This window comes from Triturus cristatus, chromosome 6, assembly GCF_964204655.1.
Source record: "Triturus cristatus chromosome 6, aTriCri1.1, whole genome shotgun sequence".
In the NCBI taxonomy this organism is placed as follows: Eukaryota; Metazoa; Chordata; class Amphibia; order Caudata; family Salamandridae; genus Triturus; species Triturus cristatus.
Genome location: NC_140589.1, coordinates 1,822,666,181 through 1,822,738,269, shown reverse-complemented (window position 1 = coordinate 1,822,738,269; position 72,089 = coordinate 1,822,666,181). Strand labels below are relative to the sequence as shown.

General features: G+C 44.0%; 1 protein-coding gene across 1 annotated transcript; it reads right to left on the bottom strand.

The window, feature by feature from the left end:
- Nucleotides 1–31,344: 31,344 nt before the first annotated feature.
- LOC146822098 (adhesion G protein-coupled receptor F1-like) lies at nt 31,345–67,276 on the bottom strand. The gene is made up of 3 exons (XM_085609429.1): nt 67,112–67,276; nt 39,146–40,501; nt 31,345–31,401 (listed from the first exon to the last, which is right to left on the bottom strand). The coding sequence occupies exons 1-3, from the start codon at nt 67,274–67,276 to the stop codon at nt 31,345–31,347; spliced, it is 1,578 nt and encodes a 525-aa protein (XP_085465555.1).
- Nucleotides 67,277–72,089: the final 4,813 nt, after the last annotated feature.

Sequence of the window (72,089 nt, the reverse complement as noted above, 5' to 3'; positions counted from 1 at the left end):
TGGCAAATTCATTGAAAATCAACCCTGACAAAACCGAAGTCCTGGCATTATCAGATGACCACAATCCGTGGAACTCCCGGTACTGGCCCCAGGAGCTGGGTGAGGCCCCTGTCCCGATCCCGGTAGTCAAAAGCCTGGGCATCAAAATAGATGACAAGCTCACCCTGGCCAACCAAGTTTCCACGGTCTTTGGCACCTGTGTAGGACTTCTCCGACTGCTAAGGAGACTGTCCCCCATTCTCTCATTTTCTACTATGAGAACCATTGTTTCAGCCATTATCTTGGCCCGGCTCGATTACGCCAACTCCCTGTACATTGGCCTTCCTGACTTCTTGGTTAGAAGACTGCAGATAGCAATGAATGATGCCGCCAGGCTCATTTTCAAATTACCGAGACACACTCCAGCCTCGACTCTTCTCCAACGCCTTCACTGGCTTCCGGTGAAACAAAGGGCTAAATTCAAGGGCCTGTGCATCGCCCATAAAGCCATCTATGGCCAAGCTCCCTCCTATATCAAACAGCGCCTCACAAAATACGTACCTGGACGTGTACTCAGGTCCTCCACAGGGAGTCTGCTATACTGTCCCAGCTTCAACTATGTCTCCAAAGGAGGGAGAGCATTCTCCTCCGTAATTCCCACTCTCTGGAACAAGCTTCCCAGTCAACTTCGAGCTGAAGACAGCCTTCTCCCTTTTAGGAAACAACTGAAAACCATTCTGTTTGTGGAAGCCTGGGGCTTAATTTAGCGATCAAGTGAACTGCTGGGTTTCTATGCTACTCTTCCTCTACAGCGCTTAGAGACCTTTTCGGTATTAAGCGCTCAACAAATCCAATTTAACATAACATAACATAACATAACAAATGCTTGTTGTAGGCCGCAAACGGTTTCTTCACGAAAGACAGCAGAGAAAGAATGCTGAGAGGTTTGAGTTTTCATGTGCAACGTTAATGAATTGCTTTAACAAAGGAGTTTGACACAAGTGATTTGAATTACATAAAACACTTGTTGAGAATGTTTGCGTTTATCTTAGAATATTAGAAGACTTAAAAGAAGAATATCATGGAGTTTTTATGTGAACAAATACCTGAATTTGTTTATCTCTCCTAGAGAAACTGCACGCTTTATAGAGAAGGACTCAAACCACTGTTACGATTAATTTGCTTTTTAAACAGAGGCTGCAGAAAAACGTATTTTGTCCTTCGTTATGATTGTTGCGTTCTGTTCATGTTGACGGCTATGTGGTTGGAATATCAACGGAACTTCCTACTGTCTGAAGAAATGATTAGTTTTGAGGATAACTGCGCTAGTAAAATGTTGCAATTGTTTCAAAAGTGTGCGCGAGTCTAGGAAGGCCAATATCATGATTTCCTCTGCTGAAGGACGATGATGACCGCATGGCTCTAAACAAAGAGCTCTTGAGAGTATAGCGCGACGGAAGTGGTGTGACTGAACACCCTATGCTCCTGAAACAATGAAAACTCTGATGCTTGGACTTTGATACTAAGTTGGAATGGACTTTAACATTTGGGGAATAACTATTAGTGTTAGAATCTATGTTTTTTGTAGGCTTGAGCGTAGGCAGGTGTGGTGAGGGTGAGCATTTTCTTGTGAGCAGTTGCTCGTGAGGAGAGAGCTGTTTCTTTAAGCTCTACTTTGGCTGCTGCTCTCTGACCCTGACTCTTTAACTTTGCTCCTCATACCTTTGTGAGGTTGCTCCAGCTTTCCCTTACGGCCAGAGGGTTAGCTCTTTCCAAACTATTAGCACGCTGTGCTATAGTTTCTTTAGGTTCGTATAATACTCTGTAATTGCATTGATCTTGTTACAGTGCTCTTTGTCTCTCTTCCTATCCACTCACTCATGCTCGTTAAATGTGGTGTTGTTGTGAATTACTTTGCTTTCTTTTGTGTGGTAAACTGTGATTCGATTATGTGCATTTGTTTGACCATTTCATATGCTTTCAAAGAAGTGGATTAAGCTAAGTGAATAGTAAAACTGAGTCTGTCATTATTGATGACTGTTATTAATGAGATTTGTACATTGTGATGTATAGTTGGTTTGTTTGTAGACTATTCCCTTTGTTGTAGGTCCTCATAAGGGGGGTATTATCCGTCTTAACAGTTGTCAGTCCCTGACAACTCTCAAAAGGTTCGTTGGAGGACCAGTTATAGGTATGGGCCAAATTTTAGTTTCATAAAGAGAAAAGACTAGTGGTTATTAAATTGGTTACGTCTGATGACTGTTTCCCCCACGTTTTTTCCGCTGCATCAGTTCCAATCTTCACACAGACAAGAGTTAGTGCTTGATCATAGCCATGTTAAAGCCTCCTCATAGTGTGTGATTACAGTGATGTTCAAGTCCCTTCTGTCATATTGTGTTGAGATTATCATGGCCAAATCCATTCAGTGATAGTGTGTAAAGATAATGTCATTCAAGTCCCCACAGAGATAGCGTGTGATTATTGGGATGTTCAAGTCCCCACAGTGATCGTGTGTGGTTACTGTGGTGTACAAGTCCCCACAGAGATAATGTGTGGTTATTGAGATGTTCTAGATCTTACATAGATGGTATGTGAAGGTAAGCATGTTCACGTCCCAGGAAAGATAGTGTGTGAAGATAATGTTCAAGTCCCCACACAGATAGTAGGTGAAAATAATGATGTTCAGGCATGTTTAAGCCTATGCACATTGTGTGATTATATTGGCTTTCAAGTCCATTCCAACATAGTATGTGGAGCTTATCACGGTCAAGTTCATACATTGATATTGTGTAAAGATAATGATATTAAAATCCCCACAAAAATAGTGTATGATTACAGGCATGTTGAAGCCTCCACATTCTGTGTGATTTTAGTGGTGATCAAGTCCCTACTGACGTAGTGTGTGGAGATTATCATGATCAAGTCCATGCAGTGAAAGTGTGTAAACATAATGATATTTAAATCCCTACAGAGTTAGTGTGTGATTACAGGCATGTTTAAGCCTCCTCATAGCGTGTGATTATAGGGGTGTTCAAGTCTCCACCAACATAGTATGTGGAGTTTATCATGGTCCTGTCCATTCAGCGATAGTGTGTAAAGATGATGACATTCGAGTCTCCACAGAGATAGTGTGTGGTTCCTGGGCTAGTGTTTGGTTATTGGGATGTTCAAGACCTCATTGAGATGGTGTGTGAATGTACGCATTGTCATGTCCCCTCAAAGATAGTGCGTGAAGATAATGTTCAAATCTTCACACAGACAGTGTGTGAAGAAAATGATGCAATTAAGTCCCCACAGCATGAGTGTGTTATCACACCTAAGTGTCTGCAAGTATAGTAACACACACACACACACACGCACGTACGCACACACACACACACACACACTATGTATATGGAGGTTTGTATGGGTGAACCCTCTACAGGCATTGACTCAATAAGCTGTCTACCATGCTTTGGTATGAGTCCTCGCCATTTTGGCAATGGGCACATTTGTAGAGATCTTTTAGTTTAATTTGGTGATTGGGAAATAGCAGGTATTTTTAATAAATGTCTAATGTTTTGTGCATGTATAAAGAGTTACATAGGAGACCACTTTATTATTAGCAGTGATTTTGTTATCATATGCATGCAATTATTTTGTCGCCAGTGATTAAGATGTGGCGTGTGCTTGGTGGGTTCTTTATTGAATCCTCTTGAAGTACTCCGTGTTGTTCACCACATCGGCCACGCACACTTTGGTGCCGATTCCGATCCTGTAAAACCCGGGTACAAATGGTCGTACGAAGCGTTTTCTCCGTACGACTCGTACCCGGGAATTCCACCGTACAAACCAGCAAGTACGATTCATACAGAAATACCATTTCCGTACGAATCGTAAAAAACACCGTACGGCTAAAAAATATCTACAATTCCGATCCTGGACAGCACGTACGCGACGTCCGCACGGAGTCAGGCAGCGTTTTACGGACCAGCAAGTACGATTCGTACCCACAGCACTCCGCATGGCTATATTTTTACGGGATCCAAAAAGTGCCGGTAAAGCTAAGTACGCCGCGATGCGCGAGGAAAAGGGGGCCTGGTACGCGCTGTACACGCCATCACCCACATCGTACGTGTCATCATGTACGGTGCGTACCCCAACATTGCTAATGTACCGTACCCCCAGCCCCGTATGTACGCGCCGTACCCCCAGCCCCCCCGTATGTACGCGCCGTACCCTCAGCCCCCCGTATGTACGAGCTGTACCCCCAGCCCCGTATGTATGCGCCGTACCCCTGTATGTATGTGCTGTACCCCCAGCCCCATATGTACGCGCCGTACCCCCAGGCCCCCTGTATGTGCGTGCGTACCTCCAGCCCCGTATGTACGCACCGTACCCCCAGCCCCCCATATGTATGCGCTGTACCCCCAGCCCCGAATGTATGCGCCGTACCCCCAGCCCCCGTATGTACGCACCGTACCCCCAGCCCCCCCATATCTATGCGCCGTACCCCCAGCCCCGTATGTACGCGCCGTCCCCCCCGTATGTACGTGCCGTACCCCCAGCCCCGTATATGTACGCGCCGTACCCCCAGCCCCCCGTATGTACGCGCCGTACCCTCAGCCCCGTATGTACGCGCCGTACCCCCAGCCCCCCCCGGATGTACGCGCCGTACCCCAATCCCCGTATGTACGCGCTGTACCCCCAGCACTATGCGCTGGGGGTACGGCGCGTACATACGGGGGGGGGCTGGGGGTACGGCACGTACATACGGGGCTGGGGTTACGGCACGTACATTTGGGTGTGGGGTGGGGGGGCCGTACGACTCGTACCCCGGGCACAAGTGTACCCGGGGTAGGGGCCGTACACAGTTCGCTCCGTACGGGACGTTTTCCATACGCTTGTGCATTCGGAACGCCGGTACGGATCGGACTTTTGCGCTCGGACTTCAGTTTTACGACTCGTACGTAAAACTGTCCGGGGACGTCTCGTAGACTTTTCCCGAGGCGATTCGTATGTATTTTTCCCATACGAATCGTACTTCACCGTTTGTACGGTACTTGTACGATTCGTATGTAAAAAAATACGGATAAGAGTCGTACGGGGAAAAAAAATACAGGATCGGAATCGGCCCCTATATGGGGATTACTTTGTTCTCTCAGGAAGCACAAGGTCTGATGGCTCTATTTCACTGGCTGATTTTGTTAGGCCCGTGGTGAAGGGAGGATGCTGAGGCTGTGCCATTGTGTACACCACAGCTTCAGCCCTACGTGCAGACTTAAGGCATGGCTGGCTATCTCCAGGGGCAGTAAGACAAGAGGGTGGCTGGCATCGCCACAGATCTATGGTGCCGTAGTGAGAAGAGGCAGCATGGAACCACATTGTTGTATTGCAGACTCTAAGCCCCACATGTGAGGGAGTTGAGAAAGAAGCAGAGGCCACAGGGATATTTAGATATAAATGAGTAGGATCGGACTCCTGTGCTATATCCACAGGAGCCCCTGCTCTTCCCAGCTGAGCTGAAATTCAGTAGGGGGCACTGAAAACCATTCATCCACAGTTTGTCACTGCAGGGGGGTGGACTGAAACTGCTCCGGCAACAGATCACCTAACTCCCCTACCCGAGCAACACCAGCACTCTAAAGGGCTTATTTATGAGCCCTTGCGTCACTTTTGCGCCACCGGTGTGTCACTTTTTGTGACGCACCAGCAGCGTAAAAAATGCACCACGTTGCGTCATATTTACAAAGTTATGCATCTAGATAGATGCGTCACTTTGTAAACCCCTGCGCCACATTATACCTGCACCAGGTATAATGTATGCAGGATGGGCGTTCCGACGCAAGTAAGCCTTGTTGAAGTGACGCAGTGAAATCTATGAGATTTCACTGCACCACTTCTAGGACGCAAATGCGTTGACATCTTATGCCTGCTTCAAAGCAGGTGTAAGACGGGAAACATCCTTTACCACGCATCAATTACAATGTGGTATGTTACATCGCAGTTTTGACTACGCAAGTCATTATATCGACTTGCACTGGAGGGCGCTCTAGGCTAGGGAATAGTGTAAATTACCATTCCAACACCTTCTTCCCTACTGTACGTAGACTGGAGTTAGAATAGTAATTCACACTGTCCCTAAGCCCACACCCTCCAGCGCAAGTCAATGTAACGACTTGCATTGTCAGGACCGCAATGTGACATACCGCGTTGTAATAGAATGCGTTGTATCGTCATACATCCTCGTAAGACTGGCCCAGGCACATTTGAAATGGGACTTGCCCATGTGAAATGACCCATTGCTGGAGTTCCGTCACTTTTGTGACACACTCCAGCAATGCGCCAGTTTTGCGCCTACAGATACGTCAGAAATACTGATGTACCTGTAACTCGTTACGACATGATGCTTGATACTGTACATATGATGCATCATTGGTGTTGCAAGGAGGGTGCAATGAAAAATGACGCATCGCTGTTTTCACGCAGCGATGCGTCACTTTTCATAAATGAGGCCCTAAGTTGTAAGGATAAATGGCAGCCATCTCAGAACGAAAACCCCATGACATGGAGGACACAATTCCCCCCTATAAATGCTTCTCAACATGCCTAAGTACAGCGACTTACTTCAAAGACAGTCACCATGTGGGAGACACATGTCCAAGTTGCCTAGGTGTCTAGAATGTGGCATAACGACCGAAGCTGCTGACTTTGGACTGAGAAACCTGCTTCATGTCTTGGCGTCAACTCTACATCCTATGATTCTGCGCAAATCACTCAATCTAGCCATGAGTAACAAAAACATGAATGTGTTTTTGTGTGAGGTAACTGGTGCTCATGTGAAGTGCCCCAATACCTAGGGTTGAATTCATGAAATAGAAAACTGAAACAAAATCCCAGTCTCTCCTTCCCAGAATGCCGTGCAGGTGACTCGAGGAAGCCGACTGTGTAAAGACGCCTGTGAGGCCTCACCTGGAGCAGGCATCTTATCGTTTTTAAGCGGTGTTTGAGTTATGTTTTCAAGTGCTGAAAGAAGAAAAAGCAGGAGGAGTACAAACGGGACCTGCACAAGCAGCAAGGTAAGTAAAACATGTTTTACGTTTGTGTGTATGCGTGGGAATGTGTGTGCCCATGAGACAGCATGTGTATGTGTGAGGGAAAGTGAGAGAGTGTCAGGGAAGGAGTAAGTCAAAGTGAGTGACTATAAGTGATAGGAAGAGTTCGTACAAGTGTGAATGAACCAGATCGAGGAAGAATGACATTTGAGTCGTGTCTGAGTGAGCTTTAGTTAGTCAGAGAAGGAGTGAGTCAGAGTAAGAATGATTGAGTCTGCGTGAGTCAAAAGGGGATGAGACAGATTGAATGAAACTGAATGAGTATGAGTGAGGTAGAGTGGTATTGAGTGAATCAGAACGAGTGGGTAAGTTTAAGATTGAATGAGTGAGAATGAGTTGGACTGTGTGAGACTAAGTGAGATTGAGTGAGACTCAGTGAGAATAATTGAGTCGGAGTGAGTCAGAGTGAGACTAAATCAGAATGAGTGTTAATGATTGAGACTGAGAGAGTATGAGTGAGTCACAGTGGGATTGAGTGGATCGCAATGAGTGAGACTGAGGGAACCAGGTGAAATTGAGTCAGAAGGAGACTGAGGTAGACTAGGTGAGAATGAGTGAGACTGAGAGGGAATTCGTGAATTGGAGTGAGCCTGTGTGAAAATTAGTGAGTCACATTGGGATTGAGTGAGATGGAATGAGTAAAACTGAGTGAGCCAGAGTGAGATTGAGTGAATGAGAAGGAGTGAGACTGAGTGAGAGTAAGTGAGAGTGAGTGGGTCACAGTGAAAATGAATGGGACTGTGTGAGCCAGTGAGACTGGGCGAGTCAGAGTAAGACAGAGTATGTAAATGTGAGTAAAAGTGTGAATGAGTGTAAGTAAATGGCACTGTGTGAGAATGAGTGATAGAGCAAGACTGAGTGCAAGCGAGAATGAGCGAACCCTTTGAGTAAAAGGTAGGCTCGCTCACTGGCAAGTGAGCCATAGGTTACACCCACCAATTTAATGATCATCAGCCGCCCTGATCTTATTGGACAATGCACCGGAACTTTAAATAGGCTCCGGTTTCTGAGGGACAGTATATCCAGCTAAGCTGTCATCCTGCAATTTCATTTATACCACAATGATGCACTAAATTAAAGCACTTGAAAAGAAAAAGTGCAATGACTTAAAGAAAAAGATAAGAAACAATATCAGTCGAGCGTCCGTCCTGCACTGCTCAGAATCTAGGCATGCGGTATGATTCCATTAGGAGTGATGGTTAGTAAGGAATGTGAGTTTTCTCTGATCTGATATAGTGCGAATTTCCAATGCCGGAGTCTTAAGGCTGCAAGACAAGTCTGGTAATGTTGAAGCAAAGGGAGAGGGACAAGAGCAAGAGGCAGGAGGTATAAACTACAAGCCTCATTTAAGTGGCCACCCCTCTCAGATAGGCTAAGTGCGCCAGGATCACTGGACATGACTGTTAAGTCTAGAAAACTTGTTTCTGAAGAAAGGGCCTGGAAGGTGAAGCAGAGGGAGTCTGGTGTCATGCATGGCCCCCAGACACCCCTACATCTCTTGAGTCCAGTGCACCTTTATTCGGGCGAACCGGTCGCCAGTCTCCCAGGACACACCCTGTGCCTTCGGACAGTGGCCACTCATGGCAAGCATTTAAGGCTGCGTGTCCTCTCAGAAGTCCAGGCTGGTGTGTTTCGTTAACGCAGGATATGGAGGTAAGTCTGCTTCCCGCTATGCTATGATATGTGGTACTACGCTGTTGTGTTTCTGAGGTGCTGTGCTGTGTCATTGCGTGGTTTGATGTCTTATGGTGTGTCAAGATATCCAGATTACTTTACAATTCACTTTGTAACTTTTTGTTGTGGCGCGCTAGCTTTGAAGACCACAAACCTAAGTTCCTCTGGTAAAGCTTTCATTATGTTTTGCTGAAATGAGGTGTGGAAGCTAGATTACCTGCCATGAAAACAAGACTTCTGTTTTCCCAGTTCATGCTCCCCCACTGCCATCAGATAACACTGTCTGATCCTGGGCACATCAACCAATCTTTCTCTTAGGGTATTCTACTTTCTCTCAAGTAACAATGAAAAACAAGCATTTGCAATGCAAGAGGTCTCGCATTTACGTAAGTTTGAGCTATTGGCCTTGTAAATGACAATGACTTTTATTTATGTTTTTGTTTTTAAAATGTAAATAAAAGGCATTGTCATTTACAATGACAATAGCTTAAACTCGCGTAAATGCGAGACCTATTGCATTGCAAATGCTTTTTTTAATACCGGTTACCTGGGTTTACACACAAACTAAATATGAGACACATATTCTCTGATCTTAGTTTGGTCTGATGTGGCAATGTGTCGGACATCACCCAGCGCGGCCCCTTCTGAGCGCCGATGACGTGAAGTTGGCACGCGCTTTCCCGAAAATGCAAGGCGGGCCCCATGCTGGTTAGTCTTTTCCACAAACCGGTCTTGTCCCTCCCTACCGGTCATACTGACAGGCCCCGGAGATTAAACGCAAGTTATGAGATAGGCGGATGAAGCTCTCTTGAGTGAGCTACTTGCGAGGTCAGCAGGTCAGACTCATACAATGGAAGTGTCCATTCCCTGCATGTTGCCTAGGGTAGCACTGGGCCTGCTTCTTCCTTCGGGAAAAAGTACTTGACTTTTTCTTGATGTTCTTTTTTTCAGCTCTGCTGCTTGCATTTTACTTGACGGTGTGAGCTAATAACACTTTTAATACAGGTACTGCTGACCTGTTCTTGGGACTCGAGGGAGCTATAAATGATAGGGTTCTTGTTACTCCGATTGATGGTACTCCTTTTATCAAAGTCATAAGCATAAAATAATGGGGTCTAGGCCTACTATACATTTGTTACGTCGCTCATGTGACACGCGGCACAGACAAAGGACAAGTGGAATTTCACGTGATATCCTTACACGCAGGGCACAAGTCCTAAAACAAGAACAGACACTCACAGAATTTGTGCACATAGTAGGCAGCCGGCTCAGTTTTGGCTACGGGTGCCGTGGAAAAAAAAACAAGAACAGACACTCACAGTGCACCTCCGGCCAGCGAGCCACACGCACCGCAGCCGGCCACCAATGGGGCTGCTGAGCAGCTGAAAGAAAATAGTGCTCACTGAGTATACAATGCCGAACGTGTAACGCCACAAGTAAAACATCCAGTCTGGGTGGGCGGGGCCAAAAGTGGACAGGGCGGTAACAAGGAGGGACTAAAAAGCCTCCTTTACAATAGAAAGCCAGCGTTTACCCTCAACTATGACGCAAGCCAATGGGAATGAGGGGCGTGGCTTCAAGTCCCCTTCTCAAAGTGTATCGCAGAGCGAGGAGCGCATGCGCGCTCCAGCGCTAGGTCTGCGAGACCTAAAAAGAGGGCCCCTGAGAACAGATGCACCAGCAGGACCAGGGGAAAGGAACAATGAACAGAAGCAATTCCTGCCTGGTGAATACGTACAATTCTAATGAAAAGATTATACATTAAAGAGCGCAAAATGTCACATAATATCCCACCACAATAAGAAACAATCCCTTAGAGTGAGTTTTGTAACAAAAAGGGATTTTTTTTACAAAGTTTTTTCTTTCCTATTTCTTATTTTTTGAATAAATATTATGCCATGACTTTGAAATCAATAGTGCAATGCAAACGACAATATAAAACATAGATGAACAAAAAAGGAAAAATAATATATAATACGCATCTCAAACACCAGGATTCACAGAAAGCCAGGAAGCATCCCTCAGCATACTCGCATATACTCCAATCAGGCATACACAGACAAACCCACACTTCAATCATTCAAACGAAAACATTCTTAGATACAATCAACAACAATGTCATTAGCAGTAGACCACAGGAGAAAAAATAGGTAAATCATATAGTTTCATATTGTATATATGTCTCCAAATCATTTATAGTTCATCGTTGTAGGATGGCCCGCATCTCCGACATCCAATAGGGCTCAATTGCAATAGTAATCCTGGTCTGACTGATCTTAGCAAAAGCACTGATGTGCGTTTCGGTATAGACCTCAATCTGAGGTCAACCTTCTTCGGGGCGACAAACCTAATGAATACGACCAGTGCTTTAAATGGGCCGGTACTCACCGGTACTGAGTACCGGCACTTCTGAATTTTCTGGCCCTCAGTACCGGCACTTCTCTTTAGCCAGGGAGAGTACCGGTACCCTAATAGATGGCACTGCAGGCTCCGTCTATTTATCTCCTCTAGCACAGGGTAGATGCCGCTCTGCTTCTCAGGAGCTTGTAAGCGGGCCAAGCCTCTTGCAGAGTCACTGCTGGAGATTCCAGCAGCGTCCATGTGAATGGCCTCAGACGGCAGGGGTCTAAGAGGGCTTGCTTGCATCACGCTGTGATTAACAGGACAGGTTCTAGGCAGACCCTTCACTGTCGATCAGGTGCCCGACGACTATTCACTGAAAGTGCTTTAGCCTCAACCTCGCCCCTCTCCATCAGGTGTGTAAATGGGTTGGGACTGGCAGTCAGTCAGTAATCCAGTCTTATTTAGGATTTGATTGCACTGGCCGTTCTAAAGCGAGTGACAGCCCAACAAAATCCTCTGTCTTCGCCAAAGCCGTTTTTTTTTCTCACCTTTTTTGTTCAGGACAGGAGCTGCTTCTCTTTGTTGAAGGAAGGAGTAGGGATGCATGTAAGGAAGTGAGGTGGCAGGTTAAGTTAGGATTGCCACTTATTTTCAGATAAAAATACCAGATATTTGAGTTTTGAAATCATGAATCGTCTTAGAAATGGTATTTTAACACACATTCTGTAAAGTCATAAATCTGGTGCATTTCTTAACTTTAATTTTCCAGACGGCAAATTTAGGGGATGAGTACAGCATGGAGGGGAGCATTTTGGGGTGGAAGTCTGTTGCTACAGCTTTTCGTCACTTGACCGCTGGTGCTGAGTCAAGACATGAAAGAAAGACTTAACCATCGCTCCTGGGACCCCTTCCAGGCAATAGTGAATGAGGGCCATACGGGGGCATGCCCTCCTTTCCCACAGCCACAAAGAGGCAAACATGTTACTTTACCAACTTGTCCAAGAAGAATCAGGAAGTGCCAAACGCTTGAGTAATGTTGGCAATAAACATTGTGCTTCAGCGGCAGCCGATCCTACTATTCACCCCACTTCTCCGCTCATGGGTTTTTAACAGTGCATCCCACATACTCCACCAAAGGTTGAGTGCAATCTTCCATCACATAAATAGGCCTGAAATGTTGAAGGTAAACACCACATCACATGCTTGAACCTGCGATGAGGCGGGACTACATCCATGCAGGTTACATTAATCGATTCTAGACAAAACCTGAAAATCTTAGGATCTCCTTCCTAGGCGTATAATGCCCAGTTTGATCGTCAAGGCTACACACGAGCAGGCTACAATTCATCTTTTGTGGACGGAATCTGAGAATATTAGGCTTACCATCACATCACATGATGTGACCAGAAGTACAAACTGAGGATGACTTGAGGAACAGCTAGCCAAAACGACTTACATGCAGGTTACACTAATAATTTCCAGACAAATCATGCAAATGTTAGATTCTCGCCTGGTGAAAGATCATACAGTTGGCAAAGAAAACATGCACACAGGTTGCATTGATATTTTTCTAGAAAAAAACCTCCCCCATTTCATGCCCCTAGGTTCAAACTCAAGGAGTGAAGAAGAGCTACCCAAAACGACATACTTACAGTTAAATTAATGTTTTCTAGTCTAATCATGACAATTTTGGAGTAAAATCCTATCCCTAGCCCAGGCTTCAATGATGCACAGCTAGCAAAAAGTTGAGGGTTGCATTCTGTGCGTGCAGCAAATCTATTCATGTAACTTCAGAACATTGTTACTTAATAATAACGTGTGTGTGCCTGTTCTTCTGTGAGAGAAAAGGGAGAGAATCAGGACACTCAGCAGATTTTAGAGGGAATGTGTAGTGTGTGCGTGCGTGCGTGCGTGTGCGTGCGTGCGTGTGTGCGTGTGTGTGTGTGTATGTGTGTGTGTGTACGCTTGAGAGCATATAGGGGCAGATTTATGAGGGACTTGCGCCCCTTTTACGCCGCCGTTGCGTCACTTTTGTGATGCAGCGGCGGCGTAAACCCTGCGCCACGTTGCGCCCCATTTACATGTAAAGCCCTGTGCCACGTGAAACCTGCGTCAGGTTTCACGTGGGCGTTTCGACACAGGGGGGGGGCGTTCCGTCGCAGGAACGCCCCTGAAAAGTGACTCAGTGAAATCTATAAGATTTCACTGAGTCACTTTCCCAACGCTGATGCGTCAAAACCCTGCGCCTGCTTGAAGCAGGCGTAAGGCTTGACGCACCATGTTAGGGATAGGGTAGGTTGGAACAGTGCTGGAGTTGCGTCGCGCTTGTGACGCAACTTCAGCACTGCACCAACCTTACGCCGGCAGATGCGTCACGTATCTGCTTGTCCTTGCGCCACGATGGCGCAAGGGCAAACTTGCGTGACGCATCTTCCCTGGCGCATCCATGCTGATTTGCAGGGATGCGCCAGGGAACATAAATCTGCCCCATAGTATTTTGCCAAACAAATAACGGTATGGCATTACGAAGCAGCAAATATTACAAAACGAGGAACTGTTCACATATCATCCTTTTTTGGATTTCATTTGGTGCAATGAGTTAACCTGTTTCGTTTACATAAACACATTTCTCCTGTTTTTCATAGTTGCTGCAACTGATATAGAAGTCATTATGTATCATCATATGTTGCCTTAAACCCCGCCCCTATCCCCGCCCACTCGTCACGCCTCTACCTCATATTAATGAGTACCTGCACTTATTTTTACCCATTTAAAGCACCGGAATAAACCAAGATCCAATGGAGGGAGAGGCAACCCTGGCACACGTCATCGAAGACTCTGGGAATAATGTGCTTGTTTTAAACCCTGAAAAGGGTATGAATACATCGTTTTCAACTTATGGAAGTGCAAGAAAGACCTCAAAATTGGCTAGAATATCCGTGAAAGAGGTTACTCCACTACGAAATCATTCAGGAGAAACATTAAAAAAGAGTTTTGTGACACCAGGTCCATTATTGCCCCCTGACAATTATTCATAAGCATCCTGCTGGTGTCTCACTAAAAGTTGTGCAGCGCTGCACCATTGTGCACTGTGCCTGCAGGCTTTTCCAATTGGAAGTAAAGTGATGCAATGTTGCGCGTCGTCACGGCGAATAGCCCTCAATTCTGAGTACTCTTGAAACAAGAAATGGCTAAACGTTGAATTTGCAGTGAAAGCCTGGATAGGCGCATGTGAAACAGCGGATGTATTTCAGAGATCAAAGAACAGTTGTATTACGAGGGAACGTGGTTTACTAAGCAAGGAATAAACATGGATTACTGATGGAGATATGGTTGGAATTTCATTTTTTGTGAATTACTTTCACCTTACTGCAGCGCATCCTGATATGAGACTAAGGGGCATATTAACAAGGAACAGGGAAAATTAACGCTAAAGGCGCTTAGCGTTAATTTTTTTAACGCCCGCTATCGCTGGATAATATCGCCTGGTGATCGCATTATTAACAACGCTATCCGCCTAGGCGATAAAAAATCCAGCGATAGCGGCATTTTGGGAGGTTATCGCTGGTAATGCAGCGATAAAACTACAAGGATAGGGATATCCTTGTTGATAGCCCAGGGTGGATTTAGCCATGTAATCCACCTCCCATTGGATTACATGGCTAAGTCTGAAAATTAGCAGACGTAAAAAAGCAGCGTTACCCGTGGTTAGCGCTGCTTTTTTTGTCTCTAACAGGGTTAGCGGGAAGCTTGATAATAGGAGAAATGTCGCTTAGCGACATTTCTCTTATTACTTTGCTCTGGAACGCCCACTTTGCAACTTATTAGAGATGCAAAGGGAAGCGTAGTGAAAAAGGGTGCTAACATGCGAATTTGCATGTTAGCACCCTGTTGTTGATAGGGCGATATTTTTATCTCCGCTTCTTTGGCTATTAAAGCCAAAAAAGTGGAGATAAAGCCCTTGTTAATATGCCCCTTAGTGATGTCTCAATTTGTTTTCGTAAACGTTGAATTCAGCACGTGTGTACTCTTCCCAGCATAGGACCCCTCTCTCCCCGCACCATGCAGCATATTTCTTGGTCACAATGAGACCTGGTTGAACACTTACCGAGGGCAGCTTCAGTTTTAACGTTAGATACTGGAGACTGATGTAGCCTTAGAAAAAAGATATACAAGAAAAGTCAGTTTTAAGAAGATCTTCAGGAGCTAAAATATTAAGAGAAGCCTCAATGTGCTATACTGACGTGTGAATCACTGGCCATGAGACCATCTAGCTGTCTATGGGTTTCAACGCTCTGCTGTGCCCCCCAGCCTGTGGCATCATTCATTCTGCTCTCGCCAGTGGCGTGGATTGTGTTTCTAGAAACACCAAACATGAAAGAATCTCACTCAGCGCGGGCACAAGTTTGATCTCAACAGACGAACTTGTATGAAGTACACAACTTTTTGCACTCCACAAAGTAGGTAAGTTGGTGTACTTTACACAGCTTCAAATGGGGGCAAATACTTCCTGCAGTAAAAATGACGCGCATAAATTTGCTGACAGAAGTTTTAGTTATTATTGCAGACTGGTTACCTGTCTTATGAGCACATATCCTCATCCTCACAGGAGAATACAGGTCACACAATTCCAGACATCCAGTTACTCCATCATCAACACTAAAGCTCATTGAAGCCCATGATTATTGGGAGTGCTTTGGGTTTCTGAAAAATTATCAATGATCCAAACACCACCTTCCACAACACACGATGCAACCTAATGTAATGCCAACCATAACCTTGTGTAGCAGAAGAAAGCAGAACAGAGCCCTCCAGTGAAAAGAACGAATCCAGTTTGGTTTATCCAAGTGTCTATCACCAGCTGTCACCGCCAATGAAGGATTCCAGAATGCACCTTTGTTTGACGACGTCTTTTTGGGTTTTGACCTCAAAGCCGCCCCTTTCTTTGAGGATGTCTGGTTGCGATTTTGACCCCTGGTCCTGGACCACCAAACCAGGCTCAAAGTCACTGTTCACACAGGTGCAGTTACTCATTTGCGCGGCCCCTGACACTTGAGCAGTGGGGGTCGGGGGACGGAGGGGTGGGGGTCGGTGTGGGGGGAGGGGTGAGGAGGGGGGGCTTGGAGGTAGCGGGGTTCCTTCAGGGCCTCCTTCAAAGATCACTGTTTTTCCAATTCAAACTCACTGATGATGTCACTGCCTATAGAGGTGCAGCTCTGACCTGGCATGGCCCTGGCCTGACCAGGCCTGACCCTGGCCTGACCAGGCATGCCATGGGGATCCCTGGGAACGCCCCCTTCACTTTGAATAGAGGCAACATGTGCATCTGAGCAGAAGGAGACACACAGGAGCAGATTTGTCATTTTTTCACTCAACAGAGCGCAGCAAGACACTTCACTGCGCTGCGTTAAGAGGGGGGGGCAGGAATGCGACATATCTACTAAAACATGACGCATTCCTGCCCTCTGCCTGCGCTGAGGCATAATCTGCCGCCTAGCGCCAATGCATGCACCCGTGCACCATGGAGCAAGGGTGCCTGCGTAGGAGGTGAGATTGTTTGTATACGGGAAGAGACATCTTCGTGCACAAAAACAATCCTTAGAGGCATTTTTCTCTGTGTGCTACCGAATGCAGCACACTTAGAAAGAGGAACCAACGATGATAAATAAGGATATTTCTCCTTGTTGCGCCTCTGGTGGGAAGGCGCAGGGGCAGCTCCTCTGTTTAAGCGGAGGAGGGTCGCCTGCCGAGTAAAATGACACCAAAACTCCCAGAGATGAAAAATAAAATGGTGATAAAGTTAATTTATTACAAATTTATTTTTCATCCTCCCCGTCCCAAACCGAGTGTCAGGGCGGGGTGGGGCTTGTTGCGTGGTAGCTGCAGGGAGGAGGGTGGGCTGCCTGGGCACTTTTCAAAGTGCGCATGTCCCTTTGGCCTGCCGTCTTGTGACGGCCAGCGAGACAAGCACACTTTCAAAGCTCTAACCCTGGGTCAGACCAAGCACAGGCCTTTAGTATCATCTCCAGCAACGAGAGAGGCCACTACCTCCAATCATGGCGCTGCTCTCATGCTGGTTAACAGCATGAGAGCAGTGCCAGGACTGGTTAAGACAGTTGGGTGGGGCCACACGCTGAACATCGTACTGCAGCAGGAGGAGGACGTGCAGCGAGGAGGAGGCGTAAGGTAAGTGTATTTCATTTTTTATTATTTTATTTGCAGCACGCGTGCAATAGTGCACAACTACCTACCACCTATTTGCCCATCCCACCACTCCCCATAGATTTCAGCCAATACCAGGAAGGCGCGCAATTCCGATGCATTCCCAGGTCTACCAGTGTTGGTAAGTCTAAGAATGCATCAGAATGCATGGGTGGATGCATGGAAACACCCATGTAACGCCCCCACCATGCAGTGTTAAACAAGGCAGCGACCTGCGCTGCCTTGCGTTACACCAGATTTACCAAGACGCGCACAGCCTTGCAAGGTGGCCTGGAGTGGCTTGGTAAATCTGATTCTAAGTTTTGTGTTGCCCTAGTCTGCTCGTAAGCATCTGCAATCCTTCTGAAATACCACGATGGCACAGGAGTGCAAAGGCTTGTTGCACCTCTGGCCCTCTTTGTTGATTCTTTCTTATATGACATTGGTTGGAGTTTGGAATCTAGAATTTCCTTATTTAATGGTGCCTGTATTTTTTTACTTCAGAGAATGTAATTCTGTTTGATTATGTTTGGTTAGATTGTTTATTCCAGCAAGTGATTTTCTTTAATGACATCTGGGGGGGGGGGGCTTTTGGTTACAAAAATATATTTTTTTCTGATGATATCTGGTTTTGTTTTTGGACTCCTCAGCTATCCTTTCAGTGACACACGGTCAAGTGCCAGATTACTAAGAGTCTCTACATAAATGACGTCTGGTTGGATTTTGTATTTCAAAATATACTTCTGTGTGTTGATATCTGGATGAGTGTTCTATTCTAGAATGTTTCTTTGTTTTAACCTCTTCGCTGCGGCGCAAATTCCGCCGCAGCGCTCCCGCAGTGCTGGCATTCCGATCACGGGCGTGGTCAGGACGTCTCCCGGCCGTCGTCCGCACACGCCCATCGTGACTCATGACGGCCGGGAGACGTCATGAGCACGGAAGAGGTTAATGACATCTCATTATATTTGGAACTTAAGAGTGCTCCTTTTTTATCTCATCTAGTTGGGTTTTGGTTCCAAAATATCCCTGTGCCCTGATGTCTGATTGGGTTTTGTATTCTCAAAATGTGCTTTTGTATGATGTTGCCTGGGTGGTATTTGAATTTTAGCATGTCCCGTTTTGATTTTGAAATGCAGAATGTTGATTTTTTAATAACGTCTGGGTGAGTTTGGATACCTGAATGTCAATTTGTTTGGTGATGCTTGGTCAGGTTTGGACCCTGAATGTCACTTTCTTTGGCGATGCCTGTTTGGGTTCCTTAATGTCACTTTGTTTGATGATGCCTGGTTGAGTTTGTATTTCTTAATGTCATTATGTTTGGTGACGCCTGGTTGGGTTTGGATTCCTGAATGTCATTTTGTTTGGTGATGCCAGGTTGGGTTTGGATTCCTGAATGTCACTTTGTTCGATGATGCCTGGTTGGGTTTGGATTCCTTAATGTCACTTTGTTTGGCGATGACTGGTTGGGTTCGATTCCTGAATGTCACTTTGTTTGATGATGCCTGGTTGGGTTTGGATTCCTTAATGTTAATTTGTTTGGCGATGACTAGTTGTGTTTCGAATCCTGAATGTCACTTTGTTTGATGATGCCTGGTTGGGTTTGGATTCCTTAATGTCACTTTGTTTGGGGGTGACTGGTTGAGTTTGGATTTCTTAATGTCACTTTGTTTGGTGACACCTTGTCTGGTTAGGATTCCTGAAAGTCATTTTCTTTGGTGACACCTGGTCGGGTTAGGATTCCTGAATGTCACTTTGTTTGGTGAGGCCAAGGTTGGGTTTGGATTTCTGAATGTCACTGTCTTTGATGGCGGATGATTGGGTTTGGATTCCTGAATGTCACTTTCTTTGATGACAGCTGATAGGGTTTGGATTTATGAATGTCACTTTGTTTGGTGACGCCTGGTTGGGTTTGGATTCCATAAAGTCACTTTGTTTGGTGATGCCTGGTTGGGTTTGGATTCGTTAGTGTCACTTTGTTTGGTGACGCCTGGTGGGTTTGGATTCCTGTATATCACTTTGTTTTATGACACCTGGTTAGGTTTGGATTCCTGAATGTCAATTTGTTTGGTGACGCCTGGTTAGGTTTGGATTCCTGAATGTCTCTTTGTTTAGTGATGCCTTGGTGGGTTTGGATTCCTGAATGTCACTTTGTTTAGTGACGCCTGGTTGGGTTTGCATTTCTTAATATCACTTTGTTTGGTGACGCCTGGTTGGGTTTGGATTCCTTAATGCCACTTTGTTTGGTGACACCTGGGTGGGTTTGGATTTCTTAATGTCACTTTGTTTGGTGATGCCTGTTTAGGTTTGTATTCATTAATGTCACTTTGTTTGGTGATGCCTGGTTGGGTTTGGATTCCTTAATGCCACATTGTTTGTTGACGCCTGGTAGATTTGGATTCCTGAATGTCACTTTGGTTGATGACACCTGGTTAGGTTTGGATTCCTGAATGTCACTTTGTATGGTGACGCCTGGTTAGGTTTGGATTCCTGAATGTCACTTTGTTTGGTGACGCCTGGGTGGGTTTGGATTCCTGAATGTCATGTTTGTTTGGGGAGGCCTGGTTGGGTTTGCATTTCTTAATATCACTTTGTTTTGTGACGCCTTGTTGGGTTTGGATTCCTTAATGTCACTTTGTTTGGTGATACCTAGTTGGGTTTGGATTCCTTAATGTCACTTTGTTTGGTGACGCCTGGTGGGTTTAGATTCCTTAATGCCACTTTGTTTGGTGACGCCTGGTTGGTTTGGATTCCGGAATGTCACTTTGTTTGGTGACGCCTGGTTAGGTTTGGATTCCTGAATGTCACTTTGTTTGGTGATGCCTGTTTGGGTTAGGATTCCTGAATGTTATTTTGTTTGGTGAAGCCTGGTTGGGTTAGGATTCCTGAATGTCACTTTGTTTGGTGCGTCTGGTTGGGTTTGCATTCCTTAATGCCACTGTGTTTGGTGACGCCTGGTGGGCTTGGATCCCTGAATGTCACTTTGTTTGGTGACGCCTGGTTAGATTTGGATTCCTGAATGTAACTTTGTTTGGTGACGCCTGGTTGGGTTTGAATTCCTGAATGTCACTTTGTTTGATGACGCCTGGTGCCCTGAATGTCACTCTGTTTGGTGATGCCTTGGTGGTATTATTAGAATTTTAGCATGTCCGTTTTGATTTTGGAATGCCGAATATTGATTTGTTTAATAATGTCTGGGTGGGTTTGTATCCCTGAATATCACTTTTTTTGGTGACGCCTGGTTGGGTTTGGATCCCTGAATATTGCTTTGTTCGATGACACCTGGTCGGATTAGGATTCTTGAATGTCACTTTGTTTGGTGGGGCCAAGGTTGGGTTTGGATACCTGAATGTCACTTTCTTTGATGACTGCTGATTGGGTTTAGATTTATGAATGTCACTTTGTTTGGTGACACCTGGTTAGCTTTGGATTCCTTAATGACACTTTGTTTGGTGCGTCTGGTTGGGTTTGAATTCCTTAATGTCACTGTGTTTGGTGCGTCTGGTTGGGTTTGGATTCCTTAATGTCACTTTGTTTGGTGACGCCTGGTTGGGTTTGGATTCCTTAATGTCACTTTGTTTGATGACACCTGGTTAGGTTTGGATTCCTGCATGTCACTTTGTTTGGTGCGTCTGGTTGGGTTTGGATTCCTTAATGTCACTTTGTTTGGTGACGCCTGGTTAGGTTTGGATTCCTGAATGTCACTTTGTTTGGTGATGCCTGGTTGGGATTGGATTTCTTAATATCACTTTGTTTGGTGACTCCTGGTTGGGTTTGCATTTCTTAATATCACTTTGTTTCGTGACACCTGGTTGGGTTTGGATTCCTGAATGTCACTTTGTTTGGTGCGTGTGGTTGGGTTTGCATTCCTTAATGCCACTGTGTTTGGTGATGCCTGGTGGGTTTGGATCCCTGAATGTCACTTTGTTTGGTGACGCCTAGTTAGGTTTGGATTCCTGAATGTAACTTTGTTTGGTGACGCCTGGTTGGGTTTGATTTCCTGAATGTCACTTTGTTTGATGACGGCTGGGGCCCTGAATGTCACTTTGGTGATGCCTTGCTGGTATTTGAATTTTAGCATGTCCGTTTTCATTTTGGAATGCAGAATGTTCATTTGTTTAATAATGTCTGGGTGGGTTTGTATCCCTGAATGTCACCTTTTTTGGTGACGCTTGTTTGGGTTTGGGTCTCTAAATATCACTTTTTCTGGTGACGCCTGGTTGGGTTTGGATTCCTGAATGTCATTTTGTTTGGTGACGCCTGGTTGGGTTTGGATTCCTGAATGTCACTTTCTTTGATGATGCCTGGTTTTGTTGGGATTCCCTAATGTCACTTTGTTTGGCGATGACTGGTTGGGGTTGGAGTCCTTAATGTCACTTTGTTTGGTAACGCCTGGTTGGGTTTGGATTCCTTAATGTCACTTTGTTTGGTGGCACCTGGTCGGGTTTGGATTCCTGAATGTCACTTTCTTTGATGATGCCTGGTTGGGATTCCTTAATGTCACTTTTTTGGCGAACACTGGTTGGCTTTGGATTCCTTAATGTTACTTTGTTTGGCGACGACTGGTTGGGTTTTGATTCCTTAATGTCACTTTATTTGGTGACACCTGGTCAGGCTAGGATTCCCGAATGTTATTTTGTTTGGTGACACCTGGTTGGGTTTACATTCCTTAATGTCACTTTCTTTGATGATGGCTGATTGGGTTGGGATTTATCAATTTCACTTTGTTTGATGATGCCTGGTTGGGTTTGGTTTCTAAAATGTATCGTGACGAAGTCATCTTCTTGCCTTTTGAATTCCTGAATATTCTTTCGGTTGATGACTTCTTATTGGTGCATGAATTCAAGTATGTCTCTTTTTTTAATGTCTGGCTCTATAGTGGGCTCTGTAATGCACTTTTGTTGACTAATTCTTGGTGGATTTTGGACTGAAAAATGTCTGTTTGATAATTATGTCTTCGTATTTAACCCCTTCGGTGCTCATGACGGAATGGTTCCGTCATGACCCACGGTTGAGCTGTGCTCATGACGGAACCATTCCGTCATGACCACGCCCGCGCAAGATTCCGCCAGCACAGCGGCGGAATCTGCGCAGCATCGAAGGGGTTAAAGTTAGGCTATGAAGCACAGTTTACAAATATTAAATGGACTATATCTGTGTTTAGGCCCTCATTACAAGATTCTGGAAACTGGTGCAGAAATAGAGAGGCTGGGGTTAATGCTGCCTTTTATCTTTAATCCAGTACCTGGTGATCAGTTGCAGACCATGAAATGGGGAATAAACTATGCATCCTACCATTACCAGGTCAAACGTCACAGAGTTTTCCTAATTGATGGGCTTTTTTTGTTGATATTTTCCACCTGTTCTGAGCAGGTTAAAACTATCCACTGAAACCTCTGTAGTTTTAGCAGGTACAGGTACGCGGGACAGTTCAGAAACGCCCGGAGTGGTACTCCTATCGAGATACTGCTCCTGGTGATTCGTAGTGAGGTCCTTCAATTTGCAACTTTCCTCGCTGTAAAACTGGCGCTTAGTCTGATATTTGAATGCAACCATGAAGTTTTCAAATTATTTAAGCTGAATGTGGGTTCAGACTGAAACAGATACATGAAATTTTTTTCAGATCAAGGGGAATTGACCCCACAAGCTACTGCAAACCAGGAACTGTGAGATTCATTTTTTGAGAGAAGAAAATACTAATGCCAACTTACTGTACTATGTTGGGCTTGGTTCTTGAAGAAGCGCTTCTTCAGTAGATCAATGACCTGGAGATAAACAGAAACACCACAGTTAGCACCAGTACAGGGGCCACAACAGTGATTCTGACTGGACCACCCACAGCTGGGACAACAGCATCAAACAGATTGCCACCAGGGCAGCAACAATAGAAATGGTTTCCACAACAACATGGGATAACAACAGCAAAAACTTATGTGACCACAGTCAACAGCACAATAGCAACCACAGAAGCATCAGTAGCTGGCAGCATAGCAATGACAGCAATTTCCACCACGCCAAGTAAACACCGCAGCCATCAACATATGGTCCACTGCTGATCCCAAGATAGGTACAACAACAGCAATCACAGCTGTAATCACAACAAAGACAACATTGGCCACCACTGCAAGGACAACACCAGGGCCAGCTTTTTTGTTAGTTAGGTGCTATACAAATACCAAATACACACAGAAAGGACCAGTGCTGAGGCAATGCCGTAGAGGACGGGACATTACCCTGTCTGTGGTGCCATACACGGCTTAACTCGATGACCTAGAGCCCTGTAGTGAGGCACCTGTTGCTGTTTTTTGTGGATTCCGGATATTGAGTAATGAGTTCCGGATGGAAAGCATTGAGAATTGATTATGGAGTGGGCCACAGGATCGTGGTGTGTTGCATCTATTGAATTCACGTCAGAATTGCTGTCATAAGAAGGTTTACAAATTGGCCCCTGAAAGCTTAATTGCCGCAAGAACGTAAAGTTGAAACCATTGTGACACTAGAAGTTGGTACTATACGTTTTACATAAGATGATCCCTGATATGTTCAGCAGATCATATCTCTTGCCCTGATGAAGCCTTTGTAAGGGGAAACGTGTCGGCTACGCTGTTTGAAATACGCAATAAAGAAAGTACTACACCAACAACAAAGATCCACGAGTTTTTGTCTAAACATTGAGTGTAGTCATACATAAATGTTCTGTTGCCTCTCTAACTTGTGAACAAAAAGTTTAGAGAATATATGTGTATTTATGCACTTTGATTCCGCCACAGACTTGCTGTCGAATCTTGCCGTGAAAATACGTGGACATTAACAGCTATCTTGACATGCATGCCCACATTCTGGACATCTTATTGTAATTGTAAAAGTATTTATGTTATGTTGTTGTCATTTGAAGTTGGCACGAGTGCTTCTGTGCTCGTGTCTACTTCAAATGCTACCGCGTGGCAATGTGTTGCTTTGAATTATGCGGCTGGCATATAGACAAGGCAGGAAGTGGTTGAGATTATTCTTAACTGTACCTGTCACTTGACAAGTAGAATTAAAATACGCTGTGCAACATTTCAAGTTTCCTTCTTGCTTCCTTTGCATTATTCTGCTGCAGTAACTTTCTCTACACTGGCGACGATCCGGAAACGTTTTCCACGCTCTACGTCAGGACATTTCTTCCGGTTTTCTGGCTAATTTCATTTGCTTCACTCCCTGACTCGCACCGCTGCCATTGGCCGTTGGCAATTGAGGCGGAGTCCATTTCAACGACGTCAGCTGTCCTCAATTGGAAGAATTTTGCCTCTGTTTATTGCTTTCCACACGCCCCTTAATTTTCATTTTCTGGTGCGAACAGGTGGATTTACAGAGTCACCTCTATCATATCTCTTCTCTGCTACTCACTATCGGAAGATTTTATTCCTCACTGGGCGATTGCACGAAGAGTACTGCATCAGGTTTTTGTTTTTTTCCTGCTTCTGTGACACACACACATATCAACAAGCATGTCCAACAGTAATTGGCATATTTAATTTGCTTTTCTGTGACACGCACACATTTTCCTTTGCTTTAGCAGTCACATTAACAGTTTTGTGCTCAAAATTTCGCGCATCTAAAATTATATTTGTGCAGCAATGTCTGGTATTCAACCCCCTCCCTCATTTCTTTCAGTACCTGGTGAACCCCAGATTGAATGGGACATATGGGAAGCAATGTTTCTAGCCTATGTTGATGTTCTGGAAGGGGAGGAATGTGAAGCTGACAGGAAACTTGCTTTACTAAGATATTGTCTTGGAGGGATAGGTCTCAAGGAATATACAAACCTACCTCCTTTGTCTAACACGACTGATTTAAATGTGTACCAAATTGCTTCAAAACAACTCTCTATTCGCTATGGAAAAAAAATCAATGTGGTTATTGATAGATTTAAATTTTATTCAAGGAAGCAAAAACCAGATGAGTCCATTGAAATTTATGTATCAGCCTTGAGATCTTTAGCAGTTACATGTGATTTTGAACATATTAACTATGAACAAGTTTTGAGAGATCAAATTCTCATGCGTACTAACAACAAAAAAATACAAGAAAGGTTGTGGACCAGCTCAGACATGTCTCTTAATGCTGCAATTGAAATAGTAAAGACAATTGAGCATTCAGAAAAGTTTGTTGATGAAATCAGATCCGGTGATAAAGGCGATGTCCATGTTGTCAACAAGGAAAATGACAAACAGAAAAAAATTCCAAACCAAAGGAATGAAAATTTTCAGAAACCTCAAATTAGAAGCAGATGGCAAAAAACTGATACCAGGTGGAACAATGTTTACTGCTTTAGATGTGCTAGTAGTTACCACCTAGGGAATTCAAAGTCATGTCCTGCCTTAGATAAAGTGTGTGCCAGGTGTAACAAAAAAGGACATTTTCCCAGAGTATGTAGATCAGCTCCCAGGAGAGTCTATGCTATACAAGAACATGAGGAGTAATGTAAATACTATACTTTGTGTAACTAAAGAGATAAGCACTACAAAATTGCCTTCATGTGAAGTCACTATTAATGGAATTTCTACCCAAGTACTTGTAGATTCATGTTCCTGGTATACTATCCTGCCTCATGCTCTTGTCTGTTCTAATTGACCTGACATAGAACTTTCACATCCCGATATTTCTCCAAGTGGTTACACTGGTCACAAATTACAACTCATAGGGTATTTCATTGCTGATATACTCTTTCATGAACGCAGCCCGTGTGGTAAAATTTATGTTACAAAAGTAGGGCAATCGCTTTTAGGCTGGCCACATCAAGAAAAACTAGGTATCAGATTAGATCCTAATGCTGATCCTCCTGTTTATTCTATTGATACTAATGCCACAAAATGTGATTCTATCAAGAAACCTAATGATTCTGTACTAGTTGCTAAAATAAAAAATGATTTCCCTACGTTATTTAGTGACAAACTATGTGAATACAAGGGTTTTAAACATCGCATAAAGGTACATGCTAATGCCATTCCTCTACGTCATAAGGTAAGGAATGTTCCTTTGTCCTATAGGAACAAATTGAACGAAATGCTCCATGATATGTGTATGAAGAAAATAATTGAACCGATAGAGTAATCTCCATGGGTTTCTCCAGTTGTTATTTCAATTAAATCTGGTGTAGATCTTCGTTTGTGCATAGACTTACGCAGTCTCAACAATGCCATCTGTGTGGATGCTCATCCTCTTCCCAACCTACATGAAATGGTTTCCACGTTAGCTGATGCACGTATATTTTCTTGTCTTGATCTAGCTAGCACTTACCATCAAGTCCTTCTCCATGAAGAATCTAAAGATTTGACTGCCTTTATAACACCTGAGGGTCTTTACAGATTTTGTAGGATGCCTTTTGGCTTTGCAAGTGCAGCTTCTGTCTTCCAAAGGCTGATGAAAGAAACTCTGGATGGTTTCACTGGGGCCTGAGCATTTCAAGACGATATCTTAGTCTTTGGCAAAAATGAGGAAGAACATGACCATAATTTAACCAAAGTACTAGATGCATTGGCAAACAAGGGATTAATGCTCCGTGCAGACAAGTGTAGATTCAAAAGACATGAAATGGAATACTTAGGTCACAGTATCAGCGGAGATGGGATTAAACCTAAAATGTCACATTTGGAAAACATCAGTAAGGCTCCCATTCCTAAAAACAAAGAACAGTTAGTTGCTTTTTTGGGACTAGTGGAGTTCTATGCTAAATTAATTCCAAATTATGTGACTGTGATTGAACCATTTAGGAATCTGTTGAAGAAAAATGTGAAGTTTACTTGGACTGATGTTATGACTGCAACGTTTACTACTGTTAAGAAAATGATTGTTGAGGCTCCATGTCTCCAACCTTTTGTAATTTGTAAACATTGTGTTGTAATGGTTGACGCAAGCAATTGCGGATTAGGTGCAGTATTGATTCAAGGAATGGGGTAAAGAATGGATTGTAGCATATGCTTCAAGAACTTTACGAGAAGCTGAACGACATTACTCTGTAATAGAAAGACAACTTCTAGCATGTGTTTGGGGAGCAGAACATTTTAGACCATTCCTATTGGGGACAAAATTCACTATTAAGTCTGACCATAAGCCATTGGTTCATATATTATCACCTGGTGGTGGACGTACATTGTCATCAAGGTTGGCCAGACTTTCTTCTAGACTACAAAACTTCCAATATTCCCTAAAGTATGTTCCTGGTAAAGCTAATGTTCATGCTGACTGCATGTCAAGATTGCCTCTTCCATGTATGGATTCGGATTGTGTTGATACTGATGAATGTGAGGTTGCACACCTTGTACGTGACGTGAATCTGTTGTCTAATGAAAATCCCATTATTCAAGAGCAATTGTGGAATGAAGAAATGGGGAAAGATCAAGAACTTAAAGAAGTGAAAAAGTTTATACTAGAAGGTTGGCCAGAAGAAGGGGAACTTATAGGGAGTTTGGTTAGTTATTTCAAGGTTTGTGATGAATTGGCTATAGAGAATGATATAATTCTAACGGGGGATAAATGTATTCCACCTTTTGGTCTCAGGAAAATGTTTGCTGACATTGCTCATGAGGGGCATTTTGGTATCTCTATCACCAGGAGACGATTGAAGAATAACTTTTGGTGGCCAGGTATTGATTTATATGTTGAGCATCATGTGAGATTTTGTGATTTGTGTGCTAACAGTGATAAGTCTGCTAAAGTTTTAACTGCCATCCCACAACCTGTAGATTTACCTGCTTCACCCTGATGCAAATTGGGCATCGACATAATTGTTCCTTTTAGTATTTTACCGCATCAATATTCTTTTGGGATTGTGCTAATGGATTACTTCTCAAAATGGCCTGAGATTAAGATGGTTAGAGAAATTACCTCAGAGGCTAATATAGAATTTTTAGATGATATTTTCTGTAGGGAAGGTATTCCTCAGGAGCTTGTTACGGACAATGGGCCACAATTTGTTAGTAAACAGATGGAAAATTATGTGACTAGATGTGGTATTACTCACAAAAAGGTTGCAGCTTTCCATCCCAAAGCTAATGGTCAAAGTGAGAGAATTAATAGGTTTGTCAAGGAGGCAATTTAGTTAGCAGTCAAAGGTAGACTGTGCTGGAACAAAGCTTTACAATCCATGTTGTTGTCTTACAGAACATCACCGAATGCCGTGACTTTAATAAGTCCTTTTGATTTATTGAGAGGTTACAAACCTAGTACAAAACTTGTTCCTTGGTGGTTAAAAAACAAGAACAAAGCACAAGCAGAGGTCGCTGAAATAGATTTCAAAGAAATTTGTCGTAAAATGGAAGTTTACAAAAGCAAAATGAAAGATAACATGTTGAAAACTAGAACTATCAGGGACGCTTTTGTCCAAGTTGGAGATTTAGTACGGTTGAAGAAAGGTGGTTCTGTACGTAAGGGATTGTCTAACTGGTCGGATCCTGTGCGAGTTATGGAAGTGTTCAGGAATGCTGTATGAGTGGAGGATGGTAGTGTTTGGAATTTTAATAGAGTTTCAATTTATAAGGGCAAAAAGGATCTTTGTGACAACATCTCTTCCAATGTATTTTTCGATGTGAATGAAAATATGGTGAGCAATTTGTGTACAGATTTACCTATTGAGGAACGATGTGTATCTGCTCCAGCATTTTCTACTAGGAATCCTAGAATTCGCAGATTACCTACTAAATTCAAAGATTTTGTTCTTTCTTAATTTTCATTATTATTATTATTATTATTTTTTATTGTTGAATAAAAGGGGGGGAGGTGTGTTATGTTATTGTCATTTGAAGTTGGCACGAGTGCTTCTGCGCTCGTGTCTACTTCAAATGCTACCGCGTGGCAATGTGTTGTTTTGAATTATGTGGCTGGCATATAGACAAGGCGGGTAGCAGTTGGGATTATCCTTAACTGTACCTGTCACTTGGCAAGTAAAATTAAAATATGCTCTGCAACATTTCAAGTTTCCTTCTTGCTTCCTTTGGATTATTCTGCGGCAGTAACTTTCTCTACAATTTATATATTGCCTACTACCCCTGACGAGGCGTCGAAGCACTATGTTGCACACATAACTTGGATGGGTATTCTGATCGGACTCCTTCAAGTACATGTGCACAGAGACAAAGATGTGATTATGAAACATTTGGAATTGCAAATCAATAATGTTCTGTCTGAACCAGGCCCATTATGCATAACTTCCTCATTTGTAAATACCACCTTGAAGAGCAGAAGTTGTTATCCCAGGAGAAGGGGTCAGGGAAAGATCAAGTAAATGAGGAACTCCGCTGTGGCTTTGTGGGTATCCACAAATATTTGGAATGCATTTCCAACATATATCTGCTCATCAAAACCTACATTTGTTTAATCCTGGAGTAAATGTCACAGAGTGAGAAATCGCCATAAATAAACCCTGGTTTTTCCGTATGTCCAGAGAAAATAAAAAATCATAGAATTAATCAGGAGCTCTGGAACTATGAGTGTGAGAGGTGTGCAGCACCCCCACAATAACCTTTAAGGAGTTGGAAAGGAGAATGATCCATAAAGAGGCTTTTCATTTTCTCTGTAGCATTTGATGTGTATTCAAAGTAGGGGTGGGCGGAATTTGCGAAATCCACTTTCGCAAATTATCGCGAAAATGTTTAAAATTATCGCAAACAAGCGGAAATATCGCGAAGATGCGGAAGTTTTTTTCCCGCATGTTCGCGAGATTTTCTGCATGGTTGCGGGTCGCCAACTTACCCATCTGGTTGCTCGCGGGCGCGGCCATCTTGTTTTGAGTTGTCTCGCGGTGCATGATCGCGAGAAGAAAGACGTGATCGCGCGACGCATGACGTCACTGCGGGCGCGAACTGTCGCGAGACAGCGCAAATGGCTAAAAACAATACAACATCTCATGGAGAACGCGACTGGATCAAGAAAACTTGTTGGCGAACACAGGGATTCAGGTAAGGCGAACGCGTGCGCGCGAGAATGTATTATTTTACAGCACGAGCAAGAAACAAATTATCGCCAAGCTGCGGAAGGCGGAAATTTTGACATTTTCGTGCTCTCCGCGGAACGCGAAAATGTCAAATTATCGCAATTTCCGCGAACGGAACGAAATTTTAGCCCAGGCCTAATTCAAAGACAGGGATCAAATGTCAAGGAATGTCTTCTGACAAATTGCTGCTTACTCTGTATTTTAACATTGAGATTTGTACCTTCTCCTAGGGCAAAATGAGGTACAGAGAGTGTGGAGGGAGAAGGCTGAATTTTGTCAAATGTGAAATACTTGTAAATTAACTTTACAAATATTCTTGTGAAGAAAACAAAGATTTTAATAAGAGCAAAAAAAAACTAGATACTTTACGTGAATGATACATATACACAGAAACCAAATATCCATGCATTAATATATGTACACCATTTAGGTTTTGCCGTAAAACTGCGCGACTGATGCATATTTAATTGCCATTTCAATGGAAAAATGCGCTCTCTGTAAATTGTATACCATTCCAATCAACGCTTTACTCCTACATTGGGGTCATTGTGCTTCAAAATGAACTACTGAACGCATGCTACACCCAGACCATACTCTTGCTGAATGGATGTGATTCACGTTGCCACATCTATTCCTTCATGCAGCAATTTGATTTTTCACAAACATTGTGACCTCAGGGGTGTAACTTTGATGGCAGCACCCCCACTCTGAAAATTGTTCCTGAACCAGTGGACATATTACTTTCCCCGAGAAAAAAGATCAAATATTACGCTTAACACCGGTTTTTGGAATCTATGCAACGCAGAGACTTCGCACACCGATGGTTAAGGACAACAGATAAAATAGCCATGAATACTAAACTCTTCAGTGTAAAAAATAATGATGTTTGTAGCTTATGCACAGCTGGAATGGAGAGCTTTTTCCTTTAGCTATTTTATTGTGAATTCCAACCATGCATGAGCGCAACCCATGTATGGTCCCAAATTACAGGATTTCTCCTGAATAGACCCTAGGTATACTGATTCTTGTTTAGTCTGAATGCTGCTGATATGTACAGAAAATGATATGGTGGATTTATTTTAATTATAGGTCACTTACCTTTTTATCCACTAGACATCCAAACACAAGGATGAAGCAGCCCTATAGTTTGGAAATTGAAAACATCATTAAACTGCATACTGAAACTACAGTAATCATTTTTGTCTATAGACAAACAGGAACACATCTGTAAATGAATTCTTGTCGTAAACATTGATAATCTATTCACATCAAAGCATTAACATTCTGTTGAAGAACTTCTTCCATATCTCTCTCTCTCATATGCTTCTATGACACAATATAGCCCCAAAAATATTTTGATAAAAATATATTGTGGAAACAATATCCATGTGCAAAAGATATGACTTTACATACTTGCAATGTAATGTAATAGAACCTATACAACAAAGATATCATGGACCGACATATCAAGCTTATATGAAAAAAAGGTTAAAACGTAGTTATATAATTTTCCCTCTACAATCCAAGTTTAAACTACACAAACTTCAAAAATTCTAAAGTTATAGTTATACATTTATTTTACAGTTTATCCACCATCTTCAAATTATTATAAGTAGCGGGACTCAGTACACACTGCTTTCTGCTTGCTAACCAGGCAGTACTAACTATAACTCACCACTCTACCATGCACTGTGTAGTGACAAATAATCTCATTTAAGAAGTTAGAAGTGTTGTTACGAAAGCTATGATTTCACATGCTACAAGTGATGTAGTATGCAAGGGTATAAACAGTGCATGGAAAAGGCATGAGTTATGGTTACTGTGGTGGGGTGAATAAGATGACAAGACTGTGTTCAGAGGTGTCTGACTTGGAGTAATTTGAAGGTGGTGCATAAATTATAAACTGAAGTTGTAATTATAACTTTCCAAATTTTAATGTTGGTGCATTTTAAGTTGGGTTTGATAGAAAGAATACATAAGGTATTTCTAACTATAAATTATCCTTAACCTTTTTTTTGTACAGAGTTTTTTATAGCACGAATGTGACCCGAATTGGGTATTAGAGCACTTCACATGGCACCAATTGCATTACTTGAGGACACAGTCATTTTTTTTTGTTTGTTTGTTAGGCACCGGGAGATTGAGTGGTTTGAACAAACAAAAAGAATCCACCTGAATGAGATTGGTATGGTCCCTACAATGGTGGGGAGCACACTGTTTTCTTTAAATACCCCTCACACACCAAAAGGGCCCTTGGTGTCATGCTTCATCATAGGGGCTTCGCATCCCTCTACGGAATGCGGCATGCTACTAACCGGCGGCTACGCGGGAGCACTGATGTAATAACTATGTGTGGTGCGTGAGGGTTTAGATGGTAAGTGAGTGGTGGGGTCAGATGTGAATTAATGCGTGAATGTTAAAAAATACCTGGCATGTGAGGGCTAAAAATATTTTAATAAACCTCCGTGCTGGTATTGCTAAAAGGGGTGTGGTGGAGGTGTTTTGTATTTAATGTACAATACCTCCCGTGTGCGTCGACATGTTTCGAAGCATAAAGCTTCTTCTTCAGGACGGGGTGCACAGATCCCCACCTTACTCACGTCAGGGTTGTGTATTGTCATTAAATTACAAACCATATATGTGATATAAATGCGAAAACTAGACTAAATGTGCCTAATTACTAGATTCCAAATCGTAAGTACCTGCAATGAGGACTTGCTACAAATTGGCGAATTGCATCATGTGCCTATAATACGGAGGGACCCCGTGCTTAATAGCACTAATACGGGAGGTGCTTACCATCTAAACCCTCACGCACCACACATAGTTATTACATCAGTGCTCCCGCGTAGCCGCTGGTTAGTAGCACACCGCATTCCGTAGAGGGATGCAAAGACCCCTATGATGAAGCATGACTCCAAGGGCCCTTTTGGTGTGTGAGGACTATTTAAAGAACACAGTGTGCTCCCCACCATTGTAGGGACCATACCAATCTCATTCAGGTGGATTCTTTTTATTTGTTAAAATTGTGGCCGGGGAGATCGAATCCACTTGTGTGTCCAGGTGGACACTTCCTCTCTCCCCCTTTTGTTATATTTATGATTAAGTGATTTGCCCAGAATCACAGGATGTTCAGCGTCATTGCCGAGACTCGAACCCTGTTCCCCAGATTCAAGGTCGACCGCCCTAGCAGTTAGGCCAATGTTTTTTTCGTTATATGTGAATGTTTTTTATTTTTAAATAAAAATGTGTTTTCAAATTGCAGTGTGAAGTGTCATTGATTGGAATGCCATAAAGTGGATTTAGTACAGCACAGTGAAAAAGAGTGTCATAGAGTTTAGTGTTGTAGAGTGGAGTATTGTAGAGTGGAATAGAGTGGAGTTGAGTAGAGTGGAGTGGAGTGACATAGCGTACAGGTGAGTAAAGTGTTATACAGTGGACTGGCATGGTGTATCCTATCATGGAATGGAGTATAGTAGAGTGGAGCCACATGATATACTGTGTAGTGGCATGTCGAACCGTAGAGGTGAGTGTTAAACAGTGGAGTGTCGTAGACTGGAGTGTCATGAAATGGAGTGTGGTGAAGTGGAGTGTCAGCGAGTAGAGTGTCATAAAGTTGCATGGAGTATAGCAGAGTGTTGTAGAGTGTGGTTGCATAGAGTGGAGTGTCATATAGTTCAGTGTTGTCCAGTGTAGTGTCATGCAGTAGAGTGGCAGTCTCGTCCAGTGTAGTGTTGTACTGTGAAGTAACATTATTTGTGATAACACAGTGCATGGTAGAGTTGCAAGTTATAGTTAGTGTTGTCTGAGAGCTGAAAAGAGTAACGAGGTCCACTACTTATAATAATTTGAAGGTAGTGGATAAATGTAATTGAAAATAAAAACTATAACTTTCGAATTTTTAAAGTTTGTGTAGCTTAAACTTGGTTTGTTGAGGGAAAATATTTGTCCGAACTATGACATGCTTTAACGTTTGCTTTTTTCATTGAATGTCAATGCGTTTTTTGAATTTTTGATAAAAATGTGATTCAAATCGTAGAGTCCAGTGTCACAAGTGGAGAGTAATGTGGAGTATCGTACTGTACAGTGGGGAGAGTGTTGTAAAGTCTATTCTCACAGACTGGAGTATTGTAGATTGGAATTGAGAGAAGTAGAATAGAGTGTAGAAGCGTATTGTACGGTATAGTAAAGTGTTATATAGTGTAATGGCATGGTGTCTCATATAGTGGAGTCAAGCATCGTAGACTGGAGATGCGAGTTGTATAGTGGACTGGAGTGTTGAACAGTAGAGTAGGGTCTCATCGACTGTCATAGAGTAGAGTGTTTTACAGTGGAGTATGGTGAAGTAGAGTGTTGTACAATGGAGTACTATCAAGTGGAATGTCATAGAGTGGAGTGATGTATCGTAGAAAATAATTGAGTGGTGTGTTGTCGAGTACAGTGCAGTACAGTGGCCTAGAGTTACCCAGAGCGGATGGGCATAGAGTGGAGTAGAGTGTCATTGAGTTTAGCAAAGTGTTGTAGACTGGAATTGCATACAGTGGAGTATGGTGCTGGACAAGGGATCAGCGTAGAGTATGGGACTGAGGCATAGAGTGGGATTAGTTGTAGTAGAGTGGAGTGGAGTACACAGGAGTGGGGTAGTGTAGAGTGGAGTAAAGTGTCACAGAGTGGTGTGGAGTGCAGTAGAGTGGATTAGCATACAGTTAAGTAAAGTGTCATAATTTTGAGTACCGTGTTGTGCAGTGGAGTGTAGTGGCGTGTTGTACAGTATTGGATAATGATGTAGACTACAGAAGAGTAGATTGGCATTCAGTATAACAGAGTTTTATAGCGTGGAGTAGTGTACAATAGAGTACATTGTTGCAGAGTGTGGTATGGTGGGTTGGCATCCAGTGTTATAGAGTATAATGGAATTGAGTGGCGTTGAGTGGAGTGACGTACGGTGGAGTAGTAGAGTAGAGTGGAGTACTGTGTCAAACAGTAGAGTGGAGTAAAGTGGGATGCAGTGGTATATAAAAAGTAGCATACAGTGCCGTAATGTGGACTATAGTATTTTAGAGCAGTACAGAGTGGCGTAAAGTGTTGTACAGTGGCATACAGTATAGTACAGTGTTATACAGCATTGTGCAGGGGTATAGACAGGAATACCATTTAAGAGAGTGGCATATAGTGTAGTAGAATGTATAGTAGTGTAGAGTGAGCTGAAGCTTTGTAGTGCCTTAGAGTAGAGTGGTGTGAAGTCCAGTAGAGTTGCGCAGCGTAGAGTAGGTAGTAAACTTTTATAAATTGGAGTGTGGTCTCATACATTAGAGTGGAGTGCTGTGTTGTATAGTAAAGTGTCAAATAGTGAAATGGAGTGTTGTACAATGGAGTGTGTGGGCATGGGGTGGAGTATAGATTTGGACAGTGGAGTGTACTGGGATAGAGTGGCATAGAATGTTTTAGAGTACCATAAAGTGTGGAAGACTTTTCAAGAGTGGAGTTATATATAGTGGAGGAGTGTGTCATACAGTGGAGCGGCATAGAGTGAAGTGGTGTAGAGTGGATTACTGTAAAGTGGAGTAGCATGCAGTGGCTTACTGTACAATGGAGTGTAGAAGAGTCGAGTGGCATAGAGTGGACTAGCATAAAGTGGAGTGGTGTCCAGTGCCGTGGCATAGATTGGAGTAGGGTACAGTGGATTAACTTAGAGTGGGGTACATTGAAGTGGCCTAGCTTAGAGTCAAGGAATCTTTTATATATTGTAGTGGTGTCTCATACAGTAGAGTGGAGTGCTGTATTGATGCAATTTCCTTCTAAGCATTCTACGTGTTTTATCGAACCAGGAAGCCCTGCACTGATCACTGGCCCTGGCCTTCTCTGTAAAGATTGCTCTGAGGGCATGTCCCACAGCCACAAATGAGTCAACAACCAAGCAGCTGTCAGACTGCAAAGAGAAACAATTAAGGATATTGGTTTGGTTTTCTGCCACTAATGTGGTGAACATTAGTTTGGTATCTGTGTGCCTCAATACTAGTCTGCTCAAATTATCCTTCACTTTTATAAGAGAATTGCCCACCAAAGTGCCCCGTTGGGCCAATGCAGGATAATTGACTGAAATATGTAAGCCATTGTGGTCACTAAAACAGTTAAAAGAACGCCACCTTCGACCACTCTAGTGGGCATGTCTCTGGAAACAAGGACATAATAGATAATGGAGCACTGTACTCTCCTACTAAATGTGGCAAGATTAGATACATCCTGATCAGGAAAATCAAGAGCATTACACAAATTATTACTGACTATAGGAAAGAGAAGTAAACCTCTGGCATCACAATCCCTGCTAAAAGGTTGATGAAACCAATCCGAGGGCTGGAACTCCATAAGAGCCGATGTATCTCCCAGCTTGGCATTAAAATCTCCTGCTACTGATAGTTTAAAACTCCCCCCAGGACAGAGAGGAATAGAAGTCAAGAAATCGATACAGGACAAAGCATCAAACTTCCTTTTACCCTTGGCCAAGAATCATTGATATAAAAATTAACCACAAATAGCCCCCTTTCAAAGGCCATTTCAGGTAAAAAGCCCAGGCGAGTCTCCTGCCGGTATCAATGTGTGTTATGGTACAGCCCCGGGAGACCTTCAACTAGGCTAATAAACCATCACTAGCTAGCCCTCCAAAAGGCTGAAGGGCATGTTGAGCGAAACATACATAATTGTCACACAATACATTCCCAGGTCTCCTACATCAAGATAATATCAAATTGCTGGACCAAGTCCAGCCAGGCCTGAGACCCCAACTTGGCTATAATGCCTGCTATGTTCTAGCTAATCACCCTAAAGCAGTGCTGGCCCGTTCAGCACTTGGATAGGAAACAACCCCTTGTTCACCCCCCTGGGAAGGGCTAGAAAAGAGTACAGAAGCTGGGGTGATCTCCAGGGGCTCTAATGGGGACTCCATTGTGTTCTGCAGGAGGATGGGGGCAGGGTAACTGATGACAAATGGGTACAGAGCCCACCGTCCAAGAGTCAATCCACCTCAAACAAGGTGGAGAGGGGTGCAAACGATTTGAAACCTTGAACCCCGAGTACTGCACCCCATTGGTTCTGCACCCCATTGATTTCAGCCAACCAGCACCTCAGCACTGGGGCTAGATTACTATAAAAGTATGAAATGGGCAACAACTGGATCAGATTGGAGTAAATCTGGTCCCTATTGGCCTGAGACACCAAGCCTTCCACAATCCAGAAATTCACAATGATGCAGACCTCTCAAAATGTTTAGAAGATAACTGGGGCTAGCTTGGCACTCAAAACATTCCCAAACTCCACTTTGAGCCGATTAACCAGTTCCCGCACATTGCTGAAACCCTGCCAAAAAGCAGCCTTAGTTGGTAAGCCGGGATTAGTCTGGCTAGGTATTCCTTTAGAGGTAACGGTCCTCCTCCTGAGTGTGCACACCAGGCTAGAGCTTTGGGACAGACTGGGCAGCTGCGTAAAATCAAGATCAGGTGACACAGCTGCGGTCGAATTGCCGTCACATGGCTGGGAGGAGAGACTATCCAACAGAGGGGTGAACTCAGGTTAATGTGAACCCGAGAACCTTCCCTAGGTATCGCAACCAAACTCAATCTGTGCCCTAGAGGACCGTCCTCCGTCAGGGAGAGTCTGTACTCAGCCAACTCGATTTCTTTAGCGTCAACCCAAACTGGATGCGCCTAGAAGTTGTCAATGGTGGAAACTCTGGCGGGCACCAGAGAGGGTAGTGGTGTGCTGTAAATAGCCTTTCTTTTCCCCATGTTGGAATCAGCAAAACAGTGGATGTCAATGGTATCCAAGAAAGGTAATGTTAGTTTAATGAGAACGAGGTACCTGCCACAGTCGAAGATGAAACCAATAGGGGTGGCCCACCCCACCGAAGTCCCACTGCACTTCATCCAGCGCAGCGGATCCTTGCAATGCGCTTTATAGCGCTGGTACCAGGCAACAGGCAGTGGGTGTGCAGGTGTCAGGGGCTCCTCCAGAGCCCCACTAAGTCTTGGGACACTAAATTCAACAGCAAATCATCCTACTGAAAATTGAGGCTAAGAATATTGCAATACAAGAATATAATGGCAAAAATATTGAAGACCAAAATTTCAAAAGGTAAGTGCATATAGCGGAAATATAGAGTTTACATCTACATACCTTGAGCACCTATATATATCGCTAACATACATATATGTGGAGTAATGTATGCAACATTTATACTTACTCACATTTCGATATTTTGCATTCAATATTATACCCTCGATATTTGGAGATCTTGATATTCCGGCGTGTCTATTTAGGGAGCATATCGTCTCTGATCTTATTCATTGAGCAACTGTCCAGTGTTTGTTATTTAACCACACATGTTGCACATCACCTGTCTTTTATGGCCAAGAAGCAATTGGATTGGTAGAGGAGTGCTACAGATGCAATCAGGTGTATAGCTTGGGGGCGGGAGTGGAGGGTAGGGAGGGTTTGGGTGTGACCTATCCCATCCCAAATAAATGCATTTGTGGCTTGAGACTTGGGTCTGGAGGCCCTGAGTATGGTCTCCCATATCTTAGATGGTTTTCCTCATCCTTGCTTGACTAAAAGGTTTACATTTGTTAAATTATTTTATATCATGAACTTAGACACAGTCCCACCTAATGCAAATCAGTATTGAATTTGTTCCTTATGGGAACAGTGTATTCCACACCTTGGTCACCCCTCCACCCTTCAGCATGCTGTTTTTTAGTTGTGAACTTTATGATTCATCCCCCCCCCCGAATCCCACTGACTAAGCTATCCCATGGATGCAAATAAATCAAACAAAAACACAATAGACACTATAGTTAACATGTAGGCATTTGTAGACATGCTTGTAACATACCTGAAGTGGGTTCAGAAGTACGAATAAGTACTGTAATACAAGGGAGTTGCTGTTTGTAAGCGATGGAATCCCGATGGCCCAAGTCAAACCAAACTGTGGTGTGCAAAATATAACGGCCTTCACCAGCTTCTTCACCACCTCCTCATCCTCCCGGGCCCCGTCAGAAACTGATGGTCTCAGGAGTGTGCGAATCACAACTACAAGTCCAAGAAAGTTACCCACCAGAATTATTATTGTTGGGATGATGAAGGCGTATGCAGCTCCAGAGGTGCCTTCTAGCCAACACACATCCTTCTTTTGGTAACCCTTGGTTGGGTTATAATGAAGAAGAGTCGCAGACGCAATGATGATAGGGCAGGCGTAGCCCAGAACCCCAGCAAGAGCTGTAAATTCCATCATGGTGACATGGTGGAATACAAAAACTAGGCGACACACCAAAAAGAGGGTTTGGACCATCGTCCAGCAGAAGAAGGCAAGTAAAGAAAAATGAATACAGAACGTCAGCGCCAAACAGTCTATTTCCTGGTCTTTTACGCCAATCATACTGGATGCAAAGAAGGACATGTTGCTGAAGAGCAGACATAGAGACATATTTAGTAGAGACACATGTCTGTAGGAGGCCATAAGGCTACCAGCATCACGGACTAGAGACATCTGCAGAGCAATGCACACAACAAGGGAAGTCATGGAGATGACAAGGCCCACCTCTGTAATGTAGTTGAGGATGGCGTCATTCACACTGTCAATCTGTGAGTCTGATATTGACATCAGGACTGCATAGGAGGTCAGGTGGCCACATATACACTCTGCAACCTTGTTCTTGACTTGTGTCAAGCACCCTTTGGAAGACCACTTCCTCAAGGTGGTATTCCAGAACACGCAGATTGCGCTTTCATAGCACTCGCTGCTGCTGAACATGAAGGTGATATTGATGCTGGCATTGTGGTTGGATTGTCTCATCAAATTCATACGGTTGGTCATGATTTTACTTGTTATTTTGTAAGCTTTGTTAGGCTCATCTTCATACTGACTTGGAAAGGTCATACCAAGCTTATCAAAAGAGGCTGACAGGAAGGTTGCCCTGCAGTTGGATGGGTATGAGTTTCCTTGTAGTGAGAGTTCAATCTGGGGGGCAACTTCTCGGGTATTTCCATTGCTTAAATCACTGCAGGATCTTGTAGAACAATACAGCTGAATATTGGCAAAGGATATATTGAATGGCTCATCAATGATCGGCATTTGTGAAAAGAGGTTTTCCATGGACTCCAGTAACTGCGGACCAAGATGGCTGTCTGCTCTGGAAGCTGGTTCCCAAAGGTCTTCATTGAGTAGTCGGCTGGCAATAGAGACCACATCCTAGAAAAAGAGGACCTAGCCGTTAGATGTGTAAGAAATCAGGTAAGTGCTCATTAAACCATTCTCACTTTCAAAATACTATTTTAATCTTTGTCAGGGGTAACAGCTCTTAGTAGTGGCCTGTACTTTGGTACCAATGCTACTCTCTTGGCTGCTCTTGGTTTCAGGCGTCATGAAAGTAGCAACAGTCACAGAAAGTAAAGACAGTTTCAAAAGTCTTGATTAGTTCCTGCAGTTTCCACTTCTTGCCATTCAACAAGATGCTCAGAAGCATAATGAAGGTTGTTGATGGGCTAGTGGTCGAATAAGGAGTCAACCCTGTGATGTCACGAAGGCCACAGGATGCATGTTGTGAGCTCCACTACTCCCGGCATTTTAGTGAGTGAGCGCCTACCATGTTTGTAGTTAGAGCCAGTTCATAATTCAGTGTTTACCCTAAATGGTCCAGTTTCATTAGCTCTTCCTAATGCCCACATCTCTTCCAAACTACTGACATAGACTCATGGAGTAGCTATAGCATGACATTTTCATCTTGTTCTTAAGATACATCCTTGCTGATTAACCTTAATGTGAAGTGTACAGTTCAGTTTTAGAGAACATAATCTTGGAATTAGTTCAAAAGATTGATTATTTGACATTTTTGGCATTCCTACCTTTTCCAGCATTTGGATACTTTTCTGTGGGCTTTTGGCATCTAGTAAATGCATCTTAAATCAGACTTATGTTATATTGCTTATTAATTTTATGGTATAAGGGGTCACACAAGGGGGTGTCTGGGGTGCGAGTAAAGTGGAAATCTACAAACAAGTCTGTAAGAAATTGGGTTATTGGTTGAGAGTGATGGACGTCCCACTCAGGCTATGAGCACACACCTTGTCTGGGTGAACCACAAAAGTCACTAAATTAACCTGTGCTTAACCCTCTAATAGCTCAGCACAAAGCAGTGAGGATTAACTTAGAGTCAATGGGTAAATAATATATGCAGCACACAAACAGCAATAAAGTGAAAACACAACACTAGCTAAATCCCAAATTTAGAGAAAATAGAGTACATTTCAATAAATGAAATGGCGCCACAATTACCAAAATCCAATCAGTAAAACCAGAGATATTGAATTGTAAAGTGTTTTGGGAAAATAGTGCCAAGAAGCAGAAACCCCACTAATGATTACTTGGTCACGCAAGAGCAAGGGAAAGTCATAAGTTCAAACCGACCGCAATTGGCTGCAGGTCAGATACAAGGACCTGGCTAGTCCGGCTGAAGAGTTACCTTCTCAAGTCCAGCGTGAAGATTTCCGTTCGCATTGGAAGAAGCTGCAAAAAGAAGGCGTTCAACATGAAGAACAGGTCAAGCTTCTCAGATGGGCATTGCTTTAGCGGAAAGATCTTGTTGTTGGGTCATCACAGACGGTCGATGTGTTCGCGAACTGCAGGTGTCACATTGTCAGTCGTTGTGAATGGTCACTATCAACGCAAACAGCAGCACCTGCTGGAAGTTCGCATTAGCAGTCATCATGGGCGGCAGAGTCTTGGCATGAATGGGATTTCACCTTTTTCTTAAGGAGGAGCTCTCACTAATGCTAGCCAATGGTTCAGTCCCTAGGGGTTACCTCCTAGGGATCAGGACTCACTCCAGTCAGGTCCAGGCAGCTCCAGTTGCAGGGTGGCAGTGGCTGGTAGACCTCTGGACTCTTATGTCCCCCTGTAGCTCATACAACAGGTCAGCCAGCAGACTCTTGGAGCCACACTGGGAACAAAGCGAGCAGGTTCAATCTTCCTTCTTCAGACAGCAAGGCAGCCATCGAGCATCAAGGAAGCCCTTCTGGCAGCAGGTTAGTCCTTCTGAATCTCCACAGGCCCAGGAGGGTTCTGATGAGTAATTCTGAAGGTCCCCTTTTTGTGAGGGCTCATAAAATGCTACCATGGTCAGCCTAGAGCTACAGTGCATGTGCGCAGGCGCGCTCTTAGGAGCAGAGGCTGGCAAACCTCGTCATGCTCATTAAGCGCCCACGATCACTTTCACTTTCGTCCGCGATCACTTTCGCGGCGCCCTTTGACGTTCTCGTTCAAAGAACATCAAACATCAAAGAACATGTTGTTGTGTTAATGCTTTGCTGCGCCCGTTTGACTTACAACGTGCTTTCTCTTTCCACAAACTCGATGTTCGTGTTCCTTTATTTTGAGATGCTTTTAGTATTACTGTCACACACACAACCACAACCACACACACAACCACACACACAACCACAGACACAACCACACGCACAACCACACAACCACACACACACACACACACACACACACACACAACCACACACAACCACACACAACCACACAATCAACCACACAACACACACACAACCACACACATACACACAACCACACACACACAACCACACCCACAACCACACACACAACCACACAACCACACACACAACCACACACAAACAACCATACACAGCCACACACACAACCACACACACACAACCACAACCACACCCAACCACACACACAACCACAGACATGACCACAGACACATGCACAACCACACACACAACCACAACCACACACACAACACACACAACCACACACACACAACCCCACACACAACCACACACACCCACACACACACAACCACACACACAACCACACACACAACCACACACAACCACACACAACCACACACACAACCACAACCACACCCACAACCACACACACAACCACACACACAACCACACACACCCACACCCACACACACAACCACACACACAACCACACACACAACCACACACACAACCACACACAAACACACACAACCACACACACAACCACACACAACCACAACCACACCCACAACCATACACCCAACCACACACAACCACACACACAACCACACACACAACCACACACACACAACCACACACAACAACACACATAGCCACACCCACACAACCACAGCACCAACCACACACACACAACCACATCCAACCACAAAACTACACCCACAACCACACATACACAACCACACCCACAACCACACACACGCAACCACAACCACACACAACCACAACCACACACAACCACACACACAAGCACACACACAACCACACACACAACCACACACACAAACACACCCAACCACAACCATACACACAACCACACACACACACAACCACACACAACCGCACACACACAGCCACACACACAGCCACACACACAACCACACACACAACACACACAACCACAACAACACACACACAAACCACAACCACACACACAACCACAACCACACACAACCACACACACACACACAACTACAACCACACACACACACACAACCACACACATACAACCACACACATACAACCACACACACAACCACACACACAACCACACACAACCACACACACACACAACTACAACCACACACACACACACAACCACACACATACAACCACACACATCCAACCACACACAACCACACACACAACCACACACAACCACACACACAACCATACACATAACCACACACACACAACCACACACACACAACCACACACACATACAACCACACACACATACAACCACACACACACAACCACACACACAACCACAACCACACACACACACAACCACACACAACCACACACACAACCACACACACAACCACACACACAACCTCACATACAACCACACATACAACCACACAAACAACCACACACACACAACCACACTCACAACCACACACACACAACCACACACACACAACCACACACACACACAAACACACACACAACCACACACACAACCACACATAAAACCACACACACACAACCACACACACACACAACCACACACAACCACATACACACACAACCACATACACACACACTACCACACACAACCATACACACAACCACACACAACCACACATCCACACACACACACCCACAACCACACCTGCACCCACAACCGCAACCACACACAACCACACACACAAGCACACACACAACCACACACAGCCACACACACAACCACACACACACACAACCACACACAACCCCAACCATACACACAACCACACACACACACACACACACACACACACACACAACCACACACAACTGCACACACACAACCACACACACAACACACAAAACCACAACCACACACAACCACACACACACAACCACACACACAACCACACACAACCACACATCCACACACACACCCACAACCGCACCCACAACCGCACCCGCACCCGCACACACAACCACACCCACACACACAACCACACACACAAACACACACACACACAACCACACACACACAACCACACACACAACCACACACACAACCACACACACAACCACACACACAACCACACATACAACCACACACACACAACCACACCCACAACCACACACAAACCACACACACAACCACACACAACCACACCCAATCGCACAGCCACACACACACCCACAACTGCACCCACACACAACCACAACAACACACATAACCACACACACACACACAACCACACAGACAACCACACACACAACACACACAATCACACATCCACACCCACACCCACAACCGCACCCACAACTGCACCCGCACCCACAACCGCACACAACCACACACACACACACACAAGCAACCACACACACAAGCAACCACACACACAACCACGCACACACAAACACACACACACACACAACCACACACACACAACCACACTCACAAAACCACACACACACACACAACCACACACAACCACACACACAACCACACTAAGCATTGGCATAGCCAATAGGTCTCGCCTTTGGGACCTTATAAGTGTTTAGCCACGCAACAGTTGATGTGGTTGCACCAAGGATATTGTGCTGCATAACTAAATACTTAGAAGGTCCCAAAAGCGAGACCTATTGGCTATGCCAATGCTTGTTATATCTGGTGCCAGCCTTCGTGTGGTGGAATTCTCTGACCTACCCGCAAAACTGGTTCTGGTCAGTTCCAAAGGCAAGGGCAGGTCTTGTGTAAAGTTGCTGGGGGTAAAGTCCTTCGAAATGTAATCAGGGCAGGCTGCAATCTCTCCCCAGCCATCCTGCCAGGATAACCCTCTACCATGTACACTTAGGTCACATTGTTCACTGTTTGGGCCCAGTACACATTCTTGATGGGGGAATCATTAAGCGGCCTAGGCAACTGGAAACTTCTAGAAAGGCCTTAGAAAACGTTGTGAAGGAAAATGCTGATTTTCTAAACGTGGCAGTTTCAAACGTATAATCTAAAATCTAACTTTACCATTAAAAAAAGATATTAAATTACAATTCATTTATAGTACTGTAATCATTTAGTCAGTTAGCATGTAGTCTTTTAGTGAGGTAGGCTTTAGGGCATGAACTGCTTGAAAGTAGTATGCACTATGCATGTAGTGTTTTAACGATCGTCACACTTGTGGTTCAGGGCTATTTCTTATTCAGTTTTTATATATAATGTGTTTGTACAGTAATGGAATAGTATAAATTTGAAAGTTATTAATATACATTTATTTGTGATTCTTTTTTACAGATACAGAACAGGAGTGTTTCTCATCTGTTTGCACTCTTCTCATGCAAGCTTGTTTGGATGAAGGGTCCTTCGGTGTTTCATCATACTTGCCGTGTCGTACGAGTATTTCTTGTTAGGATCCCCTTGCAACAGAACTCTTTTGCAAATCTTGCACGTGATCAAGGTGGCATTGGTCTTTGTTTGCCCCTCGGGAAAACTACAAAATTTCCACATCACTGAAGGAAAATGTTGTGGGCGTGGTGCGTCCTCCAAAAATTCATCCTTAGATTCGGTGACTATTTTAAAGCGACAACATTTACAGTTTTTGTAAGTTAAACTTATAAAATTTTGTTAGCTGTAAGCATTTTATATATCTGTGATTTGTATCTTGTGGTATTTTGTTGAGAATAGCATGTTGTTTTTTTTTTAACAATCTTTGTGATTGTTTTTTTTTTTGCCCGCTGTTAAGTGATGAGTAGGCCTGGGCGGTAAATTCCGTTCCGCTCGCGGAATTTGCGTAATTTCGCGTTCCGCGGAGAACGCAAAATTGCTCAAAAGTCCGCTTTCCGCGATTTCGCGAAATTTTTGCTTGTTCGCGTTCTCAAAATGCGTGTTCGCGAGATATTTCTCCCCGAGCACGCAAACAGCAATTGTGAACAGGAAAAAAGCATCGCGAACAAGCAATTCCGCGTGTTCGCGGAATTTCTGCGTGTTCGCGGAGATTTTTTACCATTTCGCGGAGATTTGCGTAACGCAATTACGCAAATTCCGCCCACCCCTAGTGATGAGTACGATTGAAATCACTATTTTTAGTGAAATTTAATATATTCTGAGAACAGCAAAAAAGGCAAACAAATTACTTTGTGGAAATTATGCTGTGTTGTAAAAAATGTATTATTACATGTTATAAATATTTTTTCCTTTTCTTTCACAGATTCAAAATTTAAATTGGAATGAAAATCTGAAAAAAATGTATACCATTTTTTATTCCTATTACTGTGAAGGTAAGTTTAACTAAGTCTCAATATGCAGAATGAGGAGGTCTGCAAGAAGCTACAAAGTTGAAACACGTTTTCTAAAAACACTCTGTTTATACCTATATAGTTTTGAAATCTGACCATAATCAGATATCATGTGACCTGCAAAAAAAGAGATTTGAGGGGTTCATAATATTTTCCATTTTAGCTATTGAAGGACCGCAATCATTTCAATCATTCTTCTTTGAACATCTTTGCAGACAAAACTCTGTGCTTACCTTCTATCATTTGCAAGGAATTTTAAAACCGGAAATATGTCACTTTTTGTAACATAGTTATTGCGCAAGACAGTCTTTTATATTTACAAAGAGAGGAAAAGGCACTCTGTGTACTTTTTCTACTCCATGTAAATACAACCTCATTATGCACAACACTTTGCGTTGAAAGGGTGTTCTATAATTGTTGTTGTGCATGATTGCACTGAATACTCATAGAAGGGAACCTGCAAACTTTACTTGTGTGCCTGTGTGCTTAACGCTTACCTGGGGCAGTAGCGGAGACTCGCTGGTTGCTGGTGGGACGTGCGGACTGGGCGCCTGTGTCCAGGCTTGTTGCTCCCTCCCGCGCCGTGAACGGACTTCATCCCCCACAATTCCCGGCAGGCTTAACGCCCCCTGACACACCCACTTCCGCGCCCGGAGGCGCTCAAATCGAGGAGGCTCCCTCGGTGGAGCGGGAACCTGCGAACTTTACTTGTGTGCCTGTGTGCTTAACGCTTACCTGGGGCAGTAGCGGAGACTCGCTGGTTGCTGGTGGGACGTGCGGACTGGGCGCCTGTGTCCAGGCTTGTTGCTCCCTCCCGCGCCGTGAACGGACTTCATCCCCCACAATTCCCGGCAGGCTTAACGCCCCCTGACACACCCACTTCCGCGCCCGGAGGCGCTCAAATCGAGGAGGCTTCCTCCGCGTCGCGGGACGCGCGCGGGCGGCGCCGGGCTAAGCCCGGGCAAAGGGGGGCCCTCTGTGGCCCTCAGAGGCCCGAGGAGTCCGGGCTGGGCCACGTCCCTTTACTCCCTATTAACAGTGAGTACATACGCCCGGTGTGTGCCCCCGTTCTGTTTCCTGAAACTATGTCTACTCGCTCTGGAAAGCTTCTTAGGAGCGACGGCGAAAGGGGGCCAAATGCCGCGAGCCCTGTCATAGGAACTATGGACCGTTTTATCACCAGGGTGGCGGCGGTGATTGAAAAGGAGATTGCTATGTCTGAGCGGCGTTTATCTGAGGTTTACCTCCCCTCAAGACGCTCATCCTTGGGGGTCGCCGCCCAGTCGCTTACACCGGCCGGTGTCCGGGTTCAAACTGTTTCCCCACCTAGTGTGCCTGGTGTTTTTACAGACCCCCCTCAGTTGGCTGGTATAGAGCAAAATATGGTTAGGCTGGAAAATCTGGCCGCTCTTCTCCCTATAGTTACAGTGGAAGACAGTGGACTTAGCAAGCTGTCCACGCCATTATCACCTAATTCCCCAAGCGAAGCCATCAGTGATCCTGAGCCTCCAAAACCGCTCACTCCCTCCATAGTTATACCAGAAGGGGAGTCAGTGAGGGCTTCCCCTAACACCCAAACTCCCGATACTAGGCAGGAGAATAGGCCCCTAAGCAAAAAGCCACGAAAACGTAAAAAAGGTTGGCTAGTGAGGCAGGCCGCTCTTTACCAAAGAGTAAGAAAGCCTTCCGGATCTGGTACGAGAACCATAAGGGGTATGCCTATAGTGAATGAAATTGACATAGAAGGGGGTGTTCTGATCTCTCCCAAGGGGCTACACCCAGACGCCAACACTGCCAAGGTATCAAAGCTCTCTGACTCAGTAACAGTTGAAAATATCTTTGAGAAGGTATATAGCCTCTTGAAACCGTTACTAACACAAGTCAAGGGTCTAGGGGAGAGGATAGATAAATTAGAGCAATCAACCCTTGACGGGTTTCACTCACTCAAAACAACATTGAAACAAATAACCAGAGTGACTGAAAATAAGGACTTGGGCATAAAGGGGAATGAACCACCATCTCAGAGAGACCCTAAGCCCCAAATATGTCTAAATAAAGTTGTCTCTAATAGCCCACTAATTCCAGCTCTTAAATCTCCTCCCTGCCCCAAAGCAGGGCCAAAACATAAGGGTCCATCAACATACTTAGAGCCTGACAAAAATAAACCTAAGCCTCTTCCACAAAAGCAGCCACAGATAGCTAGTGGCAAAACGGAAGACTCCCAAAAACCAGGTGCACGCAGCAAATCCAACGGGTTAGCGACAGGGAATGCCCCTAGGTCTGTATCCCAACCTACTGCCCCATCTATCCCCTTACTGGCCCCCAGTAATTTAGTACGACGGATCCCCCCAGTAAACCTCCCACCAGACTGTCAACCTTTTGTTGCTGTCATGGTTAATGTGCCCCCTTTAAAGGATGGCCAGTTGGAAAATCACCAATCACTCAAGAATAAGTGTATCCACTGGCTGAAGGCAAACAAGCCAATTCCGTTGGGTGTGGATGGTATTATTCTAAGTGTCCGCAGAGTGGGTTGGGTAGGGCAGGGGAAAAAAACGCAGGAGGGGGATTGCATAATTATAAATTTCCAAGACCCAAGAGTAGTACCATCGATTTGCACTCCTATTAAAAGTATGGGGGCTCCGGGGGTTAAAGTGGTAGATCTTTCTTATTTTTACCCCAGGCAAATTGTTAGCCCAACAGGAGGAAGCTTAAGTTCCCCTGTTTTTGGTCAAAACTGGGCTGGGGTTTCGGGGGGTACTAGGGAGAACCAATTGTGGGCACCAGGGCCTTACTGACTGGAAATTGGGAGAAGAGTAGAGCCAGCAGGAGTATCACCCACCCAATCAAACCTTGCAAGTGGGATAGGAGACCCTATATACACCCCACAAGATCCCTGTTCCCCTCAGATACCTCCGAGGGGGTCCATAGACAGGGGCATTCTGGCGCCCAGCGACACTTCAGCTGTGACGGACCTAGTCTTCAAGGTTTTCAGCTGGAATGTCGCAGGGATTGCAAGAAAACTGGCTCTACCGGATTTTGCTGCTTGGGTTGATGAGCACTCACTGTGCCTTTTCCAAGAGACATGGAGCTTGGTGCCGGTCCATAGGGTGGGTTTTTCTTCCTATTCCTCCCTTGCGCAAGTCTCGGAAACAGGGAGAGGGCGACCTTCGGGCGGCCTTCTCATCTGGGTCGCGGCTTCTTTAGACTGCAGAGTAGTGGAGTTTCCCACAGGTTCCCCTGACATACAAAACATCACCCTAATAGATCAAAGGGGAAGAATTGTCTTAAATGTTTATAATGTTTATGCCCGGGGAACCAAGGGCGGGAGAAAGTCTCCTGTAATATCTCTCCTCGAGACTTTGCTAAATAATACCCCATATAAGACTCGTACATTGGTTGCAGGTGATATGAACTGTACGTTCGAGCCCTTGGGCTCGGACCTTTCCCTCGACCAAGACGAGGAGGATACCAGGTTGGGGATCCCGGTATTGGAAATCCCACCGATTAGAAGGTGGACAGAAGTGGCGCTCCAGATATACTCCCTGAGCCTCGAATTCAACCTAAGGGCAGCTAATGGGAGGACATCCTCAGATAGGGGGGGTGCCCACACGTACAATAGACCAGGACACACCTCTAGGCTAGATTATTTCCTAATAGATGTATACTTATGGTCCTATGTAAGGGACATGCAGGTGGTCCCCACGACTGAAAGTGACCACAATTCACTCTCCTTAAGTATGGACCAGTGGTGGCGCCCCTTAAGGAAAGACAATATTAACCCGGTAGCCGCACCCCCGGATGAGTCTGAAGTCTCCCCTTGTGGTAGGCGAATAAAATGGGCGAAATTGGTTTTATCCGAGGCAAAGGTAGGGGAAATTCAATCCCATTTAAACCATGCGGTAACAACCCTCGGAACCTCCTTAGAAGAGGTGGGTAGAGCGAGTGGGCTTTTTGTCTCCCTGGTTGAAGCCTTAACTAACGTGTTTACCTTATACCCTAACAAGTCGGGCAACAAAGAATCTAAAAAACCAGTCGATGGATGGTATACCCAAACATGTAGGGTTTACAAGGCCAAGTTAGTTGAGGCGGTTAAACTCAAGTCCCGTAGTGTGATACAGGAAGCAAGGAAGGCCTATAATAAGTCCCTTAAATTTGCCAGGAGGGAATGGGAAGACAAATTCTGGGAAGACCTGCTCCAGGCTAGCAAATTCAGGGATTCAAGGGCCTTTTGGAATCTCATAAGCACACGGAATAAACCCGATGCATCTGTGAGACCCTGCAACATCCCGCCTCAAAGTTGGGTAAAACACTTTGGGTCCCTATACCTCCCCCCAGATGGGGAATTGAACGTGGGGATGGACTTTACACGAGCAATTGAACCTCATGCCTATGATCTCTTCACTCCCTTAGAGATTGAGAGGGTTATAGGGTGGGTAGCGCCTCGCAAGGCAGCGGGCCCCGACGGCCTTCCGGGGGACCTTATGAGGGCATACCCAGCGGAATGGGCAAGGGTCATAGCAGCTCTCCTAAACGATATCATGATGGGAGGGGCAGTGCCAGAATCCTGGAAAGGGGCGGTGGTGGTCACGATTTATAAAAAAGGATGCAGGGAAACACCGGGGAACTATCGCCCTATAAGTCTGATAGACTCCACCCAAAAGATAGCTGGTAAAGCTATCCTTGGAAGGATTCTCCACTGGGTGGAGGAGAATAAAATCCTATCAGACTTTCAGGCAGGTTTCCGGGCTGGTATGGGGACAATAGAGCAGGTGTTTAGGCTGGCACTACTGGGGTGGAAGGTGGTGGAACTAGGCAAGGGTAGTCTTTACTTGGCCTTTATAGACCTGAAGACTGCCTTTGACCTAGTCCCCCGGGAAGAGCTTTGGAGGGTGCTTTATGAGTTGGGATTACCCCCTTACATCTTGTCCCTACTCATTAGCCTTCATGCCCATACCTTTGCACAGGTCCGTTGGGGTAAAAATGGAGAGGTCACTGAGAAGATACCAGTGTCCAGGGGCGTAAGACAGGGCTGTGTCTTGGCACCCACCCTATTTTCACTATATGTGAATGGGGTGGTAAAACATCTTCAACAAGAACCAGCCGACGCCCCCTGTCTTGGAGGAGTACGTATCCCCACCCTGCTTTTTGCGGACGACACGCTCCTGATCTCGAAGACCCCACAAGGCCTCCAGAAATTGCTAACGCGATTCCAGGAGTTCTGTGCTGCAAAAGGCTTAATAATAAATGTGGACAAAACAAAATATCTAGTCCTAAATCCTCCTAAGAAACTGGGCCGTCCACCTACACTTAATTCGATTCCCTTAGAGAAAGTAGCCGAATTCGATTACCTCGGTATTCGGATTACGGATAGGATGTCTTGGGCAAATCATATTGACAAAATGGTCCTCAACCATAGGAGAGTAGGAGGAGCTCTCATGAGGGAGTTCAGGGCCTCACCTAGGAGATCACTTACCCCAGTAATTGATATCTACAAGGCCAAAGTAGTGTCATCAGCCTTGTATGGGGCAGAACTGTGGGGCCACTGCCGATTGGACGCCCTAGTGACAACGGAGAGCAAGCTATTGAAATCCATTATCTCCATTCCACTGAGCACACCATCTGTACCAGTGTGGTTGGATACGGGCTGTAAAAACATCAAAGATCAGGCCCAGCTTCGCCCGCTCCTGCTATGGACACGAATCTGGAGGGGTGAAGAACTAAAATCCTATGCGGATGCTCTGGGGGAAATAATGAGTCTGGGGGGTTGGTTAAGAGAAACTAAAAAGCTTCTGGAGAAGATCGGACTAGGAGACCATTGGTCATCACGTTCAGCCCCTCCAAAAGAAGTTGTCAAGGCGCTTTACTGGAAATGGACTGCGGAGCGTCTAATTACAAACTCTAACCACTGCAAGTCCACTGTCGCCTTTTTACAAATCAAAGACATTGTGGCTTTTGAACCCTACCTGGATCTGATCACCCTCCCCTTCGACCGAGCCCTTTATTTTAAATTTAGAGTTGGATCCCTCCCCCTAGGTGCTGTGGTATCGAATTGGACATCAGCGGCCCGTACTTCTCCCAACTGTGCATGTTGTCCGAGTAGGGTTGAGTCCATTGCGCATGTCCTATTTGAATGTCCGGATTATGCAAGGCCTAGGAGTTTTTGGCTGAAACCTCTTTGTCGAAATATGGGCACACGTAGCCACCGAGTAGCCTTGCGTATCCTAACCACGGACACTTCCCCCCCTATAGTGTGTGGAACAGCAACATTTTTAAAGCAGTTTTGGCTTATTCGTTGTAAGAGATTGTCAGTAGCTGTTTAATTCCTTTTTAGCTAATTTAGTAACGGGCATTTTATGTCCTTTTATCTTTTTAATGAATTTTATACTGGCTTCTTGTAGCAATGCTTCTTTTTGTACACTGTAATGATTGTATTTTATTATGCTTATAAGATATCTTGCATATCGAATAAAAGCTTAACCTACACAACCTACATAGAAGAAGACACATGTCTAGATTTATCAGAAATCATAAATCTCGATATATATGTGAATGCTGCACCCTTCTAACATTGGTGTAGGAAAGTACAATAAGGAAAATTATTTTTATTTCTCCACATTTTATTATCTTCAATGCATGCTAAAATGTTCAGCATACATTGAAGGAGAAAAATGCATTTTCTCATTGTTTTTGTGCAGGAAGGTGTGTCTTCCTGCAGAAAAACAAACAGCACATGACACAGATATCCTTGCACTATGGTGCAAGGGTGCCTACTAATGCATTCATTCACTCAATTACGTACTACACATACATTTATCTAAACTTTCACACACTACAAAGAAATTTAGCTCTTTTTTTAAACCAGGAAAGTTAGTTCTTACAAGAACTTTTTTTTCTCTTCTTTCTTCTTTTATATTTTTTTTGTGTTTTTTCTAACAATTTTGTGATTTTTTTTGGTTTTTCTGGAAAAAAAAAACCAACCAGGAGGAACCAAACAAAGAACTTCAGGGAACAAAAAAAAACCAAAAAAACTAGCAAATGTGACTTTCTTGCCGGCGGCAGATCAGATCGATCGACTGCTCACCGTAGCACAAAGTCGCATTGCACTTAATGCAGAGCACTTTTAAATATTGAAATTGAGGACGGATGTCCAAGTTTTGGGCTGGTGGATGCACTCTTGAAGTGCTCGGCTGCGATGAGGTGGAAGGCGCAGGAGCAGGAGTGTTTCTCATTCGTCGGCACTCTTCTCGTGCAAGATTGTTCGGATGAAGGGTCCTCAGGTGCTTCATCATACTTGCCGTGCCGCACGAGTATTTCTTGTTAGGATCCCCTCGCGACAGCACTCTTTTGCAAATCTTGCACGTGACCAAGGTGGCATTGGTCTTGTTCTGCCCCTCGGGAAAAGTAAAAAATTTCCACACCACTAAAGAAAAACGTTCTTTGGGTGGTGCCTCCTCCAAAAATTCATCCTCAGATGTATGAGGAGATGCAGGTGATGCCTGCTGCCCTGAAGCCATTTTTAGTTGAAAAAAGTTAGAGCTAAGTGTAAACTTAGTCTAAAAAATCTTCTTCTCTACAAAGAGATGCTCCTCCAAAGAAGGTCAAAGAAGAATGATTGAATTGGGTGGGGTCTTTCAATAGTTAGAACAGGAAGTGTAATGAACCAATCAAATCTCTTTTTTTGCAGGTCACATGGGATCCGCGCACCCTGCGCGTACGCAGCACGCACCCAGCGCGCATCCGCGAAATTGAATTAAAAAAAATTATAGGATTAGATGTAAAAATATATTACTTTTAAGACTAGTTTAGAGTTTGTCTTCAATTAATATTCACATGAAATACATATATATGTTTTTTTAAATGTTAAATATTTCGCGGGATCCGCGCACCTACCGCGTCATAGACACAGATGATGCATCGCAGAAGCGCGTAAACTTTGCATTACGTACAACGAATGTGTCGCGTATAGGCTGGGAGTCGCGTACCAGTCGCATTGGAATCGCGCACTAAACACGTACCCGACGCATACCATGCGCGGATGCTATCGCATAGGGATCGAGAACTGTGCGCTTAGGGTGCGCGGATCCAAAAACATTGAAAATATATATATATAATAAAGTTTTGAACATATAGTTAAAAAAAATATTTTGAAAAATATAAACAAATATGTTTGAAAAACCCATTAAATTCAAATATTTTTTAATTTTTAAAAGAATTAATTGAAAAAATAAGTTTAAAAAATGGTGATAAAAAAGTATTTTAAAAAAAACATAATTAATGAAATTGACACACTGAATTTGAAAAATATACAAATCCAATCAAAATCATTAAACATGATATCTTCAGAGATAACTTAAAGATAGGAATTAGCATTTAAAAAACCTTTGAAATTCACTGAAAAAACCATAGGTTTCATGCACGTTATAGTTAGGAATTGGCATTTAAAAAACCTTTGAAATTCACTGAAAAAAACCAAAGGTTTCAGGGGCGTTATAGTTAGGAATTGGCATTTAAAAAACCTTAGAAATTCACTGAAAAAACCATAGGTTTCAGGGGTGTTATAGTTAGCTGGACATTTCCCTCGTACAAAACCCTAGAAATTACCCTGTTATAGTTAGTTCAGCTAACTATAACTTGCGCCCCCGCAATGCACTGCTGATGACGTCACATATTACATCACTGATGACATCTCAAATAACATCACTGATGACATCACATGTGATAAATTAGTGCATCTTCTCACACCCTAATTTAACCTTTGATACACCGACTCAAAATTTCAGACGCCCATTTTGAAAACCATAGATACTCCAATACCAATAACTACATACCCACTCATTAACTCTTAGGTCTACATACACCTCCATTCACTCACCTGTACAGTCACTCATACTTACAGTCACTCCGTACAAGACTATCATATGCATTTATACACCTATATAGACACTCACACACCGCCAATCATCCATTGAGGTACTGACACACCTAGTCAGTCGTGCAAGTAATTAAACACAGTCAAATTTACTCACCTATACAGTTAAACACACTCAAGTTCACTTACTCATAAAAATAGTACCACATTCTTACGCTCTTATACAATCATTGATACAAGCACACACTCATCCATACAGCCACTCTCACAATCACACACTCTCACATATACCCACTTATATACTCTTACATACATTTATACTGCCTTTCACATATGTAATTAGTCACACATGTACCACTGAGATATACATTCAATCCCTAACACACCCATACATACACTCACCCAACCATACAGTTCATCACAGATGCACTCTTAAAACCATGCACCCATAGAATCACCCACTCACACATCTATGCATAGTCACACACACCCTACCCACACAAACACTCAGGCACCCATACAGATACTCAGACAACCAATCAATAACCCATATAGACACTCATATAGGTATTCACAAAACCATGCAGCCACTTATACACCTACACACAGACACATACAGACATTCACACAGTTTAGTCACTAGTCTGCAGTAAGATACATTTAATGACTCACTTATACAGTCAGTTACGCACCTAGAAAATCATCCATTCATACACTTGTACACTCATTCTTCCACGGGTTCTTTCACTATAAATATATAAAACATATTTAAACTTTACAGAAACACACAGTCACTGGATGACGTCATCAGTGATGTCATCAGTGATGTTATTTGAGATGTCATCAGTGATGTCACTGACCATGTCATGAGTGATGTAATATGTGATGTCATCAGCAGTGCATTGCGGGGGCGCAAGTTATAGTTAGCTGAACTAACTATAACAGGGGAATTTCTAGGGTTTTGTACGAGGGAAATGTCCAGCTAACTATAACACCCCTGAAACCTATGTTTTTTTCAGTGATATATATATATATATATAAATCTTGGCATGAAATTATGGGGACCACGATGATGTGGATTCCTTGTTCGATATGTATATATATTACAATAGGTACGTGGTGAAATAGACGTTCTATGTGTTTCCATGTACTTCCTGTGAAGCAAAAATTCAAGCATAAGAGGTGTAAAGTCAAAAAAGGCTAATGGATAGCGCCCAAGTAGGTTGTTTTGATTGACAAATCTATATGGATCCATTGTAATATTTTTTCAAATGCATATATATCCTGCTTTTGAATTATATCATATGACCCAAGGGTGTCCCCGCGACTTATTGCGAGGAACTGAAGGCATCATGACTTTCGAGGTCAAGGATTTACAAACCTCCACCCATGTTTGACAAAAAATAGCAGTGGGTTTGAATGATGCAGTTCTGACCAATAGTCCATGAGTCCATTATACGTTATACCCATGATAGTTACGATTTATAGTATTCCATTAGATATCGTCGTTTAGCCCGTTTTTATGGCTCTTAAATCTGTAAACCCATTTCTGTGTCCTCTTTTTGTCCCCTGAGTGAGATTGGAATCTTGGTTTATATAGAACGGTCCACGTTAGGTCATTCTCTGTGAGGGAATTTTCCCAAAACTGTTTTCTCAATTAGGTATTTGTTTTTTTTGCACTTAATGGTGCTTCTGTGTTCCGTAATGCGTGTTCTCACCTTACGCCTGGTCATCCCTATATATTGCTTCTGACAGAGGCAGGTAATCAGGTAAATGACATGATCAGAATTGGGTTAGTATGTACCCTCGGTTCCCAGGGTGACTGTAAACCCACCTCCACCCTCTTGGTGTTCTTGGTCAAGTGGCACAAATCGCAAGAGCCACATCTGGTGTTTCCAGTGGCCGGTGGTAATGTGCCTTGATGCCAAGTACCTGCTGGTTTTTTGGCAGTTGGTCTTGTGTGGATTAACATATCTTTTAAATTTGCACTCCTTTTGAAGGAGAACAGAGGCTTCTCCATGCTCAATCCGTTAGAATTTAGAATCCGCCAGTTTTTTAGGATGAGTTTCTTAATGTGGTGTGAGGCCGTGTTGAAAGTTGTCACGCACACTGGTTCGTCCATGTTCTGTTTTTCCACCTTCTCCAACAGGTTGTTCCTGTTTGTTTTGACAGCTCTCTTCCTTGCTTTTTTTACCACTCTTCTGGGGTATCCTCTGTCTTGTAGTTTCTCCACCAGTACGTCAGCTTCCTGGTGGAAGGTGGTGATGTCCGTGCAATTGCATCGGGCGGAAGAATTGTCCCACCGGGAGGTTCTCCCTTAGTGTTTTAGGGTGGAATCTCTCAAAAGAGAAAAGAGTTTTTGTCAGTCGGCTTGTGAAAAACACGTGTGGAAAGTTTACCATTTCTGGGTTCTATCAAGAGGTCCAGGAAGGGCAGTTCCGTCTTCTTTATCGTGGACGTGAAATGTAGTAAGGGGTTCCTGCTGTTCAGCCACTCAAGAAATTTCCTGACTGAATCCTCATCACCCTTCCAGATCTCTAGGACATCATCTATAAATCTCCTCCACAGTTTAATGTTGTTGGTCCAGGGGTTGTCCTCTTTATAGATGTTATTATTCTCGAATGCTCCCACAACAGGCTGGGAGCAAACGTACTTCCCATTGATGTTCCGTGGGTCTGGAGGTACAACGTGCCCTCAAATACGAAGAAATTCCTCGTTAAGGCTATCTCCGCCAGGCTCAGTATGAATGCTCTCGGAGTTTGATAAGGCCACTCTTCCTCAAACAAAATTTCTTCTACAACTCTCAATGCCTCATATTGGAGGATGTTGGTATAAAGTGCCTGAATATCCAAACCCAACAGGAAATCCTGGTACGGGTCAAGAGGTATCTCTTTGGTGAGGTTCAACACATCTTGTGTGTCCTGTAGATTGGCTTGTAGTTTCTGGACCATGGGTTTGAAAAAGAAATCGCAAAATTGTGATAACGGTTCCAATACTGACAAATCCCTGACACAATCGGTCTACCAGGTGGAGGGTGTGTTGGTTTGTGGATTTTGCGACGTGCGTAAACATATGGTGTAACAGGCGCTTCTTTCACAAGGAAGTCTGCTTCCTGTTTAGAAATCCAATCATTCGTCAGACCTTCTTCAACAAGAGATGCTATGTCCTTGGCAATGTCATTAGTGGGGTCTCTGTTTAGGACTCTATAATTTCTTTCATCTGAGAGGAGATGTAGGCACTCATTAGCGTAGGCTGTTTTATCTTGTAGGACAATTGCGCCCCCTTTGTCTGCCGATTGTATGATTACAGAATCATTCACCTTAAGCTGCTGTAATGCTTCTTTCTCTGAATTGGAGAGATTCATAAAAGGACGTCCTTCTGGTCTCTGCAAAGATTCAATATCATGGATTACAGCTTGTTCGAAAGCAGCCACCTCCACTGGTAGTGTTGCAATGGGAGGTGTGAACTCCAAACTCTGGGCATTGAGGGATTTTAAGAAACTGGGATCTGAAAGGTTCTGACGAATGCTGTGGTGACCTGTAATTGTAGGTACAAGTCAAACAGCTGAAACAGGTCGACAACTTGGCAATAAGGAGGGGTGATGGAACTCCTAATACTTTCCTGTCACCACCACCCTTCACATTTTTTATCCTAGTCAGTGGATCTAGAAATAAAAATTACTTACAAAAGATACCACTGAACTAGTTTTAATCTTCACTGCACTTTTTCTCTCGGTGATCTCAGGATCCATTACCTATATTATTATTTTTATATGTTTGTATTGTCTTCCCCTTCCTTTTGCTACACCCCAGTCGTTGGTCTGCACAGGGGTGTATTGAAGAAAGCCCGATGATGAAGCATGTCACAATTTTGTGAGTGAAGGCAGTATTTTTTCACGAAGCACATGCAACCTCTCCCAAAGAGATTCATACTCACTACTCCTCTCTGTGTGCGTTATCTTTAGTAGGTTGCCTCCCAATTTTTTCCCCTGTCCTGAGAAAGACCCACAAGCTGAGGATGTAATTACCCTCCACGCATTTTAGTCGGGTGGAAACGTCTACATTCATCCCCAAGTGGGCCTGTACCATATGCCACCACTATCCCGTTGAACCCACAGATAATATCTCTCTGAATGTTTGGGAAATTATTGAGAACGACAGCAAAAATGATTCCTGATGGACAGGCCATGATTAACTGGTTTTGATGCTACTTATAACCAGTTCCAATTATAATAATTGTAATCATTTTATATTAGAACTATCTTCACTCTGTGAAAACCCCCCTTTATTTCACCTTTATCTATTTCACACATGAGCACTACTCCTTCACACCCGTCCCTTTGGAGCAACCTCTCAACTACTATAGAACGTGGTAATGCGTTTACCTGTTGAATATGTGTCTGTGAATAAAAACAGATGTTGTTCTGAAGAATCAGTGGGTGCCATTATTTCCGTGTGAAAGTGCACACTTGAGAACTTTGTAGGTATTTGGTACCTTTTGCTGATCATATGCATGTTTAAAATGATGCAGCACAATGCAGCAAAATGACTTGCAGCATAGCGCTGCATCATTATGTTGTAAATGAGGACCAGTGTTTTTGCACACATCCTGATCTCACCTTCATTTTGCTGTGCGATGGATGTGCAAATCCATTGCCTTTGGGAAATGCTATCTGAACAGTGCTATTTGGTCACAAACCACTGAAATAGGGATAGCAAGTCGATAGGACTATGGGATGCCTCTTCTGCGCAACTCTCACCTACCCACCTGTAAGGAATCGCAAGTATACTTTGCGAGTTAGAAAGACATTTCTTACTTGCAAAGTAAATTTTGGGCCAGATGTCCAACCTTTTTTCAGCTCGTAAATGGCCCGATTTGCAGAATCAGGCGGTTTGCGACCTGAGAATAGAATTTTTAAATGTACAAAGCCCTATCTGTGATTCGATGACCTATTAGCAAATCTCAAAATGGGTTTGCGAGTTGCTATTAGGAAGGGGTGTGCCAAGGGCGTCCCTTCCTAACAGCAAATCACACTGATATATTGGAATATTTTGCGACTAGGAATGCAGTTGCAAAACATTCGCAGTTACCACCAACTTCAAGTTGGTGGGAACCCATTTAAAAAAGCAAAGGGGTCCAAAGGAGACCCCTTCCCTTTTGTGAATGCGGGCACCAACATTTTTAAGAGCAGGTCCCATGAACCACAGCCTACTCTTAAAAAGTGAAAAGGAAACTTTTCATTTTTCTTTTTTAAACGCCTCCCATTTTCTTTTAAGGAAAATGGGCTCCATTCCAAAATAAAATACTTTTTTTTTAAAAGCAATCGCAGACATGGAGGTCTTCTCACCCCAGCAAGCCACCGTCCCATTGAGTGCCAGCCATTCCCATTGGGTCGCAAATTGCAACCAGCATCATGAATATTAATGAGGCAAGTCCCCCACTGTTGGACATAGATGTTTGTGATTTCCTAATTGCAAATCACAAAATTTCGCTATTAGGAAATCGCGGAAGTCTACGTACATCTGGCCCTTTGTACATTGCTAATTAACGTTTTGTGCTCTGAGGGCCTGGGATTTTGCAATCTGCAAGCTTTGTGACTGCAAAAACATTTTCACACATTTGGCCTCATGCAGTGCTCAATTTCACATTCACAAAAGGAAGAAATAAGGGGGGGGGAAGAAAGACGGAAAAAACAGTGTAACAGTAGAAGCAGGCATGATAAAGAACATGCAAGAATGGAATATGTGGGCAGGAGGGTGGAAGATGAAAAAAGCATATTGTGGAATAATGTGGAGTTCAACTTAATGTCAACAGCAGGATGCCTTGGACCTGTAGGAGAAATATGCAGGGTGCCCATGCACAAAATACTTTACATTCTCAAAGAATGTACAACTGACTTTGTGAAAGCAAAATCTCAATTTGGAATGAACAGTGCTTTTTGATACATAAGTGAAATTACGAACCTCAATGTACACGTTGCTGTCCCCGATGAGCAGTGACCAAGGGGCTTCTCCCCTCCTTGTGATTCAAAATGATATGCTCAAGTGCTCTGCACCCTTTGCTTCGTTTGCAAAGCCTGGCACCCTCTGTACCTGCCCAATGTAAGTTATGAAGATTTGACTGCTTGCACTTTTCTTGTACAAGCTGGGAACATTGGAAAGGGCGACAATGTGTCGTGTTTGTGATTTCGTTATCCCTGTCCAGTTTGGGGTGAGGGGACAGTTTGCTGACACATTTAGCATCCAACTGCAGGGATGAGAAGCATGTCCCATGCAGTTCTGCAGGCCAGAATCGCAACTTTTCGCAAACAAATTGCATACCCTGGCACTGAAGGGATTACTTTGTGTGTTGTTGTGCTCTTTGTGAAAGGACAGCACTCCCTAACTCATTGGGAAGTCAGCCGATGCTGAAATGGGCTGATGCATTGCCCCTTAATGCATACTCGAGTAGGCTGAATTAAAATGTGAATGACACAACTATAAACAAATGGATGAAGTGCACGAAAGCCCCTATAAGGAACTATGGGGCATATTAGCAAGACCGGCGATAAAATAATGGGCTTGATAATATGCGTTATAGAATTCCAATAGAAGCCCAGGTTAGATGTCCTGCACATCTAACCGAGGCTTCTATTGGAATTCTATAACGCATATTAGAAAGCCCATTATCGCCGTTTTAGCTGCAGTTTCCTGCCTCTAAAACGGCGATAATTTTATCACCGGTCTTGCTAATATGCCGCTATGTTATACACATAATTGTAGTAAAATCAAAAGGCCTTGGCTAATGAAAACCTAAAAAGCCAATTGTTCTGCCATTGTCTGCAAGGCTCTTGTGTTTGAAAAAGAAAGAAAGAAAGAAAGAAAGAAAGAAGGAAAAAAAGAAAGAAAGAACAAGAAGAGAAAGAAGAAAGAAAGGTAAGATAGAAAAGGAAAGGTAAGAAAGAAAGAAAGAAGGCAAGAAAGAAAAAAGAAAGAAGGAAGGAAGGAAGGAAAGAAAGAAAGAAAGAAAGAAAGAAAGAAAGAAAGAAAGAAAGAAATAAAGAAAGAAAGAAAGAGAAAGAAAGAAAGAAAAAAGAGAAGGACGAAAGCAGGGAAGAAGGAAAGAAGGAACGAAAGAACAAAAGAAAGAAAAGTAAAGAAGGAATAATGAAAGGAAGAAAGGAAAGAAAGAAAGAAAAACAAAAGAAAGAACAAAGAACAGAAAGAAAGGAAAGAACAAAAAAGAAAGAAAATGAAAAGAAGGAAAGAAAGAAGGCAAAAAAGAAAAAAGCAAGAAAAACAGAGAGAAACAAAGAAGTAGGAAAGAAAGAAACAAAGAAGTAAGAAAGAAAGAACTAATGAATTAAATAAAAAACTGTTACAAGTGCTTCAACACTTGATAAAGGCTGGTGCTCTTCCTGCACAAAAGTTTATTAAAGAAACAAAGGTGAAATTAAGCCCAGAATACATGTGTACTGAATAGTTGTCCGCTTATGAATTCACATTTATAATATTGAGGTTATCTGTTTGTGTACAACATACATATTAAAAAAAGCAACAGGATAATTTATACATAACAGTTTCAAATGGACACAATGTGTTATGCTGTGAAATACCGGTAGTCAGATAAACAAAGGACACTTCCAAAAGGAATGTACAACAGCATTGGCAGGACACAGGAACTGTTAAAGTGTGGAATGTGGCCTGTGCTCACATCTGGTATAAAGAGTCCTGCTTTTATACCAGTCTTTAAACACAAAGGCAACTCAAAAGTAATTATAAAATAAAAACAAAAACATTGGCACTGAGGGGAACTACCTTGTGTGTGGATGAGCTCATTGTGAGAGAGCAAAATGCAGGCACTCAAGTGAAGTTAAACAGTGACTGAAGTAGGCTGACCCCTTGCCCATGCTCATTGCTGTAGTGGGCGGTAGCAAAATTAGAATGGCAGAACAAACCGGCAGATGACGAAAGGTGGCTGAGACCCCTTTAAGTAAGTATATTATACATATACTTTTAGTAAATTCAAAAGGTCTTTTCTGATGCAAGACGTAATGATGGTTGCAGCACCCTCAGTCTATGTGCAGCTGACTGTGGAATTACATTCTGCAAGATCTTCGACTCATTTTCCATTCAGGAAGATGCTGCAAACTGTAATTTATGTTTGTTCAGATGTTATTCTAACCAGAGTGACAGGATGCCCTAGGGTGATAGAGTGCTTAAAAAATCTGTGTTAACATATCATATCAAATATAACACACCATCATAACATTTCATAACATATTATAGAAGAAGACAACATAGCCTAACATAACATAGCATAGCATAATGTAACATAGCACAGCATAACATAATATAACTAAGCGTAGCATAACACAGCATAACGTAACATAACATTTCATAAAATAGCCTAGCAAAGCATAGCATAACATAACAGAGCATGCCTTAGCATAGTATAGAATAGTATAGCTTATCATAGCATAACATAAAATAACATTACTGTTTGACCTGACAGCCTTAGAGTGGTCTTGCCTCCAACTTGTGCCTACTTCCTCCACTTTTCTGACATTATTTTTGCTAGCTCAAGGACTCTGCACACTTTACCACTGTTAATCAGTGCTAAAGTGCTTGTGCTCTCCCCTCTAAATATGGTAATATTGGCTCATCCTCAATTGGTATATTTAGTTTACTTATAAGTTCCTAATGACGTGGTACTACATGTACCCAGGGCATGTACATTAAATGGTACTAGTGGGCCTGCAACACTGATTGTGCCACCCACTTAAGTAGCACTCTAACCATGGCTCAGGCCTGCCGTTGCAGAACCTGTATGTGCAGTTTCACACTGCCATGTCGACCTAGCAAAACAACCCTTTTCCAGGGCCAAACCTTCCCTTTTTATACATATTGTATATGCCCTGGTAGTGAAGAACTCCCAAAGTCATTTTCACTACTGCAAGATCTATCTCTCCTGTAGGATAACATTGGGATCACCTTATTACATCTTATAAGTGTAACTCACAATCTGGAAGAGAGAAACTTTTCAAGTTTGGTGTCTCTGGAATCACAATTTAAAATCTCAACTTACGGTGAAATCAGATTTTAAATTGCAATTCTGAAAATGCCACTTTTAGAAAGTTGCCATTTTTCTTAATTGAGCCATTTGATGTCTACTGCCTGCCTCTGATCACTTGTCTGGTTGGGTGACAGCAGGGTGTCACAATGGAGGCTTAGATGTGACTTGATGGGATATCCTGACAGGATAGGAGGGAGGAGCATGACCCAAACTCACTTACACCTAAATAGGCTGTTTCATGTCCTCTCACAAAGGACTGCATACCCCTCTGTAGTGAGTCTGGAGCCAGGGCAGGAAAGGAGGACCTCTGTGCAGTTCAAATGCTTATCTTTCAAGATTCCCCCACTTCAAATGCCCAACTGGGTAAAAGTACTGGACCTCTGACACCACCACTTCAGTACACTTCTAGACCTGTGACTACTCTGCGAGGAAGAAGGACTGCTGTGCTGCTGAAGGACTGCTACTCTGCTGGATTGCTGCTTTGCTGGACCCCTGCCTTGCTGTGCTGCCCTGCTGCCTGCTGTTCCCCTGCCTGGGTGAGAAGTACCCGTCCCCGCATTACTTGAACCCAGAGTGACTCCTAGGGCTGGCTGTCTGGCCTCCTGATTTGAAGTCTCAGGGAAATAAAAGACCTCCAACCACCATGCTTTTGCACCTGGGCCTGCCATCTGTGAGTCTGCTCTGCCACCCCAGTCCTGAACCCTTGGAAGTGTGCCTAAGATGTTTGCTGCACCGGAACGGACACATCCTGTGGTGAACTGATCCATTGCCGCTGCTGCGTGGAAAGGAACCGGCGCATCACCGCTACTGTGTGGATTGGCACAGAACCATTGCCTTTGGAACCACCACTGCGCAACGCTCTTCCAGGTAGAAGGTCCTTGCATCCCCTTTGATGGCAGCCTCGATGATGACAAAAAAACTCCACATTGCTACTCCCCGCTCATCGGAGCCGACGCATCAGCTGAACTGTGCAACACTTCCTCGACACTGGTCTTCCCATCGCAAGCCCCATCAACAAGATCCTTGATGTTGGCGCATTGGGATCTCACACCACAGCCTCGCCACATCTTGGACCCAGTGTATCACCTCTGCTATGCAACACATCTTTCCCCGAAACCACGCAACACTTCCCAACCCGGATTAAGGTACTTTTATTCAGTGCGCCTAACTAGGGCCCTGAATCTGGCCCAAGTTTCATTGCAGCCAGCCAAAACTTTTGACTTTGTCCTGGTCCGGCGCGACCAGATTCCCATTCTAGCGCTTTAAGCTTCTTAGCTCTATTTTTACTTACAACCTTTAAAATCAATATCTCAAGTTCTACTTGTTGGCTTTTGTCATTTTGGTCTTATTTTATTTAAGTCAGAACAATTTTTTTATCTTGATATGGTATATTTTTGTGTGGTGTTTGCAATGTTTTACTGTTTGAAGTGTTGAACTAATACTTTACACACTGCCCCTAAGTTAAGCCTGACTGCTCTGTGCCAACCTACCAGAGGGTGAGCGAAGGATAATTTAGGGTTTGCCTGATACTTACCCTGACAAGGTTTGTGGTTACTGTTTGACTAAGGTTCACACCCCAGTAAACCAGCAACCCAATGTTTAACAATAACATAACATAACAATAACATAACATAACATGCAAACAAAACTGTGCTGCAACCAGAGTTTGTGTGCATGAGGCCCTGCATCTGTTAAATGTTCTCCATAGTCGAGCAAAGTAATAGTGTTAGCTCTAGGAAGGGGGAGCATGGAATGGTCAGTGGTTGTTTTTAGTACATCCCATTGGCAATATGTGGTAATGTCCACCTTAATCTCTCATCCAATCAATAAGAAAGTATTGAAAACTAAAAACCCACCTCGTTAATACATCCTGAGCCACAATCCTTACAAATTCAGCTTCTCCGGCTCCAATCCAAGAGCAACCCAGTCCAGCTGCCCACAGTCATCTCTCCTGTATCCTTCTTACATACAGAGTGCTGAACCACTACCTTATCTCTGTTTTGGCGCATCTTTGCTTCCCATCAACTCTTACATTACACAAATACTTAGACTCACTGCATGTGCATAGCTACAATGGGAGTTGCATGGTTTCTAATCACACAGACTTACCGAGAGCGTGTTGACACTGAAGGTTAGGTTTAAAACCACAGCATTTTGAGTTATATTCCCCAGAATATCCAGGGCCAGTGGGACATCGCTGTCATGTATATCAGTCTTATTCATTGAGAAAACAGAGACTACGAGATATGCAACAATTTCAATAATGTCGTTCATATTTTTCACCTTCAGCCGCATATGGAGAAGAGGAGACACAAACAAGAATGGTTAGAATCTGTATTTTTTTCTCTGAAGATAAATGACAAATAATACAAATACTCTTGCCACATCCTGGTACAAGATTGGCACAAAGGTCAATTTCTTTTTAATATTCCCTCCGTGTGATCTTTCACGGTTACATTTTGGTTGCTTTGCGTGGTTTCCTAGTTATCATTGCTTACTTCCCGCAGTCAAGGCCTGATTGTTTCTTCTCCATGTTGGTCAACTTACAACCGTAACCAAGGTGGCGGTTGAAAACCTGCCCTTGGTTAGTGTTATGTGCCAGAGCAGAAGTAGATTTTCCAACAAATTACTCTTTTTCTGGCTGTAAATGCCACAGGGTGAGATATTCTGGTGGAAAATCTACCAACGTTTGTGTATTCTGCCATAAAATCTGCCAGCAAATTTATATACGGAAAATACCTCGCAATAGGAGGTTACATAGACTGAGCCCACATAATAGTCTCCAGAGAATGCTTAACCTTTTAGGCAAGGCAGCCAACATTTCCATAACAGTCTTTACTTCTCAACCCTCCATTTCACCAGCTTCTGCCTCCTCTTAGCCCATAGACTATCCTCTATGCATCAGTTCTTGGATCTCCTAACCTCTCCTTCACATGGTACAACTATTATGCTTCAATCAGTTGTTTCAATGCCAGTTACGGCCCAATTTCCACCCTGTGAGAAGCTGGCCTGGTATATGATGTCCACTAATGTAAGTGGGTACCTTGCACCAGTCTAGACAATCCTTATGGTGATTTAAGAGGTCTTAGACAACGTTAGGAAGCTCTCTAAGAAGTAGCTGTGGAGAGCAGCCTTCAGTTTTACTAGAATGCAATCTTATAGTATAGATTAAGTGAAAAGAACAACATCATGTATTTATAAAAATATGAATTTATTATATAATACTCTCTTGTATGTTCAAATATCTCCTACATGGAGATAAAAACAATGCACACAATACTTTAGCAAAGAAACACAGTAAATAGCACAGAATACACAGTGGACCCCAGGGGAGCCAAACCAAATACTAAGAAAGTGGTATAAGAACCACAACTCGGTTCAAGACAATTTCGAGAGGACGTAGAAGTGCTGGGGACCCACAGACCAACCCAATGGAAGTAGATAGGGACCCCACGGAGAGTGTGTGCAGTGTGGAAACACGACAGCGTGCTCCGTACAAGTCTATGTGTAAGTTGCGGTTGGATTGTTAAAAATTAAGGACCCTTCCCAGTGGACCCTGAAGAAATCCTGTGGAAGACAGAAGGTTGGAGAGCCACCCCACCCTAGGATACCCTAGTTCCCACGTTACCTACACCAGGGAAAATGGGTGCATACTTGTGAAGTGGTGTCGGAAACAGCCGTCAAACCCAATTGAGAACTTCAGGAAAAGTGCAGCTGTTGCAGAAGGAGAAAGTGTCCGGTGGAACCCAGGGGTGGATTCTAGATGAGAGGTACCTGCAAGCAAAGAAGACAGAGTCTATGTCAATCAGGAGTGACCAGGAGACTTCGGGTGTTGCAAGATGGGTGACGATGACCTTGACTCTGCAGCTGTGAGGACCAGGCGATGCTGAGGAGGACCAGGAGCTGTACACGAGCTGTCCCACAAAGGATGTTGAGTGCTGAGGGGTCGGTGTCGGGCAGGAGCACCGCCAAGCCTTGGTAATTGCAGCCAATGCAGGAAGTGAAGAAGGAGCAACGTCGGGACCAGCAAGGTCCAGGGGACTCACCACAAGCAGGGGAGTCAGGGAAGGCCCTGCAGAATCAGAGGAGCCCAAAAGAAACAAATGTGACCCTAAAATAGACCCACAGGCAGGAGGCACTGGAGTCGCAAGATGGCCTCAAGCAGCTCACCAAAAGATGTAGGCCACGATGCTCATGATGTGGTGTGGCTGAAGATTCTGGTCACTGGAGGTGCTCGAGGTTGGGGCTACTTGGAGCCCGAAGATCTACTTGGTAGGAAGCCAACAATCCTTTGCAACTGCAAGTTGACATGGTGCACAGGGTACAGTTATTGCAAACCCCACCAGGGATACTGGCCTCAAATTTGGTGAGAGGGCAGGGCGGGCCTCGGGAGCTGTGGAAAATCACTACCTGTGTTGCAGAACCTTACAGAGCCTGGAGGAGCTCAGGATAAGCAGACCGGTCGACTTAGTTGCGGGGCCTGTGAATGCAGGGGAGAGACTCCTTCACTCCAAGGGAGATTCCTTCAAGTGTCTTTGATGCCGCACAGGCCTTGGAAGGTTCCTGTATGATGCACAGGCACAGACAATGCAGCAGACTGGAAGGGAGATGAAGTCAGGCTCAAACGAAGACCGGTGAAGTCCAGAGTGCTAAGACGGTAGAAGAGCAAGTGGTTTCTGATCTGAATTTTATCCCACGACGAATCCAGGGACCTCCACCCAGGTGGGCCATTAAATACCCTCGGGAAAGGGTTGGGAAGGTTCCTGGGACCCTCCCAGGGCAGGGTCTGGACAAGGGGGATGTTACTCCCATGTCCTTGTCCAGTTTCACGCTAGAGTGGGAGCCAATGGCTCCCAGGACTGGTTTGAACTGGACAATGCATGGGGACACCAAATGTGCCCCTCACTCAGCCTGAGTGGCACTGGCAAGCGCACCCACCCTACCCCAATACACTAAATCCTGTCTGGGAGGTGGTCACACCTCCCTGTGACAGGATGCATATTAATCTGCCTTCCCCTGCTCGAGCTTGGCTCAGCAGCAGGAGGCCAGAATTGTGTCTTTGATCGGCAGCTACCACGGTGTGCTGTCCGGGTCAAGAAGGCTGGTACCGGGGAACACTGAGAGCCTAATGGAGGGCTCTTCCAGTGCTTGGAATCATACCTCCCACACCGTTTACGGCATGGGGGTATGATTCCAACATGTTTGACACCAAACATGATAGGATTCATTGCAGCCAGTTTCAAGATGGTAATCATGTAATTACGCGATGCCCCTCCATATAGTATATGGTTCCTTCACTGGGAGAATGGACTCCATAGGCTGCAGGGGTGTCTGCTCATGCAGAGATAAAGGACAACAACTCTCAGCTGGTATAATTATACAGGACAATTATATTTGTATGTACATGACATTAGCATGGTGGAGAAAGGGAGACTCAGGCAAAGATTCTTTTGAAAAAATGAACTAGGCATCAATCATTTATAATCATAAAGATAAACTACAGCAAATTACAGTTGTAACAGCACTGTAGGCAAGAAATGCAAGAGAAACAACCCAAATTGTACTTGGTGCTGAATGTGTGTAAGTGGCACATAAAGTGGCGACGCAAGTGTCAATGTGGAATCAGCGGAAGACGGCGCAACAAAACAATAGTGAAAAAATATATAGAGTGAGTATTTGTGGTTCAGGTAACGAATGAGCAACATTTTTCAATGAAGACAATTGTTAGGAAGAACCACAGAGGAAAAGGTGCGCTATTATTTGCGCTGAACGGTCGTCGGCGTTTCGATCCTCTGATCCAGGATCATCTTCAGGACCGGGTTGTTGAGTTAAAAGCGGTGCTGTACAAGGGGGCAAAAAGGAAAAGGGAAGGGGTAAGGGGAATGTTCGTGCAGCGTGGAGAAACAAGAATATTGGCAGATGGCTAAGGGGAAGGCAGGATTATTGAGAGACATGGGTCCTGGGGGTGGAGGAAGCGCCTTGACCGGAGAGGTGTAAGAACCCGGTCTAAATGGAAGAGGCTCGTAAGCGCATGGAGAGGGGGTGAAGGAATTGCTGAATTTCAAAGGTCCTGGGGAGCGTAAGAAGCATGGAAGTGTAGGAAAAGGGGGCGGGTGTTAATGGCTCGTGGGTGCGGCGTGGGGAGCGGGTGGCGTGGAGCCTGTGCCCAGAATGTAGAGGGGAGGCGAGCTGCGTGGGGCAGGGAGCAAATAAAACCAGGAAGTGAGTGAGAGGGGGAAAGATTGGAGTGTTAGAGTAGAGTGAGAGAGAGGTAGAAGTTGTTACCTGTAGAGGCACGGAAGGAGATCCGTGCCTCTACAAGTGCAGAGTGGCCACAGCAGGGAAGAAGGAAAAAGGGGAGGAGCCAACACGTAGGATGATACGTGGACGTGGAGGGGGCGGGGCAAGGGGGCGCTGCACGGGGTGGGGCAGAAGAGAAAACAACTAGACCACACGAAGGAGTAATGGCGTAGAGGGATAATGAAGGATGAATGGAAACAGAAAAAGGAAAAATCCTTAAACATTGAGTGGTAGACATACATATGCGAAGGGTAGGATGAAGCATGTATCCATGAGGTGGGTATAGTGGAAGTAAAGAGTCATTATAGGACACAGATTCAAAACAGAGGATTTGTACTGTGTTAGGTAGGCAGGAAGGTGGAGTAGGCTATTCAGAGTAGGATGGTGCTATTCCATTCGTCAATGGTGTTAAGGCCTGTATGGACAGAGTTGCAAGTGGCGATCCATTTGCATTCACACTTGTTGAGGAGTGCTTTCATATCACCCCCTCTCATTGGTAGTGTGGGTTGGCCTATCACTTGCCACGTGATGTCTGATTCACAGTGATTTTTTGGGATGTAATGTGCAACCAGGGGCGCTGTGTGGACCTTGCAATGGATTCTACTTTTGTGTTGGATTAGCCTCTGTTTGACCATTTGGGTGGTTTGTCCAATGTATATTAGGTCGCAAGGACAGCGGATGGCATAAATGACGTTTTGAGACCTGCAGTTGGTGAACGTCTTGAGTTTGTAAGTTTGGTTATTGGTTTTGAAGTCTTTGGTATTGAATGTAACATCACAAACAACAC

Coding starts and splice junctions, on each gene's coding strand:
- LOC146822098 (XM_085609429.1), bottom strand. CDS start 67,276: ATGAACGACATTATTGAAATTGTTGCATATCTCGTAGTCTCTGTTTTC. Junction 40,502..67,111: donor TCAGTGTCAACACGCTCTCG/GTAAGTCTGTGT, acceptor CTCTTTTTCTAG/GATGTGGTCTCTATTGCCAG. Junction 31,402..39,145: donor TACTTCTGAACCCACTTCAG/GTATGTTACAAG, acceptor TCCAAACTATAG/GGCTGCTTCATCCTTGTGTT.